Source organism: Vigna umbellata, chromosome 8 (genome assembly GCF_029865625.1).
Source record: "Vigna umbellata cultivar VRB3 chromosome 8, Vumbellata_1.0, whole genome shotgun sequence".
NCBI lineage: Eukaryota > Viridiplantae > Streptophyta > Magnoliopsida > Fabales > Fabaceae > Vigna > Vigna umbellata.
In genome coordinates, this window is record NC_142172.1 from 23,227,912 (window position 1) to 23,300,000 (window position 72,089).

At 35.1% G+C, this 72,089-nt stretch overlaps 2 protein-coding genes and 2 pseudogenes across 2 annotated transcripts; 2 read left to right on the forward strand and 2 right to left on the reverse strand.

The window, feature by feature from the left end:
* The first annotated feature begins 9,700 nt into the window (after nucleotides 1-9,700).
* LOC148194297 (uncharacterized) lies at nucleotides 9,701-20,333 on the forward strand. Its single transcript, XM_088097727.1, has 4 exons — nucleotides 9,701-10,112; nucleotides 10,519-10,623; nucleotides 12,311-14,014; nucleotides 19,970-20,333. Exons 3-4 carry the CDS (start codon nucleotides 12,850-12,852, stop codon nucleotides 20,041-20,043), a joined length of 1,239 nt encoding a protein of 412 aa, XP_087953853.1. The 5' UTR covers nucleotides 9,701-10,112; nucleotides 10,519-10,623; nucleotides 12,311-12,849; the 3' UTR covers nucleotides 20,044-20,333.
* A 703-nt stretch (nucleotides 20,334-21,036) lies between these two features.
* On the reverse strand, nucleotides 21,037-21,746 carry LOC148194298 (blue-light photoreceptor PHR2 pseudogene; annotated as a pseudogene).
* Nucleotides 21,747-22,142: 396 nt separating this feature from the next.
* On the reverse strand, nucleotides 22,143-22,883 carry LOC148194299 (blue-light photoreceptor PHR2 pseudogene; annotated as a pseudogene).
* Nucleotides 22,884-24,544: 1,661 nt separating this feature from the next.
* LOC124822464 (uncharacterized) lies at nucleotides 24,545-25,460 on the forward strand. The gene has a single exon (XM_047294469.2). It carries the CDS (start codon nucleotides 24,815-24,817, stop codon nucleotides 25,277-25,279), a length of 465 nt encoding a protein of 154 aa, XP_047150425.1. The 5' UTR covers nucleotides 24,545-24,814; the 3' UTR covers nucleotides 25,280-25,460.
* Nucleotides 25,461-72,089: the final 46,629 nt, after the last annotated feature.

Genomic DNA, 72,089 nt, shown 5'->3' on the forward strand with positions numbered 1-72,089 from the left:
AACTAAATACAATTTTAGTTAACAATTAAAGACCAAAACATATTTAACTTTAGATTATTTATATTAAGTTTATATCATATTTCTAAATTACATTAATTTTCATATTTTAAATATCTCAGCTTCTCCTAAACACTCACATGTATCTCACTTTCGTGGGCACATATGAAGAAGCTTGCTCTCCATGTTTGTGTCAAATTAACACTAGTAAAAAAATGGGATATTACCGCGCACGTTATGCATCAGTTCACCAGAAACCGAAGCATAAAATGGCGTGGTGGAATTTTTGAAATTTTCTCGATAGTATAGGCCTCGGTTGCAACTGAACCAATGCCAAAGAGGGTAAATGGCCGCGGTTCTGTAGACAACTGCGGCAAAAAACCCTACAAGAATCTGACAATCCAGTCTTCTGGTTATTAAAAATCCCTGTGCAGGAGATATGGCTACGGTTGTCTGCAGAACCGCGACCATAAACCCCTGCAAGAATCTGACTGTCCAGCCTGCTGGTTATTGAAAATCCCTGTGCAGGAGATACGACCGCAGTTCCCCTCAAAACCGCGGCCATAGACCCCTGCCAAAATTCTGACATTCGACATTTGCAGTCATACATTAATTAATAGTAGTTAGAATGTCAGGGATATGGCCTCGGTTCCCTCTAAACCGAGACCATAGACCTTGATCTGAACAAAATCTAAATATTTAAGTAAAATTTAATTTTTAAATGAGGATTTGGCCTCGATTTGGCGAGGAACCGCAACAAAAAGGTTTTAAAAATTTTCAAAATTGTCATTTCAGATTGATTTTGAATTTTTTTTAAGAGAATAGGCCTCGGTTGTGTGGGTAACCGAGGCCATATCCCTGATATTACCGAGGTTTTACTGAGAACCGAGGTAATATCCTTTCATAGGTTAAAAAAAAGAAAACAGGAGACAAACAGTGTCATCTTCCTCGCGAGAAATAGTTTCTGTGCGTTCCCTCTTGAGACCACTGAGCTTCGGGCCTTCTTTGCTATTTTCTTGCGTTATTCACCGTTTAATCTTGATTTTGGTTGTTTCCGTGGCTATCATCAACGTTTAGGAAGCTTTTTAACCGATCATAATTGTTCTAAACGTTGTTTTGATTTGGTTTTTTCGATTCCCACCCATAGAGGTAAATTTTCGATTTGTTTTTTTGCGTTTTAATGTTTGGTTTTGTTTCTAAAACTAATATTTTTTTGTATATTGTTGTATGTTTGAATTTTGCAGAGTTTAATTTTCTACCTTTTTGATCGCGGGTTGTTCTTTGCTATTGGCTTTTCACACTATCGAGTTCTTATATTAATTTTTAAAGTTTACTATTTAATAAGATTATATAATTTTGTATGATTTTGTGATTGACTATGTGATTGGATGATCATATAATATGTGTATAATATTTAGGATTGAAATTTTTTTTATGATCATATAATTTTATATGATGGTATGATTTTAAAATTTATTTTTTTAATTTTACAATGCTATTTTAAAATTTGTTATGTTGAATATGTGATTATTTCAATGCTTATTAATTGTATGATTATATGATTGAATTGAATTAACCTTAATTTGTCATTAAATGTTCACTACAAAATTAATTTTTGTATTGTAATGTTGTATTATAATCAGTAACAACTTGGGGTACAATGATGTCTATGGGTTCATTGATCCCCAAGTCATTCACGAAGTAAATGATTTTAATGAGATCACAACATATCTCACAAGCAGATTTGCAAGCGGGAAGGACATACATTTTATTCCTTATATATCTGGGTAAGTGAAGTTTGTTAACTTAATAAAGTTCCATATGTGATTTTAATATATAACAATTAAGTTATTATCAATTTCAGGCACCATTGGCAACTACTTGTTATTTCCGTACCGGAGAGCTATGCTTTGTGGTTATGCTCATTGCACAAGTCTCCTCCCAAACATCTCAAACAAGCAGTTGATTAGTAAGAATCTCAATGTTTGGACTTTCTTTGTTATATAAATGAATGCTAAAACCTTTTTTTTATATATATAGTTCTATTTCAGCAAGTATGATGTTGGTTGGGAGCTCAACTGCTAACAGTAGAAAGCTTGCATGGATTGCTCTCAAGGTTTGACATATGTTAAAGCCATACTTTCTTATAGTTGTTTTGTTATAATGATTTTCACTAACTATTTACAACTGTGATGATATATTGTAGTGTAACAGACAGAGCAGGTCATATGAGTGTGGATACTATGTAATGTATTGGATGACCTACATTATTTGTGCCGATATCATAAGAGGCTAGGTAACGACAATATTTAAATTTAATGAATCTTGATTTTCTCCAACATTTGGAATTCATATACATTAATTAATATCAATCACTAGTGCAGTTAAGGGAAATGACACCGGTTATTTTCGGTTATAGGCACCGGTTCTGTAACCGGGGCATATACAGGCGAGGTAAAAAGGGATAAGCTTTTTGCCTCGGTTCACCGGTAACCAAAGCAGTACAATTTCTTTTTATATTTTTTTCGAAGATCGTTTCGCTTCGATTCCTATTGAACCGAGGCAGTTTCTCCCAATACACAATAAGGACAATTTCTGCTTGTAGATCTTCCAACAATCAAGCAGAAATTCCAACAATCAAGAATTAAGCTACTCAAAGCCTAATATCAAGACTTTTTAACCACAACTCTCCTTCTTTGTTAGGGGCAAAGGGTTCCCTGTTTCAATGACTATAACTTTAGCGCAAGGATCATTGGTGGCACTGTTGGCACATTGTTAACCTTATGCTTCTGGATTGCATCAAGCATATCTTGGAAGTCAAACTTCTGCATCAAAACTGTTGTTATACCAGCACACAACAATCCTAATCCAAAGAATGCAAATCAATAGATGTGAAACATTAGAATGAAGGCCAAGAAAATATCATCTTGGATCCACTAACTTCAGCACACCAGAAAATCAATCTCATTATGGAAAGGAGATTTGCATGAGTTAAAACCACACCTTTGCTTATTCTCGTGGTCCCTAAAGAGTAAAATATAGCAGCAGTGTCTGATTGTGCCACAAGAACTTGCGGCAACTCGGTTGAATCATAACAACCTTCTATTAACTCTCCAACTCGGTACCGGAGGCGTGGGTGGAGGCGACCTATTCGCCATTGGGGGAGAAACGCACGATGGTGGCCGGATCTGGCGTGTTCCCCGTAGACAGAGACGTGAAGGGGATTCTCGACGCTCACGATGACCAGTGATCTGGCGTTGGTGTAGACGATGGAGTTGGACTTGGCGTCGCCGGAGATCAGAATCCCGCGGCCACACTCCAAAGATCAGAATCTCACGAGATTGAACAACGGCTCAATTTAGGGTTCATGGAATTTGGGATTTTTTGATTTCTGGGTTTGTTGGTGATGAAGATGAATGGTGGCGCGTTTGGCTTGCGTCGCTGTGCAGATTTCTTTGATCGAGTTGCGATGTAGATGGAGGTTGCAAGGCTAATGCCGAAGCTTCGTGAAGATGGCCATGGAAGATAGCGCCGACGCGATTCTGGTGAGGACGCGATTCTGGTGGCGCGATTCTAGTGAGGACACGATTCTAGGTGGTTGACGACAAGGTGGCTAGGGTTTCTCCCAGTGGTGGAGGAGGTCGCAGGGGAAGAAGAAGATCGCTCTTGGGGAAGAAGAAAAATGTGTAAAGTTTTTCTCAGGTGTGAGTAATTTGAAAGAGTTACTAACTCGATTCATCTACTAACCGGTGCCTAAAGAGCTAAAAAAAATTCCAAACTAACCTATATGCCTCGGTTAGAAGGCAGACCGAAAACATAAATGCCCAATGACATCGGTTCGTAAAATAACCGAGGCAGTAGAGTGTATAGACTTCGGTTCCTACTGAACCGAGGCGTATAAGTTCGCCTTAATTACAAAATTGTCATCGCGTTTCAATATGCTTCGGTTTTGTGAAAACCGAAGCGTAGTAGGCGCGTTAAAAGACTGTTATTTTACTAGTGAATTGTCTTGTGCAGAGATTCAAGACTCCTACTCCAATTTCTGAGAAGCCACTTACATTCTTGACGAAGGCAATTGCAAAACATTTAGTTAGATTATATAATAGTTCATAGTTATTAGATTTAAAATACATTAGAACATGTTGATTTATAGTTATTAGACTTTGTACATTATGTGATGTAAATATTGACTATTGTGGGTTTGTACATTATGTGATGTAAATATTAACTATTATGTTGAATATGTGTTGTTATGATATTGTTTGATATACAGGTCTATTTTTGTGATAGTGGATATCACAAAAACAAACATGCTATTAAAAAAAATTGTAGGAGAATAGGCTGCAGTTTTGGCCAAAACCGAGGTAGAAATCCTTCCTATGACCTCGGTTCAGCCACAACCGAAGTCATAGGGTGCACGTGATTTTAGAAAAAAAAATAGGGCTTTGGTCGCAGTTCAAGCTAGAACCGTTGTTATATCCCCACATTATTACCTCGGTTGAACTGAGGTAATAACCCCCCCCCCCCTCCCTTTTTCTCTTCTTTACTACTTCGGTTGTTGAAGAATCGAAGCAGTATCCTTCAGGATATTACCTCAGTTGGAACCGCGGCCAAAAGTCTTAGACCTTTTTACCTCACCCATATATGTCGTGGTTCTAAAACCGAAGCGTATATTCAAAAACAACCACAGTCGTTTCCCTTTGTTGCATTAGTGTAAGATTTAAGAAATCCCAATCCATATGCCACACTCATTGGTCCAAAATTATGTTCATCTCCTTTTTAGGTCCAAACTATACTACTAAATTCAAGCCCAAATTATGATCTAATAAAACCTTATATTAATAGGGCTACAAAAATATTACTGCCCTAATATTTTTAGAAAAAATAATTGACTTGGGTTTTATATTTTCCTCCAATCCACACGAATATCAACTTGGGCTTGCTTAGTTCATGTCCCTTGAATTTTTAGTCATGAATGAAGCGTTTGCCATCAAACGGTGACTACTTTTATCTTTTGCGCAAGAGTTGTCGTGATTCTTTACTTACTTGAGCTGCACTCCAACGTCACAAAATTCTTGCCTTTAGCTATCACTTAGACTGCACTTAGTGGTTGACGTTAAACTATTGACGTACCAATATAATTTAAGTTATACCTAACGTGGTGACACAATTCACATTATTAATCGAATTGATGTTAAGCTACCTGAAAATAACCAATCTCTGTGCTTCAATACAATCAATGACAAATAATGTCACCAACAGAATTGTCGTCCCATAATAAAATAACATCAAAATCAAAATCCTTTCGGTGTGTGTCGTTTCCATTATCCCATTCCTTCCTGCTACCAACTGCTACGTCTTACATCATATTCTTATATGTGATTATACGGTTTAGAGTTTAATTCGTGTTCCATCGCTTTTTGTGGACCTAATGTTTTCAAATTCATTTCATTATTTTAAGTTAAAAAGATGGAAATCGCACTATTAGAGTGACATGCAGTGTGTCCATAGTAACTTTAAATAGTTATATATACTTATTTCGTTATTTACTGTACGTGTTAACGTCATAATGTTCTTATCATTAACGTAGTGTATCCATAATAACTTTAAAGTTAATTTTATATTGTTATCCTTAAATTAAATAGCTAATCACAAAATAAATAAATTCATGTTATTACCATTTTATACTTCAAATATAAATATTTTCATATGGAAATATGTTAATAATAATTAAAAAAAAACATTCATAGATATTTTCTTGATAATTTAAACTTTTAAATTGTATTAGAATATATGACATTATTATACCTCGTTAAATTTTTCAAATACTATATTTATAACTCTATTTGTAAAAAAAAATGCAAAATGTAAGTTTAAGCTTACGTAGTATTATTAAATTTTAATCTTTAAAATAATTAGTTTGTACTCACCAATATTGCAGGCGACAATTATCCCTTAAGTATTACTTTTTTATGTTAGAAAGTCAAATTCAACTTTCATGCTACCCCACCTATTCCTGAGTATAACCACGCACAGCCAGGAACCAAACAAAAACAAAATTTATTTTTCTTATAGGACACGTTTTTTCTCTTCCAGTAATTTTTTGACAAGTTTATTAATATACGCCCCTAAATCTTATTTAAGTAATTAAAATAATTTTTTGACAAAATTTTATATATTAAGTATTAAAGGATTTCTTGATATGTAATTAAATATTAATAAATTTATAACTAATAATTAATAATAAAGAATGATTTTCAATAAAATTTATTATCTAAACCTAATTAAAAAGATTCGTATATATAGTTATATATATCACATATCTATAAATACGTTTCTCTTCCTCTCCCTTTTCATTCTTTTTTTTTATTTTTTAAAATCAATCTCAATTGCGTGTCTCTTTTGTTTTTCTCTTAAACAATACTTTCTCAGTTTTCTCTCTTAAATCTTAAAATTAATTTTTATATTTTTAAAAATTGTACCAGATGAAACATAATATAAAATACTTTTTTTATCTAATTATAATATATTTTAGAGTTTCTTTTTATTTTATAATCTTTTAACTTTAACATTTTCATTTCATATGTGAATAACTCACATTTTATATTGGTCCTATTAATTAATTCTTTTAATTTTTTCATTTCAGGTCTTCCATCTTTAATTTTTTATTTTGATTGATTTAGTGATAAATGTAACATCTTAAATTCTCCCACTTGAAAATTTCTAATTTATGTATTGTAGCATTACATTTACGGTAACATCCCGTAATCTCACACTTAAAAGATTCCTAGTTGATATATGTCTATACATGTTTTAGGCTCAGATTTCAACTATAAAACTATAACTTGAGTTCTTCTATTCCTCTCTTCCTTGGCACTGAGTCAAACGACATTCCTTCATCTGCTCCCGTATAACGAATTATACGATCATCGCACATACCCAAACACAAAACACAAACAAGTAGGGTGAACTAACATGCAAGCAATCATTTATGAAACATGCATATTTACTTTGATGCACTCAACAAACCTCATATAATAATTATGTCAGACATACTCATACCATCATACAATAATCACATCATAAATACTCATTCATTACTTTGATACACATGGTAAAATGACATCACAAGACTTGTTACTTTATAAACCGACTCGTCCGGACTAGAATGATTACCGAGCTATGGCGGGTCTTGCACTCGTGGTGGCTTATGAAACTTGGGCTCCCCCACCCTACCACACTCACGAGGTTAGTCCGTTATCACTCACCTTGGATCATACTAGAAGCACCCAAGACTAGGACCTCCTGCTACTCCTCACCACATGGTTCAATCCTCTCTACATGAGTAGAAAGACCATTGGAGTTTCAGGATGACCCCCAAAACTGAGCTACCATGCAATCATTCTACACACCCCCATATCACCACCATGTATCCTCTCCTTGAGGATCATGGAATTACGTCTATGAACCATACTGTCACTTTGAAACTTAACCCAAGACATGAATAACCAGATACCATCATATTAGAATCCAACATATCTCATACATTCACATACTTCCCACATAAATCACATCATGTTCAGACACATAAATTTAAATCCCATATAATAAAATACAATCATCATAGAAATCGTACAAAATGAATATATCACAAAATAAATTAACAATACTAAAATATCACCATAAATGGTCACCGGAGAAGAATCAAATATTTGACGAATCAAACTCACCATAAACGTCAGTACATATGACTAGTCACAACTTACTGGATTGGACCAGGGCTGCTCTATGATCAGGGATGTACCAACTCCGGTTTTTAAGATTCCTCTATCCTACCATCACAATTATAATTCATAATTTTTGTATAAATGGTCCAAAAACAGAAATTAAGCAATATTGAGATTCCTGAGAAGATACGAAATTAATATCTCTAAATCTGTAACTCCTATTTCAAATCTGAACGATCAACATAATTCACTATGTGTTATAAACTACATATTAAAATTTCCGGTTGATCCAACGGTTAACTAGATAGATATTGAGGTTTTACCGAGGTAACTCAGGGACAGAAATTTAAATGGTTTTCAGTTATACTCAAAATGCAGAACGAATTCCTCTAAGCACACACATCTAATTACAAATCGGAACGGTCAAGAGGACTTAATATGTCTTATGAATTACATAGGAATGTTTGGGCTCAATCTAACGGTAAATGAAATATATATGAACTTTTTACCATGATAACTTAAGAACAGAAATATAGTGTTCATCAGATTTTTCAAAACTTCAAAATTACTTTATCAAAACATAGACTTCCAATTACAAATCCGATCGGTCAAAGTGTAGTAATATATCTTAGGAATCATATATCAAATTTTATGTTGATCTAACGGTCAAATAAGTCAGAATCTATATTTTACCAAGAGAACTCATTAACAGAACTATAGGGGTAATTAATTTACTCAAACATGCAGGATTTATTTCTCCAAGTACAAAATTTTAATTACAAATCTGAACGGTCAAAGTGTATAAATATATCTTAGGAATCATATATAAAATTTTCAGGTTGACCTAACGGTTAAATAGGTCAAAATCTATATTTTACCGAGAGGACTCAGTAACCAAATTATAGCGGTAATTAATTTACTCAAACATGCATAATTTATTTCTCCAAGTAGAGACTCTAATTGATGATCCGAATGGTCAAAGTGAAGAAATAGTTCTTAGGATTCATATATTAAACTTTTAGCTAAATCAATGGTAAAAACAGTTAAAAGGAAGGTTTTACCATAGTAATTCGAGAATAAGAAAATTATAATCATGAAAACTAAATTTATACAAGTGAATAAATAACTACCATTACCAAAATTTTAACATGTTCGTAACTCATATTCATGATCATAACATGTATAAAAATCATATATAAGAAGGATTAGCTCCCCTACCTCTATTCCAGACTTCTCTTGCTCCGAATTTGTTTTCCCCGAAAACCCTTCAGAGATTCTACTCTTCTTGCAACTAAAATTTCTTCCTAACTCTTTCTTCTCTATTTCTCAAGGTTTCTCACTTGATTCTTCCTCTATTTGTGCAAAATAGCCTCCCCTTCATGGCTATTTATAATCCAAAAATTTTACTATTCATCAATTTTTTTAATATATATATATTTTTATTAATTTCTTAATTACCACTTACATAATGGATTCCTAATGGATTCATAATGGATTCCTCAATTATGCCTTCAAATATGAATGCTTTCTCCATTATCAATATTTTAAATTTAATTTTTACCTTTTCTTTTTTTTTTTACAAAAAGGTCACCAAAATTTTCTACCAATTAAGCTACCAAAATTTCTTATTAATCTTTCCACATTTTATAAACTTATTGTATTTTCCATTCACAAAGAAATTTATTACTACTAATAATAAAATTATTACTATTAAGGTAAATATTTTTCATGGGTCTTACGTGTAGACGGCTAGATTACTGGGAATACTTTATTTTGGTTATTGTTTCAACTTTAAGAAATCCACAAGGAAAACTATTTAAAATTTTATTCTAAATAACTATTATTTTCTTAAGGATGATGACTTGTATTTGTACTTGAAATTTGATTTGATGTGTTCAAATTGATAATATTTGTCATGACATCTATATTTTACAAAGTGATATTTAGTATATTTTAAATTCGTTGAAATCAATAATTTGGTTATTTAGAATTAAATTTGATTTTGGTAAAATTTTGTAGAATTATTGATTTTGCATCGTAACTGAAAACTGTCAGGCCTCAAAAAAAAAAAAAAAAAAAAAAAAACAAAAGATAACGGGGAGGAAGGAACGTGCGCTGCCACAAAGGGACAGCGAACGTTGCTTCCCCCTTTGAAAACAAAACCAAAAGCAAACAAGAAAAGGAAAGAGAAGAAGAGGGGAAGAGGGAAGAGTTTGGGAAGTTAAAAAGGGAAGCTATGGGTCTGCTGGGAGGGGAAAGGATTGCTGCCAAATTTTTGTGAGAGAGGAGAAGTTCTTGCTGAAAGTTCTGGGAAAGAGGAGAAGTGGAGAACTTTTGAAGTTTTGAAGGAGATAGACTCAAAGAATTCACAAAGGAAGTCTTCAAGAGGTAAGGAGTGCTAGAATTTTCGTTTTGATTAGTTAATCTCACTGTTTTTGTAGAAATCCAAAAGCTTTAAAGTTAAAAATGGAGGTTTTTCTGGTTTTCTGGAAAACCTATGATTCTGCAGAATCTGCAGAATCGCGTTCGTCCAATTTGGTTTCAAATTGGACGTTCGTCCAAATTGAGACGAATTGAACGTTCGTCCACTTTGTTTTGAACGTTCGTTTTTCTTTAGCTGACGAGCGTTCGCTCATGCGTTGCTCATGCATTCGTCCCGTAGCGTTCGTTCTCTTTTATGCGCTCGTCCAAACGAGTGTTGTTTTCGATTCTCAGCGTTTGACCTTTTTGTAAAAATGACGTTCGTTCTTAAATATTCTGAACGTTCGTCCTAACAGTATATGACCAAATATAGGTGGGTTTCTGCGCGTTCGTTCAGATAGTGGAATAACGAGCGTTGGTGATAAGGATTTGAGTAGAGAGCGTCTGTGTGCGCCTGTGAACGTTCGTTCATTTCCGGGTAAGGGAAGCTTATTTGATTTAATTCATGTTGTGTGCTTCGTTTGAACGTTCGTTAATTACTGTATGAATATATTGCATGATGTGCTGTGATTTGAGTTGCATGAACGTTCGTTATTTACTGAGTGAAAAATGATATATGACTAAGTTTACGTATGTTGTATGAAATATATGAGATTTGGATGATATGGATTATATGAAGATTGTAAATTGTACCATGACATGAACGAATGGAATTTATGAACTTGTATAATGAGAAACGAACTGAAAAATGGATTTTTGTAAGAATTTTCCCTATGAAAATGCACATCTGTACTGAACAGTCATTGACCGTTCGGTTTTTATCTTGTTTTGGAGGAGCGTCCTCTTATCTAAAACCTATGCTTGAGCGTTCGTCCATATATTAAATTGAACGTTCGTCCTAATCTTCTATTGAACGTTCGTCCTAATCTTCTATTGAACGTTCGTCCTAATCTTATATTGAACGTGCGTCCTAGTCTTATACTGAACGTTTGTCCAAGTTGGTGTTCAGTCTTATATTGAACGCTCCCTCTAATAGGCGCTCGGTCTCACACTGAGCGTTCGTCCAAATTGGCGCTCGGTTTTGAACTGAGTGTTCGTCCAAATAGTGCTTGGTTCTGAACTTAGCGTTCGTCCTAAAGGGTGTTCGGTTTATACTGAACGCTCGTCCTAATGGTGCTCGGTTTTGAGAGGAGCGTTCGTCCTAAAAATGAGGCTCAGTCTTATACTGAGCGCTCGCTCTAAATGGTGTTCGGTTTTATTGAAATAGCGTACGTCCAACTTCAGATTTGCCACGTTCGGTCATTTATTTAAAATTCACGAGCGTCAGTTCATTTAACTGATTCTCAAGGTAATAACGTTCGTCCCAATGAACTCGGTTTCTAAGATTAGCGTTCGTCCTTTAGGGTGTTCTGTTTTAGACTGAACGCTCGTTCTAAATCAGGGGCTCGGTCTTAGATTGAGCGCCCACTCAAAATGGTGCTCGACATATACTGAGCGTTCGTTCTCTGATTCGAACGAGCGTCCTTTGGTCCCGTTTCCAGCGTTCGTCCTCGGCCTTATTGGGGACAGAACGTTCGTTTTTTTTTAGTCCACAAAGAAATGATGAAAATAAATATGAAATTATAAAGGTTGAGAATATATGATATGAAATGAAAATATGATTATTGAACGAGCGTTCCAGGTAGGAATGACTCAGATAAATGTTGAAATTCGTAAAGTATGACTGTGGGAAGTTAATGCTGGCTGTTCAATCCTGATATTCCGTGAGTGATCGTCCTCAAGTAGAGGCGCACGTCATGCGTGGGAATGGCAGGAGGTCGTCGTCCTTAGAGGTACTTTGGACGGACGTACTAACCTCGGGTGGCAGCTGATGAAAATGCCAGTTACCACACCACCCGGGTGCACGAACGCCTGTAACTACGCAGAATTCATACAGTCCGGATAGTCAGTCGTGTTGAGTTTTATTGAGTAAGTACGTTGAAGTGTATTGTTATGTAATGAATGTGTATGTTGAAATATGCATGTGTGATGAATGGTTTATTTGAAATTGTATGTTGATGCATGAGTTAAATTAAGTAAGCTTACCCTTTCGTTTCCTTGTGTTGTCTATTGTCCTTGTACGTCCGTCTTGTCAATGCAATGATCATCCGTGTGGATGTGAGCAGAGGGAGACGAGCGTTTGGAAGAGGCGCTGAATGAAGAGAACCTGGTTGATGTCGAAGTGAAGACCGAGCAGTGAGGCGCTCGGCCAGTTATGTAGCCTGTATTAGAATGGTCGTTCGACCATCTTGCCTTGTTATTTTATTCTGATAGACCGTTCAGTATTTGTGCAGTGTAAACCGTTCGGTCAAGTTTCGCGTACGTTCGGCTTTTTCATTTGTAACTCTGAAGACGTGCGGCTTTGCGCGTCTGTTTTGTTATTATTGTAAGACTGTACTCAAGGACATTCGTCCTTGAGCGTTGTTTTGTTTTTAGTTGGAAAACTGTATCGAAATATTATTAAATGTGATATTCTGATTTTATGGTTTATGCTGTATTTTTGGGATGTCACATTAGTGGTATCAGAGCAGTTTTGTTCTTTTAAGGACACTGTAGGTTATGAGTACACTGTGTTTTTGCTGTGTGCTTGAATTGCGTTTAATGAGTTATTTTCGACTCTTTGAACAGGACTAACGTTCGTTCTTTTCTCCGTTCCAAAGAGTCAATGGCACCTAGACTTCCTCCTCCTCCACCACAGACCAATGAACATGATGTGCCCAACAACACCAGATTGTTGGAATCGGTGATCGAAAGGCTACAAGAGCAGAATGCTGTTCTGATGCAGCAAAACGCGACTAATTCACAAAATCTCGAAGCTGCTCGCGCTAATTCTGAAGCGACCCAGAGGCAACTGATGGAGATTCTTGCAGCTACTAGGGATACACCGGGAGCATCTGCTTCAAACACTACTCATCAGGCTGAGTGGAGTTTGGAGAACTTTTTGCAGCATCGTCCTGCAAAGTTTGATGGGAAATGCCTTCCTGACGGAGCTGATCAGTGGATAAGGGACATGGAGCAGATCTACAATGCCAAGCGATGCCCAGAAGACAACAGGTTGGCGTATACTGAGTATCTGCTGACTGGGGAGGCCAGTCACTGGTGGACCAGTGTTAAGATGATACTAACAGAAGCTGAAAGCCCTATTTCCTGGGAAGTGTTCAAGGAAAAATTTTATGAGGAGTATTTTCCGGACAGTGTCCGTTTCGGCAAAGAAGTGGAGTTTCTCCAGTTGGTGCAGGGCAATATGTCTGTTTCTGAGTACATTAACAGGTTCAAGCACTTGGTCCGTTTCAATACCATGGCTACCAGTGAAGTGTGGCAGTGCCGGAAGTTCGAAAATGGGCTGAGAAGTGATCTAAAGGTACTAATCTCCAGCCTTTGCATTAAGTCTTTTCCTGCCATGGTTGAGAGAGCAAAAGTGTTAGAAAAAAATGTGGCTGAAGCAGAACGACTGAAGAAACAGCAACAACCAACTAGAGGACCGATCATGTCCAGGCCGAATCTGAATCGGAACAGGTTGCCATATGCTCGCCCAGCACAACCATCTAATTCTCAGGCTATGGTTGTTGGCGGACAGTCTGGACAGCACGGATCAGTCAAGTGTTTCCAATGCGGAGGACCACACTACCGGTCGTCTTGCCCTCAGTTATTGGGAGTGAAGTCCTGCACTCGTTGTGGAAGAAATGGTCATATAGAACGTGAGTGTAGAATGGGCGGACGAGCGGCAATGAGGCCGCCAAATGCCGGGAGGATGCAACAGGATCGGGGTGGACGAGCACAAGCCGTTGGTCGAGTGTATGCGATCACGGGCGCCGAAGCTGCCAGCTCAGGTACGCTCATCACCAGTACTTGTTTGCTGTTTGGAATGCCTGTTTGTGTATTGTATGATTCGGGGGCAACGCACTCCTTCATTTCGAAGACGTGTGTTGAGAAATTGGGATTAGCCGAACGCGAGATGCAGTTCGACTTGGTAGTATCAACCCCAGCGGCTGGTGAGGTTAGGACGTCTACTGTATGTGTTAAGTGTCCTATAGAGGTTGAGGGGCGAAATTACAAAGTGAATCTTATCTGTCTACCCTTGAAAGATTTAGAAGTAATCTTAGGAATGGATTGGCTGGCTGCCAATCGCATTCTCATAAATTGCGGTGCAAAGGAATTGGTGTTTCCAGACGAGTATGAAGTGGATCTATCTGTGACGCTCGGTCAATTGAAAGAAGACATCGGGGATGGTGCCAGTTGTTTCCTGATCATGACGCATTCAGACGAACGAATTGAAGATTTGAATCATGAGCGACCGTCTAGTAAATCGAATGGAGGACGATCAGTCGTGGATGAATTCCCTGATGTATTTCCTGACGAAGTGCCTGGATTACCTCCTCCACGCGAGGTGGAATTTACTATCGACTTAGTGTCGAATGCTGGACCTATCTCTATTGCACCCTATCGGATGTCGCCAGCAGAGTTAGCTGAACTCAAGGAACAGATTGAAGAGTTAATGGATAAGCAGTTTATCAGACCAAGCGCATCACCTTGGGGAGCACCAGTACTCTTAGTGAAGAAGAAGGATGGCAGTTCTCGTCTCTGCATAGATTACAGGCAATTAAACAAGCTGACTATTAAGAACAAGTATCCGTTGCCTCGGATAGACGACCTACTGGATCAACTACATGGCGCGACCATATTCTCAAAGATTGATTTACGGTCGGGATACCATCAGATTCGGGTAAAGGAAGAAGACATCCAGAAGACGGCCTTCCGATCTCGTTATGGACACTACGAGTATGTAGTGATGCCATTCGGTGTGACAAACGCCCCAGCAATATTTATGGACTACATGAATCGTATCTTCAGACCGTATCTAGAAAAGTTCGTGGTCGTCTTCATTGATGACATTCTTGTCTACTCCAAAAGCTATGAAGAGCATGAGGATCACTTGAGGATCGTTCTAGGCGTGCTAAGAGAAAAGGAGTTATATGCCAAATTCTCTAAATGTGAATTCTGGATGAAGAAAGTGCCATTCTTGGGACATGTGGTTTCAGCTGAAGGAATCTCAGTAGATCCGGCTAAAGTAAGAGCAGTACTGGAATGGGAGAGTCCACGCTCAGTTACCGAGGTTCGTAGTTTTGTGGGACTCGCGGGATACTATAGACGGTTCATTGAAGGATTTTCCAAAATAGTAGCTCCGCTTACTCAGCTGACCAGAAAGGATCAACCGTTCGCTTGGACCGATCGGTGTGAAGGAAGTTTCCAGGAATTGAAGAATAAGTTAACAAGCGCCCCGGTACTGGTCATACCTAACACGGCTAAACCCTTTGTGGTATATTGTGACGCGTCTCATCAGGGTTTGGGTTGTGTACTCATGCAAGAAAAGAGGGTGGTTGCGTATGCTTCTCGACAACTGAAGGTTCACGAGAAGAACTACCCAACTCACGACCTGGAATTAGCAGCGGTCGTCTTTGCTTTGAAGATTTGGAGGCACTACTTGTATGGATCAACTTTCCAAGTGTTCAGTGATCATAAGAGTCTCAAGTACCTTTTTGATCAAAAGGAGTTGAATATGAGACAGAGACGTTGGCTGGAGTTCTTGAAGGACTATGACTTTGAACTACTTTACCATCCGGGAAAAGCAAATGTTGTAGCAGACGCTTTAAGCAGAAAGGTAGTTCACGTCTCCTCCATGATGGTCCGAGAGTTAAGTTTGGTAGAGAGCTTTAGAGATCTAAGGTTACAGTTCGACTTGGAACCGAATGTTATTAAATGCTGTACTCTTAGAATCTCCAGTGACGTATTTGACCGGATCAGAATGAAGCAGCGAGAAGACGAAGAGTTGGTGAAGATCTTGAACGCACTCGGTACAGATCAGGCCAAGGAGTTCAACACGGGAACAGACGATTGTCTACGATACATGGGTAGGACGTGCATTCCGAATGATGGTGAGTTGAAAAGGATGATTCTTGAGGAAGGACACCACAGTCGTCTTAGCATACACCCTGGTATGACTAAGATGTATCAGGACCTCAGGAAGTCGTTCTGGTGGCCGGGAATGAAGAGTGATGTCGCACGTTTTGTGGCATCATGCTTAACGTGTCAACGAGCCAAGGCTGAACATCAAAGGCCAGGCGGTCTACTTCAGCAGTTAGAGATTCCGGAATGGAAGTGGGACGGCATTGCGATGGACTTCGTGACCCACTTACCTCGAACTGTCAGGAATCATGATTCCGTGTGGGTAATTGTGGATCGACTAACGAAGAGTGCTCATTTCCTAGCAGTCAATCTGAAGATGTCCATGACGAACCTGGCTAAGCTTTACATCAAGGAAATTGTTCGTCTACATGGAGTTCCGTCTAGCATTGTTTCAGACCGAGACACGAGATTTACTTCTCGGTTCTGGCGATCATTACAAAGTGAGCTCGGTAGTAAACTCCATATGAGTTCGGCTTATCATCCTCAGACGGACGGTCAGTCCGAGAGGACCATCCAGACGCTTGAAGACTTATTGAGGACGTGTGTTCTAGATCACATGGGCGTTTGGGATGAAGTCTTACCTTTGGTAGAGTTCACCTACAACAATAGTTTCCAAGCCAGCATAGGAATGGCTCCCTTTGAAGCTCTGTACGGTAGGAAATGCCAAACGCCATTGTGTTGGTTTCAGGAAGGGGAAAAAGTGTTAACAGGACCAGAGCTCATTCAGCAGACGACTGAGAAGGTGAAGTTGATTCAAGAAAGGCTGAAGACGTCCAGGAGTCGACAGAAATCCTACGCTGACAAGAGGAGAAGACCCTTGGAGTTCGATGCAGGAGATCATGTTTTCCTTAGACTGCATCCGACCACGGGAGTTGGGAGAGCCATTCGACCCAAGAAGTTGTCTCCCAAATTCATTGGACCTTATCAGATCTTGAGGAAGATCGGGCCAGTTGCGTACGAGTTATCTTTGCCGCCTCAGTTATCAAACTTGCATCCAGTCTTCCACGTTTCTCAACTTCGGAAGTACGTATCCGACCCTTCTCACATATTAGAGTTAGAAGATATTCGTCTTCGTCAAGATCGTACATTGGAGATGCAGCCGGTACGCATTGAAGATAGCAACACCAAGTACTACAAGAGGAAAGCTGTCAGATTGGTGAAAGTTGTCTGGGATGAAAAGACGGGCGACTCTACATGGGAAGTGGAAGATGCCATGAAGGATTTGTATCCCCATCTGTTTGAGAGTACGTCTTAATTTTCGAGGACGAAAATTTTTGTAGTTGGGGGGAATGTCAGGCCTCAAAAAAAAAAAAAAAAAAACAAAAGATAACGGGGAGGAAGGAACGTGCGCTGCCACAAAGGGACAGCGAACGTTGCTTCCCCCTTTGAAAACAAAACCAAAAGCAAACAAGAAAAGGAAAGAGAAGAAGAGGGGAAGAGGGAAGAGTTTGGGAAGTTAAAAAGGGAAGCTATGGGTCTGCTGGGAGGGGAAAGGATTGCTGCCAAATTTTTGTGAGAGAGGAGAAGTTCTTGCTGAAAGTTCTGGGAAAGAGGAGAAGTGGAGAACTTTTGAAGTTTTGAAGGAGATAGACTCAAAGAATTCACAAAGGAAGTCTTCAAGAGGTAAGGAGTGCTAGAATTTTCGTTTTGATTAGTTAATCTCACTGTTTTTGTAGAAATCCAAAAGCTTTAAAGTTAAAAATGGAGGTTTTTCTGGTTTTCTGGAAAACCTATGATTTTGCAGAATCTGCAGAATCGCGTTCGTCCAATTTGGTTTCAAATTGGACGTTCGTCCAAATTGAGACGAATTGAACGTTCGTCCACTTTGTTTTGAACGTTCGTTTTTCTTTAGCTGACGAGCGTTCGCTCATGCGTTGCTCATGCATTCGTCCCGTAGCGTTCGTTCTCTTTTATGCGCTCGTCCAAACGAGTGTTGTTTTCGATTCTCAGCGTTTGACCTTTTTGTAAAAATGACGTTCGTTCTTAAATATTCTGAACGTTCGTCCTAACAGTATATGACCAAATATAGGTGGGTTTCTGCGCGTTCGTTCAGATAGTGGAATAACGAGCGTTGGTGATAAGGATTTGAGTAGAGAGCGTCTGTGTGCGCCTGTGAACGTTCGTTCATTTCCGGGTAAGGGAAGCTTATTTGATTTAATTCATGTTGTGTGCTTCGTTTGAACGTTCGTTAATTACTGTATGAATATATTGCATGATGTGCTGTGATTTGAGTTGCATGAACGTTCGTTATTTACTGAGTGAAAAATGATATATGACTAAGTTTACGTATGTTGTATGAAATATATGAGATTTGGATGATATGGATTATATGAAGATTGTAAATTGTACCATGACATGAACGAATGGAATTTATGAACTTGTATAATGAGAAACGAACTGAAAAATGGATTTTTGTAAGAATTTTCCCTATGAAAATGCACATCTGTACTGAACAGTCATTGACCGTTCGGTTTTTATCTTGTTTTGGAGGAGCGTCCTCTTATCTAAAACCTATGCTTGAGCGTTCGTCCATATATTAAATTGAACGTTCGTCCTAATCTTCTATTGAACGTTCGTCCTAATCTTCTATTGAACGTTCGTCCTAATCTTATATTGAACGTGCGTCCTAGTCTTATACTGAACGTTTGTCCAAGTTGGTGTTCAGTCTTATATTGAACGCTCCCTCTAATAGGCGCTCGGTCTCACACTAAGCGTTCGTCCAAATTGGCGCTCGGTTTTGAACTGAGTGTTCGTCCAAATAGTGCTTGGTTCTGAACTTAGCGTTCGTCCTAAAGGGTGTTCGGTTTATACTGAACGCTCGTCCTAATGGTGCTCGGTTTTGAGAGGAGCGTTCGTCCTAAAAATGAGGCTCAGTCTTATACTGAGCGCTCGCTCTAAATGGTGTTCGGTTTTATTGAAATAGCGTACGTCCAACTTCAGATTTGCCACGTTCGGTCATTTATTTAAAATTCACGAGCGTCAGTTCATTTAACTGATTCTCAAGGTAATAACGTTCGTCCCAATGAACTCGGTTTCTAAGATTAGCGTTCGTCCTTTAGGGTGTTCTGTTTTAGACTGAACGCTCGTTCTAAATCAGGGGCTCGGTCTTAGATTGAGCGCCCACTCAAAATGGTGCTCGACATATACTGAGCGTTCGTTCTCTGATTCGAACGAGCGTCCTTTGGTCCCGTTTCCAGCGTTCGTCCTCGGCCTTATTGGGGACAGAACGTTCGTTTTTTTTTAGTCCACAAAGAAATGATGAAAATAAATATGAAATTATAAAGGTTGAGAATATATGATATGAAATGAAAATATGATTATTGAACGAGCGTTCCAGGTAGGAATGACTCAGATAAATGTTGAAATTCGTAAAGTATGACTGTGGGAAGTTAATGCTGGCTGTTCAATCCTGATATTCCGTGAGTGATCGTCCTCAAGTAGAGGCGCACGTCATGCGTGGGAATGGCAGGAGGTCGTCGTCCTTAGAGGTACTTTGGACGGACGTACTAACCTCGGGTGGCAGCTGATGAAAATGCCAGTTACCACACCACCCGGGTGCACGAACGCCTGTAACTACGCAGAATTCATACAGTCCGGACAGTCAGTCGTGTTGAGTTTTATTGAGTAAGTACGTTGAAGTGTATTGTTATGTAATGAATGTGTATGTTGAAATATGCATGTGTGATGAATGGTTTATTTGAAATTGTATGTTGATGCATGAGTTAAATTAAGTAAGCTTACCCTTTCGTTTCCTTGTGTTGTCTATTGTCCTTGTACGTCCGTCTTGTCAATGCAATGATCATCCGTGTGGATGTGAGCAGAGGGAGACGAGCGTTTGGAAGAGGCGCTGAATGAAGAGAACCTGGTTGATGTCGAAGTGAAGACCGAGCAGTGAGGCGCTCGGCCAGTTATGTAGCCTGTATTAGAATGGTCGTTCGACCATCTTGCCTTGTTATTTTATTCTGATAGACCGTTCAGTATTTGTGCAGTGTAAACCGTTCGGTCAAGTTTCGCGTACGTTCGGCTTTTTCATTTGTAACTCTGAAGACGTGCGGCTTTGCGCGTCTGTTTTGTTATTATTGTAAGACTGTACTCAAGGACATTCGTCCTTGAGCGTTGTTTTGTTTTTAGTTGGAAAACTGTATCGAAATATTATTAAATGTGATATTCTGATTTTATGGTTTATGCTGTATTTTTGGGATGTCACAAAAACTCACTCATCAAATTTTATACAAAGATTTAGGCTTAATTTCAAACTTGATTTGTTAAGTGGTTCTTATTCATTTAGTAGATTTTGATTCGCTCAATAGATTTAATAAATTCATGAAACGAATTCAAACCCAAAATAATAATGATAATTCCCTAATTAAATTTACTTAACGAATTTATTTCATTTTACGAATGAGCTTTATTCTAATTAACATGCTTAACGTTAGTTATATGAGTTGAAATTGTTATAATGTTTATATCAAACTTTTATAAATGTTTAACGGATGACGTGTTTACCAAACTTTTTTTTTCGAGATATATATGTACTTTATTAACAGTTAAATAATGTAGATTAAACTATTTGATGATAAAAGTTGAGGTAGGATTTGACACTAATCCAACACTACTATATAGTTATTTGTGTAATGTCTTCATTTTGATATTTAGAGCTAAAGTTTGTAGATTGGATGTACTTGAAATGTGTTAGATATTATTTTTTAGTAGAACATGTTTAAAATAATCCTTAAGTCATTTATTTTATCTTTGTTATCTTGTATCTTTTTTCAGGTTAAGGTGTATCTTTAAATTTCAAATGTTTTGAAATGAATTAGATAGATTATATTAAACCAGTGATGAATTTTAATATGATAAATGGTGGTTATGTGGAGAGTGGTGTACTTTACTTCCTTAGATGATACAATGTGTTTCGCCAAAAGTATTTTATTTTCACATTCTCCTCTTTTAGTGTTGTCTCCACCTTCTTCTCAATCTTCGCTTTGTCATGAGAAACCTCCTAGTGTGTGTAGTTTGTGTCGTCTCTGACGACCTTTGCCAATTGTACCAGCATTGGCTCAGGCTTGTTGACGCCCACCACCATATCAGAGCCGCGAGCTTGGAGATTTCATCGCAGCTTGATGATGGACTCGATAAGGAAGGTGGTGTAGTAAGGGTTGGTCTTGTCGAAGTTGAAGACGAACTTTTCGTATTGATGGGGTTAACGCAGTAGACAAGGAGGAAAAATAGGGATTCATTGTTGGCAGACACAAGACACTCGTTATTGAAGACATTATTGCGAAACTATACTACAATGACACAGCGAAGCGTGACAGAGTTGGAGCGATCATAGAGGGGTGTGGACAGGGGTGGCAGGGAGGATATTAAGGAGGCCTTGGAAGGATTCAGGGAAGCAATTGAGAGAAAAGTATGGGATGTTGATGAAGCTTGGGTTGTAACTTTAACCTTGTAAGGTTGGGGGGATGTGGAATCTTGGATTCCCGAAAGGAGAAAACAGTTTAGAGAGAGAGATAGTAATGCCACTGCAAATGGTGGTTATGTGGAGACTAGTGTCTTTTTTCTCTGTTCTTCTTTCTTTGTTTCCATTTGATGAGTTGAATTATTTTGGAAGAATGACCATAACCTAAAGATATTTGGTTGAATGTGTGATAGAGTAGAAGTTATGTTATGCTATGTTGTATTATGATGGCCTATTTGTATGAGTGTAGTGCGAGAATATTGGGGAAGAAAGAAATTAAACATATTATGCTGGCTAGATATATGTAGATTGGATGCACTTGAAATGTGTTAGATATTAGTTTTTAGTAGAACATGTTTAAAACAACCCTTAAGTCATTTATTTTATCTTGTATCTTTTTCAAGTTAAGGTTCATCTTTAGATTCAAAATGTTTTGAAGTGAATTAGATAGATTACATTGCACGTGTGATGAACTTTAATATGTTTTCATTTGATGTCACGGTAAATAGTGGTTATGTGGAGAGTTGTGTAGTTTACTTCCTCAGATGATATAATGTGCTTAGCCAAAAGTATTTTACTTTCACGTTTTCCTCTTTCACCATTATTTCCACCTTCTTCTCCATCTTCGCTTCGTCATGAGAAACCTCTTGGTGTTCGTAGTTCGTGTCATCTCTAACAACCTTTGCGAACTTTAGCATCATTATCTTAGGCTTGTTGACGCCCACCACTACATAGGATTCATGAGCTTGGAGATTGCGCCTTAGTTCAATGATGGACTCGCTAAGGAAGAAGGTGTAGTAAGGGTTGGTCTTGTTGTAGTTAGAGACAAACTTTTCGTAGTTGGCAGGGTCGAAGTAGTAGACAAGGAGGATAAAGAGGGATTCACTATTGGCGGGTGCGATACACTGGTTATTGAATATGTTGTTGCGAAACTAGACTACAACGACGCAACGGAGCGTGATAGAGTTAGAGGAATCATAGGGCGGTGGGGCTTAAGGGATAGACGGGTGTGGATTGGGTGACAGGGAGGATTTGAAGGAGACCTTGGAAGGATTCAGGAAAGCGATTGAGAGAGAAATATGGATTATGGATGAAGCTTGGGTTGGAACTTTGACCTTGTTAGGTTGAGGGGTTAAATGGTTGGGTTGCCGAAAGGAGAAAACATTTTGGAGAGAGAGGAATAATAACGTTAGTGTAAATGGTGGTTATGTGGAGAGTAGTGTCATATATATGTGTTCTTCTTTCTTTGTTTCCATTTGATGAGTTGAATCCATTTTGGAAAAATGATCCTAACCTAAAAATATTTGGTTGAATGTGTGATAGAATAAAAGTTATGTTATGTTGTATTGTGGTTACCTATCATATTTATTACAAAATTATCATTGATCACATTCTCAATGTCGATTCTAGGTATAACTGATATAAAAAAATCTCATCATATTTATAATTTTGTTACATCTTCTTATAATAAGTGATTTATTCATAAAAACATTTAACTTTTGCTTTAATAATTACTTTTGTAATAAATCAAATTCGACACTTAATTTCTAAAAATCTATAATTTGAATATAAAAGTTTTAAATTTATTTCTCATTTTTTTTATGTGCTGGTTCACAAAAGTCCTCGAGTTTAATATGTAAAATATAAAGTAAATTTATATCATAAATTATCATTATTTATACAATGTCATATTTATTTTATTTACTACTTAATAACCTATTTGGTCTGACTAATTTATTCATACTCCACCTTTTATTTTATTTCATCAATAGGTTACAATACAGTTTCATTATTTTTAAAATTTTCAGTAAAGTTTTTTTTTTCTAAAAAATATATTAATTTATTTATTTTATTAAATTAATGAAAATGTAGTTAAGGAAGTAATAGCGTAACAAATATATTATTAATATCTAATTGAAATAATGGAACCGATGTATTCTTTTACAAAATTAAACTGAATTGAAAACTTCGAAAATGATAAAATGACGTGGAAATTAACTTTAAAATAATGACATGAACTAGTTGACCTTCATTTATTTATCCACCCCGTTTCTTTCATTTTTATTATTTTGAAGTGCGAAGCCAGTCTTCGTAGACATACATTATTTTTTTCCCTTATCTAATTGATTGGTTATGTCGCCAAGAATCAATGTAATAATAAGTGAGTCGGTATCAATTTCTTAATGTATATTTAATACACCAATTGTATATGAACTAACTTTTCATAAAATGAAGAATGATTTTAAGTATTGCAAAACTAATTAAAAAACAAGCACGACGAATAACGAGTTATAATCTTGAATTAAGATCAATTTAAACAAAATCAATGGCACACGTTTTTTATTTCATATCAATGAAAACAATTAAACTATTAGTAATAAAGATTAATTTAATATATTAGGGTAACATTTAAAATAAAAAACTAAATTAATTATTTTTGTTATGTTATATAATGTTAGAAGTTACAAGATTCGCCATACATCTTTCCAACGAAGTAATTCCTTATTAATGCAGATGTCGCAATAAATCTTCATAACACGCTGATTTACCATAGTGGAAGAAGATATTGTTTTGGGAAAGTTAAGTTTTTTGCACCTGCTGATCGAAATAACTTATTAGAGGAGGAATCTGATTAATATGTTATTGAATTCTGAAATTGGGTTTCATTTTTGTTATGTTTTTTATGCGTTATATTTAACTTTTAATCAATAAATCTTCTGTAATACTAAAAATAATGCGTAACATGAAACATTATATAATTTAACTGGAGTGAAAAGTGAATCTGAAAATAGAAAGAGGAAAGCAGAAACAGTAGCATGAGATAGTAGGAAACCTCGGCACGTGCGAGGTGAAGTACATTAACTAGGGAAAACGACGTTGTTGATAAACTCAGCTACCAGAGTGGCTGTGGCATTTAATGTACCTCTCTCCTCACACCTCACACCTCACCTTCTTCTTCTTCTTCTTCTATGAATATAATATGAATATATTTATTTATATATTAATGTGAGAAATTGTTTATTTATTAAATTAAGGAAGCCTAAGATCAGTACTGCACACACAGAGGGTGTCATCCATGCCAATGCCATGTGTTATTTCGTCTGCATGCACCTAATTTAATTATTTCCTTTCTTCACTCTTCCATTTCTCACCCACCCCAACCCCGCTTTATTTGCATTCCGTGAGAGAGAGAAAAACAAGGAAGATGGAGGGTATCACGGCCACCGTGTGCAAGGGCGTCAAAGAGTATTGGAGGAGGAAAGGCTACCGGAGACTAAACGGGTCGGGTAGGAGAAGGAGGAACCGGGTTGAGCTGGGAAGCACCCGAACCGGGAAGGGTCGGTTCTGGCGGTGGAGGATCAGACTCGCACCCAAGATCCGAATCAAAAAAATCCCCTCTCCCAAGAAGGTTGTCCTTTGGGTGAGGGACGCGTACGTGCGAATGATGCTGGGCTTGGCCAACTCACGCGTCATGACAGCCGGGGCCTCAGCTTCGGGCTTCGGTGGGCCCCTGTCAGCCGTCGACACGTCCTTCTCGGGCTTCGGTCGGGCCCAACCCAAAGAGTACGACGACAAAGCCATCATCCAGATCTACAAGTCCATCCTCATGGCGCATGGAGCGTTGGTACCTCGTGACGCTGCCGCCGCAGAAATCGCTTGCCCACGCTGACCGTAACGCTGACGGTAAACGGTGGAAGCGCTTTTCTCGTAAACTGTTTTATACTACTCAGGCACAAGCCAGTATCACTCGTGTTAATTAACATCTTTTCTGTCATTCTATCAAATTTTAGATACTCTAGTGTTTAGGTTTTCTTTTATCGTGATTCTATCGATTAGATAGATTCATTCTTCTTCTTCTTCTCATTGTCCCAGATCTCAAATTGCATGTCAATTTCTCAAAATCACTGAAATATAGACAAATACAAATTTGTATTCTGAATAGAAAAGGGGCACTATCATTTCGAAGATAATTTACCTTGTTATGACTTCTTTTTTCTTAAAAAACGTTATTTTTAAATTATATGCATTTGATAATTAACGGTATTTTAATTATTAAAATAAATAAACTCTTAACTTTTATATAAAGTGTTTATGATAATTCATTTTTTGGAATATTTTAATCATAAAAAAATAATATAAAGTGTATATAAAAATTCTTTGAATGTCATTATAATATTGTAAAAGATAAAACGGACAAGTCCACCTAAAATCGGGAATCAAAATGCAACAACTTTATATGATCTTTTTTTTTCAAAAGAATTTTGTTGGTTAAAATCATCTGTCACGAGCATGCCTACTTGAAATATAATTAATTTTCGCTAAAAAAGTGGTAATGATAGACGTTATATAAGAGTTATAAATAATTATATATCATTATTTAATTATACAAAAGTATAAAATATAACCTACCTTCTTTCACTGATCATATATACTCAACATAAAACAAAGCTAACTTATTCGTTATATTACTCGTTATATAGTTTTAAAAAAAGGCAGAGTGTGTTTATCTTAATTTTAGAGAAATGATATAGTTTAATATCTGAAAATGTTATTAGAGTATAGGGGTAGTTGAGAAGATACAAGTTTTATATTTTTTAATTCATTGTTTACACTGTTTATGTATCAAAATTTGTTTCTAAATGAAAGACATGATGAATTTTTTAATTTATTTTTTTTTGCATGGTGTGTATATCAAATTGTTTCTAAAGTAAATGATGGAAGGCATGATGTGTATAAAATTTGGATTTATCTGAATATCATGCTTTCCATTATTCAGTTTGAAAATAATTTTTAATTATTCAGTTTAAAAATAATTTGAAATAAAGATAAATTAAAATATGTAGAACTTGTACCTTTTAATTACTCTCCACATTATAATGGCATTTTCATATATTAAACTATGATAAACAGTGTCATTTTTCTAAACTAAGGTATACATGCTCTGATTTTTCTTTTCTCAAAGCATATAACAAATAATTTAACTTTGTTTTAACTTGAGTATGAATGTGGTCAATGAAAGAAGCAAAAAAAACGACTCACATTTATGCAAAACAGTTCATATTTAATATAATTATTTGATTGGCATTAAGAAAAATTCTTAAATAACAATTGATTTAGAGACAAAAAATAATTAATTATTATAGTAACTGTCAGAACCAGAAAAATCAAAAGTCAGGAACCAGTAAAATCCAAGCACGTGTCGTTAGTGGAATTCACGTGTTAAGAGGGGACCTTGACATTCAGATGACGAACGCCAGGTGTCAAGCAAAGGAGAACCGGAAATCAGTTAGTGGAAAACAGGTGTCGACTGAAGAGGGGACGTTCGTTCTCGACTGTGGAGCAAAACTTTGATTTTCAGAAAAACACTCCACTCTCCTCTACATGCACTCTCTTTCCAAAATCTGATCTTCCATCTTCCTCCTTCTTCTCTCTAGAAACCCTATCTTCTCTCTAAGAAAACTCACCCTTCCTCTTCTCCGATCATCATTCAGGCACCGTAGGAGCATTTCCGGCGTCCCAAGCTTCTACTTAAACCGAACAGTTCTGGATTCTGAAACTGGTAAGTTCTCGTCTTTAGCTGTTCGTCCGTATGAACATGCAAGCCTAGCTCTGATTGCATGAAGTCACCTTATCTGAACCAATCTTGGTTTTCTGTAAATTGTTTTAGTTTGAAGAGTTTGGTTGAGCGTTGAGGGTAGAAGAAATCTTATTTCTGCAAACTGAGTTTTAGTCGGAAGGACGTACGTTCACACTAGAGGTAAGGGAAGCTTATTCAATTTAATTCTTATGTTTTTGACTATCCTGCATGAACGTTCGTGAGTTGTATGAAGCATGACTATGTGATGATTGATTATTTGATATGTGAAAATATCTGAGTTGATGTATGAGTATGTGAAATGGACTATAGTAGTAAGTATGAAATTATGAAGTATTATGCTGAGGAATGAATTTGAATATATGTGAATACTGAATAATAAAATCCCTATGATATTGAACGTTCGTCATTGAACGGTCTTTGACCGTTCGGTGTTTCTTATGAACTTTTTTGAGAGCGAATTCTTTCATTTGGAAAGAGTTCTAGTTGAGGATGAACGTTCTCTTGTAATATGGTTACGTTTGAGCGTTCGGCCAAAGCGTAGATGTCCTGAGTGTTATGTGAGTAATTGAGAATCTTGTAAACATATATCTGGATACTTAGTCATTCTTAAATCATATCTTCACCATCTTGTATTATATTTATTTCTATCACGAGTTTAAATCAGTAATAGGTCTCGACCCAAAGCGTTAGTGATGAGTGGCGCTCGGTCTTATACCGAACGCTCTTACTCGTCTTTAATTATCAAACTTGTTGAGATAGCGTTCGTCCAAATTTAGCAAAAATTCATTTTACCGTGTTCGGTCATTGACTGGCATTCGGTTTCTGTAATTGAGTTATTCTAAGTATGGTTCTTTAATCGTCTTGAGGTGTCTATATCCATTGGATCCGGCCTAGAACCTCTGTACTTAAATTATTCTTTGAATATTGATTTGAATTCACGAGAGTCAGTACATTCAACTGATTCAAGTGGTAAATAACGTTCGTCATTTGTGGTGTGTCATTGTAGTCAACTTTATTCTATTCTGGAACGGGAGAATTCTCGAACTCGTTCCTTACGTTCGTCCTCGTTATGAAGAGGGCTGAACGTTCGGTATTTTATGTCCTTGGAACTGAAGACGAAAATGATATTAAAGTGAAAGGTTATAAAGGATGAACAGTATAAGAGATGAAGGAAACGTTGTGACTTTTGAACGAGCGTTCCGGGGAGGAACGACTCTTGGATGAATATTGATATCATAAAGTATGAATGTGGACAAGGCTTCATCGACAGTTCATCCTGATGTTTCGTGAGTACTCGTCCTCATGTAGAGGAGGGTAGGTCATGTGTGGGAACGGCAGGAGGTCCTAGTCCTTAGGGGTACTTTGGACTGATAGGGCTAACCTCGGGTGGCAGCTGTTGAGGGTATCCCAGTTACTACATCACCCGGGTGCACGAACGTCGTAACTACGCAGATTCATATAGTCCGGACGGTCAGTATAGTGATAGGCTTCGTATTGGTGTAATTGTGGAATTACTTTTGTGTGTTGAAATGTTTATTTTATATGATGATGTAGGAACTAAATTACATAAGCTTACCCTGTGTTTTCATTGTGTTGTCCTGTATCTGTACGTCCGTCTTGTCAATTGCAATGATCATCCGTGTGGATGTGAGCAGAAGGAGACTCATTGTTGGAAGATGTAATTGAAGAGGAGAATCTGGTGGACGTTGAAGTTAAGGCCGAGCCTTAGGTCGTTCGGTTAATTTTAGAAGTTAGTTGTTTTGTTTTGATCGTTCGGTAATTGGTTTTGTAAAACCGTTCGATCCTGACTCTTCTTATTTATGTTAAATTGTAATTAACTCTGTACTCAATGTCGTTCGGCTTTTGAACGTTGTTATTAGTGTAAGACTGTACTGTTCACTGTGAAATGTAATTAATTCTATTATATGGTTATTACTGTATTTTTGGGATGTTACGTTTGTGGTATCAGAGCAGTTTTGTTCTTTTAAGGACACTGTAGGTTATGAGTGCACTATGTTTTTGCTGTGTGCTTAACGTTCGTATGATGAGTTATTTTAAACTCGTTGAACTTAACTAATGATTGTTTTCTCTACTTCTCAAAGAGAACTAATGGCACCAAGACCTCCTCCTCAACCTCAACCCACCGAACGTGACGCATCCGACAACACCAGATTGTTGGAATCAGTAATAGAAGCCCTACAGCAGCAGAACGCTGCCCTGGTACAGCAGATTGCGATCGCTTTACAAAGTTTGGAAGCCGCACGTGCCAATTCTGAAGCGACCAAAAGACAGCTGATGGAGATCATAGAAATCACTAGGAATATTACCGGAGCGTCCACTTCCTCTGGGAATAATCGGACTGAGTGGAGTTTGGAGAGTTTCCTCCAACATCATCCAGCTAAGTTCAATGAGAAGTGTCTCCCTGATGAGGTGGAGAAGGCTAATGTATTAGAGAAGAACGTGACAGAAGTGGAGCAGCACAAGAAGCAACAACAGCAGGTAATAAGAGGACCCATATCTTCAAGGAACAATACTAATCTAAGGAGGACGCCTTACGCTCATCCATTGTTATCATCTACTTCCAGTGGGTCTCAGTCACAATCTTTGATGACTGCTGGTCGATCTGGGCAGCAAGGGACCGTAAAATGTTTTAAGTGTGGAGGACCACACTACCGATCGTTGTGTCCTCAGTTGTTGGGAGTAAAGTTATGCACTCGTTGTAGGAGGAACGGACATCTAGAGCGCGAGTGTAATATGGGAGGTCGAGCAGTGATGAGCCCTCCAAATGCTGGAAGAAATCAACCAAGGGGTGGTGGCCGAGCATAGGCAATCGGTCGGGTTTAGTCCATGACGGGTGCTGGAACAGCAAGCTTAGGTACACTCATCAACCGCACTTGCTTATTGTATGAACTGCCTTGCCGTGCGTCGTTTTAATTGTTGTGATAAGGGAGCCGTTTGATCTGGTGGTGTATACATCAACAATTGAGTTAGTTTTGATATCTAACTTGTGAGATAGATGTTAATTATTATTTTAGTGAGTGTTGTTTTCTAGAATTGACTAACCTAGGAGATACTCCATAAAAATGGAGTGTCGACGTTCGGTATCTATTAAGTTAGACCGTTCGGTAGTAAGGGGGTAACCGAACGGTAATAGTAAACATTCGAATGGTAGAGTTCTCCGGAAGAGGCGCCAAGGCTATCTAAAGTTGAGTCTCTTTCTGCGCTAATGCCAGGTGTTAGATTAACATCAGTAACTTCTTACCAAGTAGCTCTTGCAGAGTGGATGGAACTCAAGAATCAGTTTAAGGGAGTTGAATGTTTCGTTATGTAGTACGCTCGTTTTGCTGGCATACAAGAAGGATGAATCAGAGGGAACCTTTGAGAGCATTTTTAGGAGTGTTAAAGATAATGAGAGTTGTGTGAAGAATTGTTCGATGTGTGAAATATTGGATGAGAAAAGTGTAAGTCCTAGGGCGTGTGTAAGCCGTGATAAACTGAGAGTTGGGTTTAGTTGAGAGTTTCAGGAACTTAGTATTATAAGTAAGGATACGAACGTTATTAAGGGTCTCAGTTGGATGTAGAAAGTGAACCGTTCGGTAGAACCGATCGGAAGTGAGCAAGGAGAAGATTTTGAGTTAGGAATGGACGGTATCTTGAAGATTCAGCTAAAAGATTGTGTCCTTTGTAGTAAGTTGAGAGATTGATATTTTTAGAAAGGTCATCACAATCAATTTAGTAGTTGAGTTTATATACCGAAGTAGCTCGGTTTATGTGTTATAGTGTAACACTTCAAAATGTGAAGGAAGAGCCTCAGGCATCGAACAAAAATACTATAGCATTACTATAAAATTCATCACTAACTTTCACGATCGGTCATAAGGCTAATATACTATTAGAGTTACTGATAGTAGATTAACCAAGAATTTTCACTTTATAGTCATTGATTTGATAAGTTAGTGTTAAGGAATCGTTCCACTTACTACTCCAGAACGAACGGCCAGACTTATAGGACAATCCAAAAAACATGAAGACCTGGACATACGAGCGCTAAGAATCGATTTGGGGTTAGAGGTGAAGTGTTGTTTTCTCCAATGACCAAGAAAATCCAGTCTCTGCCTAAACCTAAGACATTTGATACTCTCTTTCAATCCCTCGAGAATTACCTATACTCTCTTCTTCAAACAGTAACTGTCAGTTAGACTCAGCTTTTAATTTTATTCATTTGGTTTCTTGTGATTAATAGTTCGGTTTTCGTCTGATCAATTGTGGCCAAACATTCTCTTTCTTCTAAGCGTTCGGTTATGAACGAACGTTTGGATCTTTTGGTTGCTAGGTTTCGTTCGTTCCTTAGCGTTCGTCACTTATGTTCTTAATTTCGATTAGCTATATATAGGTACATATTGTAACTTGTCTTGGTTTTCAATAATAATTCTATGATATTCAGATTATTCTTTCTGTGTTTTCTCTCCACTGTTTCTCTGGTCTCTTCTGTTTCTCTGGTCTCTTCTGTTTCTCTGGTCTCTTCTGTTTCTCTGCTTCACCCTCGAATCCAATAGTAACAAACTCCCATATTAATTCTTTTCCTCTTGGAAGACTTGTTACTCTTCCTAATAGTAATTTTCTCGTTCGGTATTTATGTTACCGATCGGTTAACCCTTCAAAGCCATTATCTCTTTATTTAAATGTTATCAATTGTTTCCTTACTTCAGAGTTCTCCTGTAACTTACTCTCTTCCCATGAACATTTAGTCCTTACCCAAACATAACCGTTCGTTATAGTTGAAACCGGTCAACATTGAAGATTTGCTAAGGACGTGCATGAGGGCAAAGTCGTTCGTCCTAGGAAGCTGTCACCTAAATTCATTGGACTGTACCAGATTCTGAGATGCATTGGACCGGTAGCGTACGAGATATCATTGCTTCCTCAATTACCTAATCTTCATCTAGTTTTCACGCATCACCACTCTGGAAGTATATTGGAGACTCGTCTAATGTGCTAGAGCTAGAAGACGTTCGTATTTAAGGATACCGATTTGTATAGATCCAACCAGTACGTATTGGAGATACCCCAACCAAGTGTTTCAAGAGAAAATCCATCAGATGGGTGAGAGTGGTCTGGAACGAGAAGAATGACGACATTACGAGGGAAGTTGAAGATTTGCAAGCAGGGACAAAGTGCCCCCGTCTATCCTTTAGTATGCCTTGATTTTCGAGGACGAAAATTTTTGTAGTTAGGGGGAATGTCAGAACCAGAAAAATCAAAAGTCAGGAACCAGTAAAATCCAAGCACGTGTCCTTAGTGGAATTCACGTGTCAAGAGGGGAGTTTGACATTCAGATGACGAACGCCAGGTGTCAAGCAAAGGAGAACCGGAAATCAATTAGTGGAAAACAGGTGTCGACTGAAGAGGGGACGTTCGTTCTCGACTGTGGAGCAAAACTTTGATTTTCAGAAAAACACTCCACTCTCCTCTGCATGCACTCTCTTTCCAAAATCTGATCTTACATCTTCCTCCTTCTTCTCTCTAGAAACCCTATCTTCTCTCTAGAAACCCTATCTTCTCTCTAAGAAAACTCACCCTTCCTCTTCTCCGATCATCATTCAGGCACCGTAGGAGCATTTCCGGCGTCCCAAGCTTCTACTTAAACCGAACAGTTCTGGATTCTGAAACTAGTAAGTTCTCGTCTTTAGCTGTTCGTCCGTATGAACATGCAAGCCTAGCTCTGGTTGCATGAAGTCACCTTATCTGAACCAATCTTGGTTTTCTGTAAATTGTTTTAGTTTGAAGAGTTTGGTTGAGCGTTGAGGGTAGAAGAAATCTTATTTCTGCAAACTGAGTTTTAGTCGGAAGGACGTACGTTCACATTAGAGGTAAGGGAAGCTTATTCAATTTAATTCTTATGTTTTTCACTATCCTGCATGAACGTTCGTGAGTTGTATGAAGCATGACTATGTGATGATTGATTATTTGATATGTGAAAATATCTGAGTTGATGTATGAGTATGTGAAATGGACTATAGTAGTAAGTATGAAATTATGAGGTATTATGCTGCGGAATGAATTTGAATATATGTGAATACTGAATAATAAAATCCCTATGATATTGAATTTGATCAGAAATTCTTATTTTAATTAATTTGAATGATTTGAGCTAATTATTTGCATTATTAATTGTAGGGAAAATTGTTGGATAATATTTGGGACATTTTGGAGGTCAAAAGAAAATACCACATCAAATATATTTTAAACTAAAATGAGTGAGGAGGTGTGGATTTAAATTATGGGAGTGCACATGGAGATGGGCTTGATTGGAGAAGCTAAGAAGTGGTGCTGGAAGAAAAAGAAGTATCACGGCCAACACAATTTTCGGTCCAGCGTTCCAGCAGCTTGGGAGTCAGCACGTTGGGCTTCATTTTCCAGCAGCCTCCTTGGCTTTTGGTCCAGCAGCATGGATTTGAGCAGGTGTGTTTGGAGAGAATGGGAGGTGCAGCAAAAGGAGACAGCAGGCCTTCCAGTGGAGTCCAGCAAAGCAGCAGCAGGCTTGGAAGCTCTCGGTTTTTCCAGCTTGAGCAAGGGACTTCACGTGGCATCCAGCACGGGCTACGAACGTTGGGGTGACGTCTAGCAAGCAGCAGGCCCAACTATCTTCATTCTGGAAACAACAGCCACGTCCACAGAGCACATCCAGCGGGTGTGCATGAAGCAATCCACGCGTCCACTGCGTCTAGCAAATGAAGTGGTAACGTGAAGCAACACCACACGGCCTTCACGGGTCCAGCAAGCACACGGTCTGTAACCACACACATCCTTGGAGAACAGCTTCCACGTCCACACTTGAGACATCCAGCAATCAACACTTGGTCCACGTGAAGTCCAACAGCAAGCAGCTGTTACGGCTTGCACCTTCCTCCAGTCTCCCCAACACGTCACGGCTATGACAGCAGTTGGGCCCAGCAGACTGTTTGCACACGGAGGGAGGCTTTCAGCCCACACTTGGCAGCGTCCAGAGGCAGCCACGTTGAGGAGATAATTCCATGCTCCAGCTTCAACAATGGTCCAGCAGGGGTGTGTCCAGTAAGAATTTAATCTACGTCCAGCCTTCACACAGAGGGGATCCAGCAACGTGAGCGTCCAAGAAAGCTAGGGCAGCCAGCGACAATAGAAAAGGGGGTTGACCTAACGGGGGACAACCACCAGCTTTATGAGAGTTTTCCCTTGAGCATTTTCTTTTCAGATGGTAGAGATGGAAGGTTACGGGTGAGAGCTGGGACATACTCCAGCCGCCACTCACTTTTGACTTTTCTCGGTCTAGGTTTTTTTGGTTTTCGAGGCTCTTAGTTTTGAGAGGTCTTTGGGTTTTTGAGAACGCGGTTTTTGATAATTTTGATAATGAATGAAGAACAAATATTCTCTTTTTCTTGGAGGATGAAACAGTGATTCATTGTGCCCTTGTTTTATTTCTGCTACTCTATGCACGTTAGTAATTTTTTTGGCTTGGAGAAATGGTGATTTAATTAGAGAGGAGCCACCACCCTCACGGTTCTTTGGTACCACGTCCAGGAGCAGTTGAAGCAGCTCACGGTCACGAGCACAACATTCACGTAGTTGGTGTACGTTGAAGGAACTGGAAGCAAGGTGCTGCACGTAGATTTTGGAGCTGGAGGTGCCACGCTGGCTGGAAGAAAAACGGTGCTGGAATGTGCTGTTACGCTGGAAGAGAATGCAACGGTGATGGAATGGGAGGCTGCACTGGAACGTGGAGCTAAAAGAAAATGAAATGGTGTGTGTGGAATGAGTAGAAGCACATGGAGCGCAGGAGCAAGCTGATTGGCAGGGAGAATTGACAGGAGCTCTCGGTTCTAATTTTTTTTTCTTATGATGTTAAATTGATTGTGGGAAGCGGTGCTGATTTGAAGGAAGAAAAATGGTGTGAACGGTGCTGGAATGAAATATGCAAGTTACGTGTTGGAGTGCACGGGCAGTGGAGCAGAGAGCACAATGTTGGAATGAAGAGATGATGGGACGTTTGGCAGCTGAATAAATGCAAGTGTTTTATTTAATTGAGAGGAATATTAAGTGAAGAAGTGATGTCTTTGTACTGGGCAAAAGAGAACCGTGAATGGAGAAGTGGCCCACGGCCTATTAATGCATTTCTTTGTCTCTTATGGAATGGAGAATAAGTCACGTAAGCCTTCTTATGTGATTGGATTTGCTTTCATTTCCTTTTGCAAAGTGAATGGACCATGGTAGAAGTTGGAAATTACGTGAAGAAGGAAGAAGCATCAAGGTGGTTTTAATAATTTTTCTTTCCTTGCTAAAAGAGTGCCACGGCCTTGGATGGAAAAACGGTGCAACATAAATTTTATTTTACAGCAGCTCATTAAATTATTTAAATTAACTCTGCAAGCGTTTTCTTCTTTTTGGTGGTGAATGTGTAGGTTAGATGACAATATTGTGCATTTAATGTTTTAGTCTAACCGTTGCATTTTTACAGCTTGAATTGTGTTTGGGAATTTATCTGTTGTGGTTTCATTTTAATGCTTTTGTTTATATTCGGTTGTGTTTAATTCTCATTTTTGATTTAGTTCATTTTTGAATCACAAAAATCACAAACCCCCCCACTACGTGTTGATCTAAGACTGAACCCAAATTGGTCCTTGAGAGACGACCTAGGAGTCACTTCCTAGCACTGTACTGCATTAATATCTGCAATCAACTTTTGTTGGGAGGTGCGACCCTCTCATCATAGGTCATGTGTGGGAACGGCAGGAGGTCCTAGTCCTTAGGGGTACTTTGGACTGATAGGGCTAACCTCGGGTGGCAGCTGTTGAGGGTATCCCAGTTACTACATCACCCGGGTGCACGAACGTCGTAGCTACGCAGATTCATACAGTCCGGACGGTCAGTCTAGTGATAGGCTTCGTATTGGTGTAATTGTGGAATTACTTTTGTGTGTTGAAATGTTTATTTTATATGATGATGTAGGAATTAAATTACATAAGCTTACCCTGTGTTTTCATTGTGTTGTCCTGTATCTGTACGTCCGTCTTGTCAATTGCAATGATCATCCGTGTGGATGTGAGCAGAAGGAGACTCATTGTTGGAAGATGTAATTGAAGAGGAGAATCTGGTGGACGTTGAAGTTAAGGTCGAGCCTTAGGTCGTTCGGTTAATTTTAGAAGTTAGTTGTTTTGTTTTGATCGTTCGGTAATTGGTTTTGTAAAATCGTTCGATCCTGACTCTTCTTATTTATGTTAAATTGTAATTAACTCTGTACTCAACGCCGTTCGGCTTTTGAACGTTGTTATTAGTGTAAGACTGTACTGTTCACTGTGAAATGTAATTAAATCTATTATATGGTTATTACTGTATTTTTGGGATGTTACAGTAACTAATTTAAATATTAATTTATAAATATTTATAACTTATTGATACTAAACAAATCGATAAAATTAATTTTAATTCAAAAGTCTAGAGTGTAATATATAAATGAATCATATTCATATAATTCTAACATAAAGCACGTGGTAAATTCTATGCAAATTCTATTAAAACAAATCTTTCAAATAGAAGAATTGATATTATGATTGCTTTAATTTAAGCTTCGAATTTGCTATTCTAAACTTGTAGAGGTTACCTAAAATTACATTATTACAATATATTAGCTCATCACATTAAATCTTTTAAAGACAATTTGATAATAAATCTTTTAATTTATTATCATTATAACCATATAAACTAGTTTACTACTTTATAATTAATTATTTGTATAAAATTATAAACTTCATCTATGAAATAATCGAAGTCTATTGGTATATATAACAATTATTTAAATAATTGAAAGATATATCAAACTTTTGATTATTTAAAGAAGCAAAGTTTATAGTTTTACAAAAAAATTTCAAAAATGTGACTTTGGTTTTAAATAATTAAAGTATATGTCTATATATTTTGGTTTTTTAAATAACCAAGGCATATTCAGTTGCTAGGATTAGAATTTCATAAATTTTACATTTACACCAAAACTTTTTCATATGCGTCGCTATATCACTTCTCCACTACAAGAGTTAACCTTCCTCCCTTATCGCCAATCGCGTATCATACCATCGCTTTCGCTGTCACTCCTATACTCTCTTTCCTTCCCTTCCCTTCCTCATCGCCAACACAAATTGTGTCATCGCATCACCATTGCGAGCTTCCCTTTTCTTCCTATTTCAAAAGTAGTGAGAGGTTTGTTATCTCGTTTTGTATTTTTTTTTCATAATCTTTTCTTTCTAATACAAATATTTTTTAATGCATTTTGTTCAATGTTGGGGAAGAAGGGGGTGATGGCTCTGTTTTTTTGGTGGGGAGCATAGTGGTTCTAAAGTTGTTCTAGGATGGAAAACAAAAAATGTTGGGAAGGTGAGGATGAGAAAAAATTGAAACAATTTAAAAAAAAATAATAGGTTTTGGTTTAAAAAAGAACCGGAGTATAAAGTAAATAATAAACTTTGGTTATGAACAAAAGTAGGCTTTCCAAAATAATCAATACAAAAGCCTACATTGTACTAATGTTGTGATATTTATTGTTAGATATATTATCTTTATTTTATATTTATCTTTTATTTTTAGTTAGTTTCTTATTATTTCTTATTTCTATTTTGGGCTTAGCACATATTTCTTATATTATTAATAAAGGACCCTATGTGTATATTTAACACAAGGAGAGATTAATCATATACATAGTTTTCACTATATTTAACATGATATCTAGAATCGAAGGTTATTTTGAGGAAAAAAAATTGTTGCCTCTGACACTACAGTCATCGCTAATAGCGGTGGCGCCTCCTACCGCTATTAGCGGCCTCATCGTCTACTATTGTTGTCTTTCGCTGTCGTATATTGCTGCTACTACTAGATTTTCAGTTTTGACCGATAACCACATAGTTATAATAATCTCGGCCAAGCGACCACCATGTTGTCAATAACGTCTTCATCAGAGTTTCTACACGTACGGTTTCAACACCTTTTGAAGTTATGGATATGCTCCCTTTTCTGCCGTGCTTGGTGGCACGTCTCATCTCCTCTCAATTAGCGATTTAAAGCATTAAGGTCACTCTTTTTCCAATTTCAGGTTTATCGTGCATGATCGCACATCCCGTTTCCTATCAGACAATTATTCAGAGCATCGACAATGCTCTTTTTCCTATTTTAGGTGTCTTATTAGTCAATGACTTCTTCTATTGCGGTCTCTTCTGACCTCCATTTTATCACCATTGTGTTTGACCCCATATATGTTTTTTCTCCTGTGACAAAGATGATTTGTATTAGTTTATTTATCGCCGTGGTGGCTCTTCAACAATGATCTCTTTATCCACTAGATGTACACAATGCATTCCTCCATGACGATTTGAAATATCAGATTTACATGAAGAAACATCCCATATTTGTTGCTTAAGGGGAGTCTTTTAGGTTGGTATTTCGTCTTCTATGTCGTCTTGACAAATCAGTAACAATTTGATGTCACTCGAGTGCAGAAGCAAATATTTTCGGTATGTCTTTGATTATATTAGTAACAAGGTACATATGATTTGTATGCACCAGCTTGAGCGGGCACTAGTCCAAAATTAGTATAATGTCATGCGTTTAACGTCCAATCATTGAATAACCAAAATAAAAACTGATCGGTGGCAGTTTTGTAAATAAAATGTCATTATAGACGTCAACTACAGGGGCTCCCGATGTCAAATATGTATTAGACGTTGGCCTGCCTCAGATCAGACGTCAAATGCTCTGCTAGGAGAACTGAAAAGTCACTATTTTATTAACTTTAGACATCGCCTAGAGGGTCCCTGATGTCTAATGCATATTTAACGTCAAATCTCATTCCACAAACGTCAATAAGTTGCGAAAATACCTCAAAAGTGGCGCTAATATTTATTTTTTTGATGAATTAGTCGTCGGCTAGGGAGGGGGTTGTTAAACTGGATTTTGGTCGTACAAAATTAGAACAAACTAAGTTTCTCCACTAATGAAGTATAGGGACAATCTAAGTATCAATCCTTGGACTCGGTACAATTAAATTTTAGGAATGTTTAGTTGAAATCTTGTGTTATTTATTTACTAATCATTTATTACCTAATTACTAATGCAAGGTGGGGGAAAAAATTAAACAAAGAAATTAAAAAGAAAAGAGTAAAGAAAAGGAATATGTTTAAAAGGAAAATAAAGAAATAAATTGTAAAGAAATAAAACCTAAACTAAAGTAATGGAAAGATTACACCAAACTAAGCATACAAGTCAAAACAGTAGCTACTCTAACATATAAATGCTAAAAATTAGCAATGCAAGAGAACCAAAATCAACTGGATATGGAAACTAATGTAAACCATGAAGAGTGAATGAAAAGAAATTATTTATGCACATATGGAAACTAATGTAAACCATGAAGAGTGAATGAAAAGAAATTATTTATGCACATATCAGAACTAAAACTAAAGAATCAGAAGAAGGAAAACTGGTTAGAACAAAAACTAGAGTTAAATTCATATAGATTCAATGCACAAAGTGATTCATCACTTTTCAGGAAGACATCCTATTAAAATAAGCCCATCACAGAGTCTTAAAGTTCATTTTCAAAACTTGAAACACAATGCTCATCACTCAGTTCATCCAAACCACAAATAATCCAAAGCTAATTAATGTTTCTAATCAATATCAGATATGGAACCTAATCTGAACGCAATTAAAAGATACAATCTAATCTAAGACATTTTAATTCCTTATTAAAGCAACTGACAGAAACTAAAACAACATGATTCAAAAAACTTCTTTATTTATTGAACTCCTATCCAACTCCAGAAGACATCTCGATAATGCACACTAATAACGGTTAAAAAAATGTTATTTTTATACTTAATTTTGACCTTAAAAACAACCTTTATGACTTAGAAACTAGCTTGAAATCATGTTTTTTTTTTAAGTTTTGGAAATAAGAGAGTTGGATGAGTTTTATGCTTGATTTCCCTTGTTTTGATAGGAATTAAGATGATTTGGATGAAAGAAGTTGAAGTAGCAAGGAGTTAGACTCAGGAAAGGATGGAAAACTGCACAAAAGAAGAACCGTTGCCACCGCTCAGCGTCATTTGCACCGCTGAGCGCCAATCTGGCTGATGAGTACACTGTCTCACGCTTAAGCGCTACCGCTAAGGGCTAATTCAAGTAACTCACCTACCGCGGTATTTTTATTGCTGAGTGGTATTTTTACCGCTGAGCGCCAAACTGTGTTGTTGAATACACTGTTCTGCGCCTTAGCGTCAACGCTGAGGGTCATTCTGAGTGCCGCACTTATCGCTGAGTGCCAAAACTGACGCTGAGTGTTGTTTAATTGGGCTTGGGCCAATTTTCTGTATTTTTTAATAAACTATATAAGGGTTTATTTGACCTAGGGTTGATATCTTTGGACAGAAAGAAGCAAAATCACACTCCTTTCACCCGTTGGAGGCGGATTTTGGATGCGGAAGCTCCGATCTTCAACTTTTAGGGTTTTATCTTTCATTCTTTTCATTATTTTCATCTAGTTTCACCATGTCTATGGTGAACTAAACCTCCATTGTTGTTGGGGAAACGATGTAATCTTTTGAAACTCTCATGTATTGAATTGATTCTTGATTATATATGCTTTACTTCATTAATTGTTATAGGGTTTTTCTTCTACACTCTATGCATGCTTTGTTTAACTCATTCAATTGCATGATCATTGATTTTATCGATATGGACACATACGGGGAAATCTAAAACTGGAGAAATTCTCTCGGAAGCAATATTACCTAGACATAGGAATATGAGGATCGATTGCCTTTAAGCTTCTGTACGAATGTAATGCATGAATAATTGCTAGGGAGACAAGAAATTGTAAACTAGTGATTAGGAGTAGGCTTTCTTCACCGAGATATCGGGTTTAAGGTAAATTAGAAAGTGGCATTAACATTAATGAAGAAAGATGAATTCATGAATACATGAGAGTGGATAGGATAAGTCGGAAACCCCAACAACATCATCATTCCGTATTTTACATCAATCACTTTTGCATCTTTCAATCCAATTGATCAAAACTTGCATTCATGTTTATTTTTCGTAATTCAACCACAATGATTTTGTTTACAAGTCTAATTTAATCAAGAAATCACATAAATGTCTAGGTCGTGAGTCCTTTGGGAAATGGTACTTGGTCTTACCATTTATTATTACTTGATACGATTCGGTACACTTGCCGAAGTGTTAACAAGTTTTTGGTGTCGTTGTCGGGGACTCGAGGTTTAACTATTTTATTTGTGTGATTATTGATTAGCTTTGACTTGATTTTTATTTCTTTTGTTATCTTTTTATTTTTATCTTTTTATCTTTTTATCTTTTCTATCTTTTTTTTCTTTTTGTGCTAACAATTATTTCTAGGGTTTTGTTTTCTTGTGGATGCAAGATACAATTCAGACTAGGAGCAAGAAAACAACGGAACCTCTTCTTGAAGGATTGGACAAAAGTAGAAGGAGAAGGAGAATCCGAACATCTAGAGAATTATTTCCTTCTTCGGAGACACTCCTACAATCCTCACCACAAAGATCTAACCAGAGTATTGAAGAGATGACCGGAGAGAATAATGGTAGACGTACTCTGGCGGATTACACCACTATTGTTGGCCCTCATCACTTTAATAGCATTGCTAGGCCGAGGGTCAATGCTGCAAACATGGAGGTGAAACCGGCGTTGATACAATTGAGGAAGAGCAACCAATTTAATGGACTGTCACATGAAAGTCCATATGAGCATCTAACCATATTCAACGAGATTTGCAACACTGTAAAGATCAATGGTGTGTCGGATGACGCTATAAAGCTTATTTTGTTTCCTTTCTCATTGGGAAGCAATGCTAAGCTATGGTTGAATTCTTTCCCAGAGGATAGCTTTACTGAAAGGGAAGCAGTGGTTTCAAAGTTTCTAAACAAGTACTTCCCACAATCCAAAATCAACAAAGGGAAGCAAGAAATTTCTTCTTTTAGACAAGGCATGGAGGAGACGCTAGGTCAAGCATGGGATAGGTACAAGAGCTTGTTGAGAAAGACGCCTACTCATGGCTTTGATGAAACAACAATAGTCATTATTTTCCTTGGAGGTCTTGGTTCACAAACCAAATTGATGCTAGATGCCTCAGTTGGAGGTAATATCAAATGCAAGACTCTAGAGGAAGCTTATGAATTGATAGACAATATGGCTACTAATGACAACCAGATACATAGTGAAAGAGGAGCTCCAACTCAACAGAAGAGAGTCCTACAATTGCAATCTCAATATGCCTTGCTTGCACAAAATAAAATCATAACTCAACAGTTGGAGAATTTGACAAAGACACTCGCTCAGTTGCCAAAGGAGCTAAAAAATGTTTCACATGTTCATCAACAACTTTGTGAATTATGTGGTGGTGACCTTATCAATGGTCAATGTGCTTTTCCAGTAGAGGCCCTAGAAGATGTCAATTTTATGGGCAATCAATTTCAATACCACCAAGGGAACTTCAACCAAGGGTGGAAACCTCACCCAAGCATGGGTCAAGGTAAAAATTGACAAGTAGGACAAGTTAATAAACCACAACTGCAACCATCACTATGGCAACAAGTATCTGCGCTAAATGAGAGATCAACAAAGCTTGAAGAAACTCTTCAACAATTTATTCAAGTGATTATCTCCAACCACAAAAGCACTAATGCTGCATTTAGAAATCTAGAGATACAGGTTGGCCAAATGGCTAAGAAGTTGGAGGATATGCCTGACAGGAGTTTTTGGGCTAATACTGTGGTTAACCCTAAGGAAGAGTGTAAAGCTATTATAAGTACATGTGATGAGAGGGTGGACGAAAAGGAAGAGAGAGTTGAGTTAGAAAAGAGAGACGAAAAAGAAGAGAAAAAAGGTGAGGATGAGAGAAAAGAGAAAGAAAAGTAGAGGGGAGAGAAAAATTGTGAGAAAAGTGAAAGAGTTCTTCCTTATCCTAAGGGGAGTGAAAAATTTGATTAAGAGAGACAACATAAGCGTTTTAAAGAGATCTTCAAGCAATTGGAGATTAAAATACCTTTGACCAAGGAGTTGCAACAAATTCCTGCTTATGCAAAGCACATGAAAAAAATCCTCGCAAAGAAGAGATATCTAGAGGAGGAAACTAGTGATGAATAGGGAGATTGCAGAGCTATTTTGGAGAAACCACTTCCTCCAAAACTGAAAGATCCAGGAAGTTTTACTATTCCTTGTGTCATTGGGAAGGAGAATATAAGGAAGCCCTTAATTGATTTAGGGTCAAGCATTAATTTGATGCCTTATCTATGATCGAAAGGATTGGTGATCTTGAAGTCAAGCCAACAAACCCTATGGTGTAGTGGAAGATGTTGTGGTTTGTATAGAGACACTTAAATTCCAGGTGGACTTTGTGGTGATAGAGATGGAGGAAGATGAGAAGATCCCAATTATTCTTGGAAGCAACAGTGACTAGCTCTAAAGCTGCAGCCGGTCACCAAAGGTAAAAATTATTTCTTGTCACAAATTAGGGAAAAAGAAAAAGATGGAAAAAGAAGGATGTTTCATGATGACTTGATGGATGCACAATTCAAACTTGGCACACCGGTAAGATTCAAGAACAAGTTATGGGTTGTGACAGATTTCAAAGAGAATGGAGTGATAGAGATTGAAGCTCCATATTCAAGGAGAGTCAAGAAGGTGGACCAAAAGCAATTGATGAGTTGGTGTGATGAAAGCAAGAAGAACACCAACACGAAAGATGGAACTTGAGCTTTATTGGGTCAAGCTAATGACGTTAAAAGGGCGCTTGTTGGGAGGCACCCAGTGATTTGAGAACATTAATTTTTTTTTATTTATTATTTATTTATTTTGGTGATGTAATTTGAAACTTTGGAACATTGTTATATTTGGATTTAGCATCTACTGATGGATGCTAGGTTGGTGAGTATTTACTGAAGGATACTTAGAACGTACACCTACTAAAGGGTGATGGTAAGATTTGCACCTACTGATCGGTGTTGGAAGATTTTGGGTCAGGCTCGTGACGTTAAACAAGCGCTACCTAGGAGGCAACCCAGTTGATTTAATTTATCGTTGTTTGTTTGCTTTGGTTTTGTTCTAGTTGCATTATAGGGTTTGATTGTTCAAGGTTTGAGTGGTGTGAGAGACTAAGTGCATTGATTAGGTGAGAGCTTATGGAGTGAGTGGAAAATATATGAGAGTTGAAAAATTGAGAGGCATTAGTGAAGGACGCTTAGGGCAAGCTAGGAAGAAGGAGAATGAGTATCGCACATACCGCTCAATGGTACCTACCGTTGAGCGCGAACGCTGTAGATTTGTTTTTTTGGGTTTTAAAAATTTGGGCTCAACGGGGTTTGGACCATTAGGTCTTTTTCTAACCCTAGGTCGCGTCTTGGCCGCCACTTTCAGATTATATTCTTCCCAAGCACTCTCAAACACTCTCTAAAGAGTTCTCTCCACTTTTCCCTTCATCCCCCTTCAGAAAACCTCTCTTTCAACCATTTTTTCATCAAGTTTCCATCCAAGTTTGGGGTTTTGTGAGAGCATTGCTGTTAGGGGCTAATTTCTTCACATTCATAGAGCATTCTTCACACATTTAGCATCTTCACCCAAGTAAGTACATGCATTTTACATTCTAGGGTTTTTGAAAGCATGAATTGGTATGAATACGGTTGTTTAAGCATGATTCTTGAAGGATTTTGATGTTTATGCGTGATTGGATTAATTAACCACTGTTTGGACCGATTAAATTGTTTGATTTGGAATTGGAACTAAGAAGAATGCACGTGGTTGGAGATTAAAAGCAATTTTGGGCAAATCTGCAGAATTGCCGCTCAGCGGAAATTAGCCCTGAGCGCGATTTCAGCAGAATTTTGATTCTTGTTTTTTGCTTGTTATTCTATGCATAGGTTGCGCTGAGGGGTTCTGTTTTTCCCTCAACGGTGATAAAGAAAGTTTTAGGGAGTTGTTTGTGGTTTACTAATGCTTAACAATATTTCTTGTGGTTTTGTGAATTGTGTTTGATGCAGGGATGACCTCCTTATCGGGCAAAATAATCAAGACTTTGGGAAATAAGAGGAAGGAACCAGAGCCCCTTATTCCAAAAAGTTCCTCTCCCATAGACATGAGCAACATTTCATCAGTGTCCAAGATAGAAGGCTTTGGTGGATACCAGACTTGGCTCCATAGTTTGGAGAGGAACTTGAGAACATAAATTGGGAGAAAATAGCTACTTATCCTGCACCAGCCAACATAACAGTGGTAAAAGAATTCTATACCAATGCAAGGCGATTGGGTGACTCTCACACTGAGGATTATATGAGTTATGTTAGAGGAAAGAGCATTCGGTATGATATTGATTCCATTAACTGATTTCTACATGTTGAGTGGACTGGTGAGTAGTGTCAGTTTGTTTTGAACATGATAGAGGAAGCAAATTATGATGATATGGAGCATGTGTTGTGTGTGCTTGGAGGGCATTTTCAGAGGAATAGGATTGGTGCAGTTGTGCATTTTAGGAGAGCTGATCTGACTCTCATGGCAAAATACTGGATGACGTTTTCTCATGCCAACATCCAGCCTTTTTCTCATGTCTCTGATATCATTGTCAGCAGAGCCCTTTTCCTTTATTGTGTGCTTAGAGGGATGACTATTAACATTGGACAGGTCATAGCAGATGAAATTCAGACTTGTGCCAGTACTATGAACAACAAGGAACCCTTGTGGCATCCTTCTCTGATCACACACCTCTGTGAGTTAGCTGGGGTTAACACTTCTTCACCGCCTTTATTGTGGGGGAGGTGTGGCAGCTCAGCCAATACCACCACGTCATCCTTTTAAAAGGAGAGGACCATCACAAGAACATGCACCGCCTCATGATGCAGAGCCTTTTCAGATGAGGGACATGTATATGTCTCTGATGGAGGACAGGTTACAGTCTATTCACAGAAGGCAAGTAGCCACTACGGAGATGATCATAGGGATGTATGATACACCCCCAGGATAACGGTGGACTATGGATGAATTCAACAATGTGGTGGCATGGCCAGAAGAGCATGCACAAGGCAGTGGAGTTGGAGCAGCTGAAGCTCCAACTATGGAGGAAGATGATGAGGATGATGATGATTTTGAACACGCTGAAGAAGAAGGAGAGGAGAAAGATTCTGACTGATAACATGGGTTGATGATGAGCTGAGATAGCATTTACTGATGAATGCTATCAAGACTAGAGCAGGACTTGTTTTATCTTTTGTTTTGTATTATTGAACTATATTTGTTTTTGTTTTATGATGTACTCGGTCTGAAACTTTATCTGATGTGATGGTTTGACTTATGCATGATGAGTATTTCTTAATGATGCTTTGATATTGATTACTGTTGAGATGTTGTACATGATGCTTGATACAGGTGATTGTTCACAAATTTGTGAACAGATGCATGATGTTATGATTGTGATTATGATGCTAAGCAAGATGTGTATGTGGTGTATGTGGAATATGAGCCTATATGTGAGGTTTTGAACTCCAGAGTTTTTGTGAATGATTGCTATTACTTTGGAAGCATGAATGACTTTGCCCAGGTTTCTGTGATTGAATCAATTGCTTGCATGTGTCATATGATCAAGGCCATTTATTGTTATCCCTTTTTAGCCAATGCATGATTTTAACCCAGTAAATGAGAGCACAATGTGTTCTATCCTTTGAACCTCTAGCCTTGGACATTATATGAAAACCCTTTTGAAAATCTTTACCTTGAGTTAAGTTGAGAATATTTGTGGTATTGACAAAGGTTCAAGTTTGGGGTTGTTGGGAAATTTGAAAAGGGAAAATAAACAAGCATTGAGCTAAGTGTTGAGCAAATGAAAAGCAAAAGAAAAAAGAAAAAAAGCTCAATGCAAGGGAAAGTTGGAAAGAAGTGAGAATGGTTGTGAATGAATCTCTTAACTCAAGGATTTTGTGATCTAGAAAAACCAATTTTCTTCTTAAGCCAGCCACGTTATAAGCCATAGAAAAGTCCTTGTGATGATGCTTGCTTATGAATGTGTTTGATTGTGGTTAAATGAAAGGCAAAATTGATCCATGGGACATTGTGATAGTAGAGTGAATGAGTGACCTTTATATACACTTGTGTGATTGAGTGAAACACTTTATCTAGTGAGGAATGATTCCATGAGCACTTGATTACATCTATGCTTAGTTAATTGATCATTCATGAAAATAACATCTGTTGGAGAGTATGTGATTATGTGAACACCCTGATGAGTAGTTTGAATCAAGCCATGTGTGCTTCTTTACTGAATTCTATTTGATGAGCTGATTTGAGTAATTACTTGTCTTGAAAGAAAGAGTTTTTGAATATGTTAAACCATTATATTGATTGGTGGAAGATTGAGTTACATCTTGTTTGCTTGAGGACAAGACAAGTTATAAGTTTGGGGTTGTGATAACGGTTGAAAAATCGTTATTTTTATACTTAATTTTGACCTTAAAAGCAACCTTTATTACTTAGAAACTAACTTGAAATCATGTTTTTGCTTAAGTTTTGGAAATAAGAGAGTTGGATGGGTTTTATGCTTGATTTCCTTGTTTTGACAGGAATTAAGATGAATTGGATGAAAGAAGTTGAAGTAGCAAGGAGTTGGACTCAAGAAAGGAAGGAAAAGTGCACAAAAGAAGAACCGTTGCCACCGCTCAGCGTCATTTGCACCGCTGAGCTCCAATCTGGCTGATGAGTACACTGTCTCACGCTTAAGTGCTACCGCTAAGGGCCAATGCAAGTATCGCACCTACCGCTGAGCGCCAGACTGTGCTGTTGAATACACTGTTTCGCGCCTGAGCGTCAACGCTGAAGGTCATTCTGAGTGCCGCACTTACCGCTAAGCGCCAAAACTGCCGCTGAGCGCTGTTTAATTGGGTTTGGGCCAATTTTCTATATTTTTAATAAACTATATAAGGGTTTAGTCGACCTAGGGTTGATATCTTTGGACAGAAAGAGGTAAAATCACACTCCTTTCACCCGTTGGAGGCGGATTTTGGATGCGGAAGCTCCGATCTTCAACTTTTAGGGTTATATCTTTCATTCTTTTCATTATTTTCATTTAGTTTCACCATGTCTATGGTGAACTAAACCTCCATTGCTGTTGGGAAATGATGTAATCCTTCGAAACTCTCATGTATTGAATTGATTATTGATTATATATGCTTTACTTCATTAATTGTTAGGGTTTTTCTTCTACACTCTATGCATGCTTTGTTTAACTCATTCAATTGCATGATCATTGATTTTATCGATATGGACACATATGGGGAAATCTAAAACTGGAGAAATTCTCTCGGAAGCAATATTACCTAGACATAGGAATAGGAGGGTCGGTTGCCTTTAAGCTTCTGTACGAATGTAATGCATGAATAATTGCTAGGGAGACAAGACATTGTAAACTAGTGATTAGGAGTAGGCTTTCTTCACCGAGACATCGGGTTTAAGGTAAATTAGAAAGTGGCATTAACATTAATGAAGAAAGATGAATTCATGAATACATGAGAGTGGATAGGATAAGTCGGAAACCCCAACAACATCATCATTCCGTATTTTACATCAATCACTTTTGCATCTTTCAATCCAATTGATCAAAACTTGCATTCATGTTTATTTTTCGTAATTCAACCACAATGATTTTGTTTACAAGTCTAATTTAAGAAATTACATAACTGTCTAGGTCGTGAGTCCTTTGGCAAACGATACTTGGTCTTACCATTTATTATTACTTGATATGATTCGGTACACTTTCGAAGTGTTAACACACACCCACCTCAGGATCGTTTAATTCCCAAAAGGAATCAAAGATGTGCAGATTTACGAGTTCAATTCAATTTCAACGAAAAACAAGAAATACAATCATAAAATCACACAAGAATACAGAAATATTTAAAAAAATCAAAATTCTAGAATCATAAAGCACACAAAACAAAAAGACATTAAAGAAAAAAGAAATTTTATTAACAAGAAACAAGAATTACAATAGAGAGTACCGAACGAAATGCCCAATCGAAGCCACCACGGCTGTGACTACCGTGATTACTCGATCAAAAATTCAAGAACACCAGAATCAACTCTACTGAGAGTGTAAACGTAAACCATAAAACTCGCGTTTTCTCTATCTACTCTAAAACTAAAAGTGTAAACTGTAAAAATGTCAAAGTTGTATTATAAAGTGTTTATAGGGTCTAACAGAAAGTCAGAGGGGAAAAAGGGAAAGGGGAGAAACCTGACCTTGACGCTTCGCGCTTTTCCAATTGGACGGTCTTTGTTTGCGTTGATCACTAGCCCTCCAATTATCTTAAACCTCTCCACCAATTCTGCCGATTGAGCCTCCCACACGTGCACCGGCTTCATCTTGATCTTCTTTTGGGCAACAACACACGAGCACGAGGCAATCTTTCTCTTCAGCTCACTTGAAACCTAGCACGTGGGTTTTCTCTCCAAATCTTATGCTCTCCCTCTTTCTCGCACAATGTTAACTTTTTGGCAAGTATACCAAATCGTTCCAAGTAATACAGTGAATAAGTAAAAGTATCGTCTCCCAAGGGACTTGTGCAACACATGACAATTCTTCCTTTTATAACTCAATTAGATGTCAAAATGCACAAAACAACACAAGAAACTATTTTTGGTATTTTATCAAACAATTGGTGTGCAAGGAATTTATATTTAAAAGAAACTTCGTTGGAATTGGGTTTCATGAATCATATGAATATAAAACTCTGTTCAATATTTCATTACTTCATTCAAACATTCACATCAAGGCATACTAGTCCTAATCCTTTAGCAACTAGTTCTAAATTAATATATTAAAATGATAATCCCTTAGTCAATTTAACATACAATTTGCATTAAGTCCGATCTTAAGAATGATCAAGTTATTGAGTCTATCCCTAGATCCCAATCTATCTACATTCATGTTCAAAGTTACTTTCCAGTAATCAAAGACATTCAAATAACATTATATTTTCATACAATGATAATAAATTCAAGAAAGAGCATATGAACGAACAACGATATATTGAACAGGAAAATTAAATCACAGTGAGTTCATTACATCCAATCCCAACGAAAGAGAAATTTAACTACTCCTAGTCATCTAAAACGTACACATTTGAAGCAATCCCTTGCAACAATGGTGTCTTGATGCCTTGGAGTAGTCTCCGGAAGGTCCTGAGATGTTTTTGTTACTTTCTTTTGTCCGGAACTTCTGTCAGCAGGATGTTTTTGTCTTTCTGTCACGTCTTTTAAAGCCACTTAATTTCATTAATTCGCTCAACGCACAGGTACTGGTGCGCTATGCGAATTTTCTTAACTGTTGTACTTTAACTGATGTTATTCACTCAGCGCACAGGTACTGGTGCGCTATGCGAATTTTCTTCTTCTAATAGTGCGAATTTTGGCTTTCGCTTTGCGAAAATTGGCTGACAGAGTATAAATAATACACCATTTCCTGTACAATATTTTACATAACAATCTACTACCTATTACAACTTTTCAATGAGGAACAACATGAATAATTACAAGATTGAGCTCATTTATAAGTATAAAAACAACTCTTTTTCACACTTATCACACAAGCCCTAGCTCTAGGGAGTTTCTGCCTAAATGAAACTCTCAAACAGGACCCCTCAAGGCAGTAGTCTTTGCCTCACTGAAATTGTGTCGTTCTACTAAATGGAGCCCAAAGTCTAGCCAGCCCAATCCACATCTTCAGCACCAACACCAATGTAGCATGCTAGTGCAATTCAAAAGAACAAGCGGCCCAATTTGTTACCAATCAGCAACACCCCATTTATTAAGCAACTTTCAAATTTCTCACAACCTACAGAGATTAAGGCCCACCCTTGAAATCAGCCCAATTATTAAGGGCCTTCCTACAACAAGGAAAAAAAATCAATCCAAAAATTAAAGAAAAGAAAAGGAAATTTAAGAAATATTTTTATCAAAGATTTTCTAACAAAAATAAATTTTCTAATTATTAACAAAAACTAAAAATTACACCTAAAAACCTATTTTTAACTAAAATTTCACAAAACCTAAGATTTAATACAAAAACCTAAAACTAATCTAATTCTATTCAATTAAGAACAAAGAGAAGCTAAGAAAGATTCCTAAACACAGAAAAATATGCAAAATTGAGAAGTTATCAGGGGTCGACATCAAATGCCCTATTTTACCCCAATTCCAAAACGTGAGCATCACTTACGTGTTTTCTCTCGCTGCTTCTTTTTCTTCCACTGCGTTCGCGTTCGCCATAACCATTGCTGCTACAGGTATTTATTTTCTTCCATTTTGCGCCGTTTAAAGTTATTTTGCACCAATTAAATATCGTTTGGACTTGTTATATTTCATTTGCATCAATTAATTTTTTTTTAATTGGCTTATGATGCAACTTTTTATGTGCAAGTTGATGGACCTCGACGGCGGAATTGAGTGGCCAATCTCCATTGCTTTGAAATGACTTCACTCCTCCACTCTTACGTTGATAAATATTTTCAGTGCCTTCAAGAAGGTTAGTTCTTTGGTTGTTGATTAATGGTTATTAGTTATTGAATATGTGATTTTTAGTTTTGAGATGTGATTGGTTATTGGTTATTTGAGATGTGATTTTTAGTTATTGGATATTGGTTATTGGTGATGTGCTTTTTAGTTTTTGTGTTGCACATTATCTCTTGATTAAACATGATTGATTAAGTTTGATGTGTTAATTATGATTTTGATGTGTTAAACTTTTTACATTGAATTTTCGCAATATATTGTCGGTTAAATTTTGAATATATTTGTAGTATGAAATCATTGAGTGAAACTTAGTTCCCGTTTGAGATTTAACAAAAACGATTATTTTCAGTTAAAGTAGATGCAAATAACCTTTAATGGCACGTTGAAAGAAGAAAGTGCGATAATCTTCTTCGACACCCAACAAATTCCTCACAATGGAAGAAGATTGATGAAACATTTCTAGAATTTGGTGCAGATCCAAGAAACTTAAGACTTGGACTTACAATTAATGGTATGAAACCTTATGGGAACTTAAGTAGAAAACATAGTTCATAGTTAGTTATGTTGATGATATACAATCTTTCTCCTTTGTTGTGCATGAAGAGAAAATATGTCATGTTGGCCATGATGATATCGGGTCCTAGACAACCTAAAAATTAAATTGATGTGTATTTGAAACCTTTAATTGTTGATTTGAAAATGTTGTGGGAAGAAGGTGTCGACGTCTTCGATTCAGATTATCAAGAAACTTTCTATTTGCGTGTAATGTTGTTTTACACTATAAATGATTTTTCAACATAAGGAAACTTGAGCGGTTACAGTTTTCAAGGTCATTTCACTTGTCACATTTGTGAAGAAAGCACTATTTACCTTCAATTGAAGCATGGTTAGAAAATTGTATATACAAGACACAAAAAATTTCTTCCTCGAAATCGCCCTTACCATAGATTGAAAAAAGCATTTAATGGAAGTGTTGAGGATGATATTTTGTCAAAACCCCACAATGGTGAAAGAGTCTACAAGGAAGTCAAAAACATTGACATTATCTTTGGAAAACATCAAAAGAAGACCATTGAGAAAAATATTTGGAAAAAATTATTAATATTTTTTAATCTGCCATATAGGTGTAAACTTGATGTAAAACATTGTATGGATGTGATGCACGTTAAAAAAAATGTTTGTGATAGTGTCATCGAAACTTTATTAAATGTAAAAGGGAAGACGAAAGATAGAATAAAAGCACGGCAAGATTTGACTTACATGGGAATTTGTTCTAAGTTATATCCACATTCTATTGGAAGACGCACCTATTTGCCCCCAGACTGTCACCCTCTTTCTAAAAAACACATTTTTTTGTAAGTCTTTAAGTAGTGTGAAAGCTCCAAAAGAATATTCTTTAAATATTAGTAACATTGTTTCTATACAAGAGTTAAAGTTAGTTGGTTTAAATTCTCACGATTGTAATGTCTTAATGCAAAAATTGTAACCAATAACTATTCAAGCCATATTACTTGCTTCTTTAGAGGTATTCTGACACGTTTGAGTTTGTTCTTTAATGTCATTTGCAACAAAGTTGTTGACCCTCGAGTTTTAGATGATTTAGAAAATGAAGGAATCAAACTATTGTGCTAATTGGAAATGTATTTTTCACCTTCATTTTTTTATATCATGGTTCATTTGATTGTTCATCTAGTCACAAATATTTGGATATATGGTCCAGTATTCTTGAGGTGGATGTATTCTGTTGAGAGATACATGAAAATCTTAAAGGGATATGTAAAGAATCAATGTCGACCAAAAGCCTCAATCATAGAGTGGTACATTGCAGAAGAAGTCATTGAATATGTTCAAGTTATATGCCAAGTTATGAACCAGTAGGACTTCCTAAGAGCAGACATTAAGGAAAATGTGAATGTAAGGTTGTTCAAGGAGTGAAAACTAAAAGTGTCAGTAGAAAAGAAGTTGATCAAACTCATATGTGCATCTTAAACAACATTATTGATGTGATTTCTTACATTTCTCAACACGTTGATGAAATAAAGTTTGCACACCCAAGAATGAGTGAAAAATGGACACTTAATGAACATATCAAAACTTTCTTATCATGGTTTAAGAAAAAGATTTATGCGACTCCAAATGTTTTTAAAAGTCTATTGAGGCTAACTCGAGGGCCGAATACATATAAGATCACATATGGAGGCTAATACATAAACAATACTTCTTTTCAGTCAAAGCTAGAAGATGACAAAGTAGAGTCCAAAATAGTGGGGTTACACTACAAGCTGAGGTTGTACACTTCGCCAGTTCTAAAGACAAAAATCCAATACAACATCCGTGAGTTATTTTGGAATAATACAATAAATATGGGAAGTTGATTATGTTAGTTTTAGAGTTCTAATTTTCAAGTGTAAATGGGTTGATATAAATTTTGGTGTGATGACAAATGACTTCAGGTTCAATTTGGTGGACCTTAGGAAGATGAGTTACACTGATGAACCATTTATTATGGCTAGTCAAGCAAGACAAATATTCTACGTAAGTGATCCAGTAAATGAAAAATGGTCAGAGGTATTGGAAGGTAAAAACATGCACAGATATGATGATGAACATTCCCTGAGTATACTTGAGACAACATCTTTTTCATCAAAACCCATTGAAGACAAGGTAAATGACGTAGCCGATGATATGCACACAATTCGGAGTGATCACAATGAAGGGATCTGGGAGAAAACAATACCTTAATATGTTTCTTTTTATTTTTTTATTATGTTCACAATTTCTTCTATTTATCATATTTGATGTAGTCTAACATTGTGTTTTTAGGTATGACGAGCTCCAGATCAGAAAAGAGTACACATGCTCAATCTGTGACTCGATTGCCCGATGTGAATTCTTGACGCGTTGCCATAAAGAAGATATTGGTCAAGATTGATTCGAGATCGATAAATTTGATAATGTTGTCATTGATGCGATCAAATTAATACTACTAAACTATAACAACTTCAGTATTGCTTAGATAATAGCCAACAAAATAGAAATGGTAAATTCAACCCCAAGTCGACTCCCGACGAACACAGAATTGATTATTAACAAATTAGTTCTTATAAAAACTATACAAAAATTTTAGTAAAATAATAAAGAAGATAAAGATAAAGAAAATATTAAAAAATGAAGTAACAAAAGATATAAAGAAAGATATTTATAAAGAGGTTTAAATAGATAAAAAAACAATGATAAAGAAAATAGGTTGATTTCATTGCTTTTTTAAAGTAGGATTAATCATTGGTGATCTAAATATTACTGTTCAATTAAAAGCGATTACTTTGTAGATTAATAAATTTAACCAAATTACATTTTCAATTAAATATTATTATGCATAATCATGTTTATTCTTTTACCTCTTATATCAAGTAAAAATCTAATTAAAAAAAGTACATTCTTGATTAATTCTTGATAAAAAATTTACTACTAATCAAAATACATTCTCAATTATTGGCAAAAACTCATTCAATCATATGAAAGTTTCTAACTTTAATCAAAGTAAATTCTCAATTAAAATTAAAAACCCTTGGACTCATGATTTATATGTTATGTAGATTTGACACCATGCTAAATTACTATAATGTAAAAATCATTACTTTTACTTAATTAAGAAACAAAAGACATAAATAAAAATAAATCACAACAAGGATGAAAAAGAACAAACAAATTTATTCATCTAACCTCAGAATCCAATTAAGAAATTACAGCAGAATCAACCCTAGAGGCTTAACACTCCATGGAATTTTCTAATAACATGAAAATATAAGAAGAGAAGGTGGAGAACATGAGAGAAGAGAGGGTGGAGAAAATTTGAACTCCAAGGGTAACTAAGCTCCCCTAATGTGTTTCTCTAAATCCCTTTATATAGAAATTGGATTGGGTTTTGTTTCAATTTTTCTATTGTTGTAATTTTATTTATTATAATGTAATCTCCTCCAACTATCTTCTAAATAATCTGATATCTTCAAAATATATTTCATAAACATTATCTAATATCTTCAAAATATATTTCAAAAAGATTTAATAAATATTATCTTTTGATATTTATTGATATAGTTAAATAAGGTAATTATTTAACAATATCAAATAAAATATCTTAAGACTTATTTTCCTAATATATCTTTAATCATAAACATTTAAGATTGCCAAAGCCCTTTTAGTAGAAAAAATAGGGAAAACTGCAAGATTCAATTTTTTTTGCCTCTTCCCTCTTCTTGGCTTAGCCAAATTTCCTCACTTTTTTATGCTATGTTTCGATTGACTTCTTATGGTCTTGATTATTTTCCATTCTTGGATTTATCTTTAATGTGTGATGAAACTTTAATCAATTTATTTTCACACCTCAATGAGTTCAACTTAGCTGCAACTGTACTAGCACACATCAAAATATCCAAAGATCATTTATGCAACTAGAAAGCTATTTTTAACATGTGTTTGTATCTCATTCTAAATAAACTCAATTATAACAAATCTTAATTAAAATATTTTATTAGGAGTTATTTGGAGATGTTGGAAAAATGCATGTCCCTATCGTCATTGCATCTTAGGATGACGTCCCAAAGATGGACAAAAACCTACTATGGCGGGACATTCAAGTATGTTTACTTAAAAAGAAATTTGATATACTGTTTAATATGAATTTATTATCTCATTAATATGCTTTTTGTTTTGAACAGAAAAATCTTGATATTCCAAATACTAGGCAAATTAGAAAGAAAGTGTTATCCCACATAACGATTAGATTAAGGGACTTCAAGACAAGAATGACACATCTATATGTGTTTGAAGACAGAAAACTTGAATCTCCTTACACAAAGTACAAAATAATTGAGGAGGAGTGGATGCAATTTTTTGCATCTATAGAGTTTGAGGAGTGGTGGGTTTATTTCTTAAAATTTTGCTATAGTCAGATAAGGCATTCAATTGTGATTTACACTTATGAAGGTACATGGTTTGACAGGACAACATGTTAGCACCCCAAGAAAGACAAAGGCTTAATGATGCAACACATGTATTGTCATAAGGTGGTTATGCATTACTCAAGAGAAAGATGAGAAAGAGTATAGCAGAGGCTTTCGGCCTTGAGTCCCTTGACTTATCACCTACACCTGCTAAGTACGAGATGTGCAAAACTACTCAAACTAAGTCTGATGGGAACATAACATCACAATCAACTATTTTAATATCACAAAGAATTGTAACTACAAATTCTAAACAGATAAACAGTTTATTGAATATTATGTGTTGTTAAAAAAGAAGTGCTTCGTTTCTTACACCAATAGGGGGTGAATTGGTGATGTGTAAAAATGATTGCTTTTAAAAACTTTTTCGCAAAGTAGGAAGTCTTTAAACTTTTCTTGAATCGCAAGTAAATTTTTATGAAATGAAACAATAAGCGTATTTGAATGCAATGACAGTATAATCGACTTAATGCAGAGAGAAGGGATAAGAAAATTCAAACACTGCAGTTTATACTAGTTCGGCCAAGCCTACATCCAGTGTCCTTCCACTCAACCCGAGATAGAAGCCAATGCACTATAAAGATTTGAGTTTTTACACCAAGGGATTTACAGCGACCTCAAATCAAAATGAAAATCACCTCTCTAACTCACAAAATGAAAATCACCTCTCTAACTCACTAATCTAAGTATAGGCAGAAAACAAAACAAACAAGCAGCAAGAACAATCCTTTTCTGCTGTCAACCCCTTTGAGATACCCCTGAAAGTCAAGAACCACGTTCTTCTTCCAGTATACACCACAGGGAACACCAGCAACACTCAGCGTTTGCCAAAGCTTTTCCTGATCACGTAGAAAGCACCTTCTTGTGCAGAACGATTAGTCTTTTCTTATCAGTCACTTGCTTCAAAAGAAATCCTCAAGACTTTATCACCATGGTAATTCTTGATTCTTGGAGCTTTTTTCTCTTCTATAAGATCTCAAAGTACACACTAAAAAAGATATGAAAGTGTCAAAATCAATTCTTCTTACAGAAATCAAATCATGCGTCTATATATAGTATAAGACAAATCAGACGTGTTTTAATCGATTACGCTATTAATCTAGTCGAATACAATTCACAATTATAACAAATTAACAGCAGTCAAATGCATTAATTGAAAGCACAATTAATGTAATCGATTTGTAATAAATGCTTGATTAGCATATTTTAAAATATGATCGTTGTGACAATTATGTCAAGCATTTAAACAGTTTTAAAAACTTTAACAGACTTAGTCGAATACAAGACGCATGCAATCGATTAAGTTGAAACACTTGGCATATATTTGAAAACTTTTCTTCTTAACATTCATCACAGCACACTTGAAAAATATTTGTGCAAACATACGAGTTTTAATTCATTTAACCAATAATGTAATCGACTTAAAACTTATTGTTTTGCCACACTGTAAAGTTTAAATAGCTGAAGCTAGGTGCTTGTGATTTTTCATTTCCGAAAACTCATATTATGCATAATAGATAAAATGACATTTCTAACACAGTAAGCATGTAACATGTAACATCGTACATACACATGTGTTTTCATTAACTATGTGTTGTCATCATCAAAAACACAGATATCACTGAGATTGTGGGTTTAGCTAATTTTGTGCTTCCCTTGTCAACAATCTCAACATGTGTTTTATGTAACAAACTTCATTATCATATGCAGGATGAGTTGGTTGAACAACAAACTCAGGGTTCCTTTGTTGGGCAAGGTAGGGACGACATGAAGAAAAGGTACACTCCATGACCCTAGCGACCATGGGGTTGCCCACAGGACGTTGTGTGGTTCTTTCTCTGTTGCAAATCCTACTTACTACAATGGTTAATGTGAGTTGTTGATTGATGGGGATCCCCCACGCGTAGTGGCTGTTGGACGAGTACTTGTGAGAGGGAATACAATTCATGGTGCTCCCTTACTACCCTACCATGTGCGTGTGACGATTGATGAATTTCGTGAAATTCAATTTGTGGGGGAGGCCATAGGCACATTTATATCATGGCCTAGAATTGATCATGCCACACATTACCAGATCACATGTATTATATTTCTATTATTAGTATTTTTATGTTAAATTTATAAATATTAATTAAATACTTTTAAAATATTCATTTCAGTCCTTACGTCTTGAGAAGTAGTCCATGTGTCAGCCTATGTCCATGAAGATGATGACATGGCAGAATTAGAGGATGATCCTCGAACAAAGCTTATAAAAAAATTACCCAAGTTGTCAAAAGGACCAATAAAATTATACTGGGATTTAAGAGTATTTGGTCTCAAATGTCATGTGCCAGTATATATCAATCTAAATTATGCACCAGAGGTCATTAAGGGAGACAAGATGTTGAATATTTCAATCCTTCAACTATGGTGCATTTAAGATATTTCATTGTCTTCCATACTAGTTATATTATAGGATGTTGAATATATCAATCATTCAACTATTGTGCATTTAAGATATTTCATTGTCTTCCATACTAATTATATTTATATTGTAAGTTTTTAACAACTTAACTTTCTTATTATAGGTACATGGACACAGTCATTTTGGACCAAGGTTGGTTTTCCATGTATGGATTTATTGAACCTCAGACTAGGGATGACAACGGATCGGGTCAGGTACAGATGGTGTCTACCCGCAACTTGACCCACAAAATGAAACATATATCCGCAACCCGCCTGTTATCCGCGCGAGTATCTGTTTTAAAAAAATTCGCAGATATTTCAAAATGTGTAGATACCCAAAAATATTAAAAAAATATTTTATATATTTTTAAAATAAAAATAGAAAAAAAATATAAAATTTAATATAAATAAAATAAAATATAAACTAAAATTTAATAATATATAGACTTAATACTTATTTTGGTCCCTCGAATGAGAACTTTTACTCAAAGTGGTCGTACGATTTAAAAAAGGTTTACTAATGTCCCAATTTTTATAAAAAACGATTCAAGTTAGTCCTTTTTACTTACAGCGTTAAAAATCTAACGGTGCAAGTGCCCCCTGGCCAAAACTTAATGAGTTGTCCACTTCTTCTCATTGTGTGGCACTCTGAGGTAAAATGTCTGTCACTTTGAATTTTTTTAAGAATGACTTGTGCAACTTCTTTTGTGAGGTGAGGAAAGTGGTTGTGGTGAGATAAAAATGGCTTCTTCCCAAAGGTGAGATAGCATGAACCAAATTTGGGGTAACGAATTGTATATTTATAATCAATTTCTATGGATTGATTATAGTTTAATTAAAAAAAGGAAATTAAAACCCAATAAAGTATTTTCGTTTGTAATATTTGAAAATCCTGATTACATTTGTTAAAAACCCTAATTTGGGAAAAGCCCTAATTTTGGAAGCCTAAGGAAAATCCCCAACTGTCTAGTGTCCTTCTTCTTTTCTAGTGCCGCCGTAGAGGAACCTCAATCAAAAATCCTTATTCTAAATTGGAAAAACACTAAATTGGGAAATTCTCAATTTTTTTTCGCATTCCGTTTTTATTGGTTCTTCTCTCCCATGGGTCTCGAAACCCCTAGCCATGGCCGTTTGCTTTGTGCGCCACCATTGAGGTGAGAAAAGTGGTTGTGCGCGAGATAGGAATCACAAAATTATACCAAGAAAAACATTGATCTCAGATACGCTCTTGAAATTTCACCTTCAACAAACCACCATGACCCCAATTTCAACCGTGGCACCGTTAGATTTTTAACACCGTAAGCAAAAAGGACTAACTTAAAATGTTTTTACAAAAATTGGGACATTAGTAAACTTTGTTTAAAACGTAAGACCACTTTGAACAAACCTCCTCATTCGAGGGACCAAAATAAATATTAAGCCTAAAATATAAATTAATTTTATTTTAAATTTAGTTTCATTAAATAAAATATAAATTAAATTATTTTTTTTTTTTGCGAGTAACGAATATCCGTGGATCGGGTAATATGATACCCGCACCCGACCCGTTTATAAGCGGGTATTAAAATACCAGCTACCCGCAATCCGCGGGTAGTAAATACTCGCGAATACTAACTACCCGTCATGAATTTTATCCTCAGGTATCTATGGGCACAAATTTTTTTGTCATCCGTACCTTAGACCATTCAACCTTCTGGTAACACACTTGATAGAAAACAAAAATATTTACAAACATGGATGACTAAGTCAAAAAGAGACATATATCTTGTGCCATACATTGATGGTATGTGTTACAATATGTAAAATTTTATTAAAGTTTACTTAACTAGTCCACTAACTATTTATGATTCATGATATCTTGTTCCCTACATATGAGGATGAAAAATGACTTGAGATCATGCTACAAGCGTAAGCGTTTCCTTTTTTATGTTTCAAATGTTACAAATTCATGTTGTAATGGTTTTTTATGATGAATATGATTATATTAATAATACCATATGTTTTCAATGTAAATAGAGTTATGGGTAAACCTAGAGGTCAACTATGTCAAATCCTATATCCAAAGATTGTAACTCATTTACAGTTCTTATTCATTTTCTATGTTATTGTATGATTTATATATGTGACTATTTACTTTGTCATTTTAGTGTAACAAGCAGCTAGATTCATGGAAATGTGGCTACTTTGTCATTTCTTATATTAAAACCATCCTTCGAGCCTAAATTATAGATGACTAGATTGAGGTAATAATACTTACCTTCCATACATTACAAACCATATTCAGATTTGAACATTTATATGCAAACATAATGAATTTGAATTAATTTTGTTGTGTTCCAAAAATACATCACCTATATCAGAGCACAAAATTAAGAAGATACGACAAGAGTAGGCAACATATCTTCTGTAGAGATGGACTTACGACTTATGGTCATCCCTTTAGGAACAATATTATTTTTGTTGAATACATTAATTAGTTTATTTTTGATAGTTTAAGTTTTGGAATTCATTTTCCATTGCTTTAGTATTATAATGACTTGAAACACATAATATATATAATTTTGTGATGTATTGGGATGATTTTTTGTATTTCAGGTTTGGTAATGTTGTAAAAACAAATTAATTTATAAAAACTACTACATGGATGTTAGTTAATGTCAAACCCGGTGTCAATTGTCATATGGTGATACGTTGTCTGATGTCTTATTGGTTCTAGTGGCTCACCCAGGATTTTCTCGCTTAACGAGGAAGAGGCGCACTTAGCGCAAGTCAACGTTAGTCTTGTGGCAGCCGACATCAATATTGATGTTTGTTTACGTGGTAACCGACGTTAATTTAAGTCCTATATGGAATCTGACGTCAAATTAACGTCTTCCAATTGAAAGTCGGAGCTGGGTTGGACATTAAATGTCCAAAATAACAAACATCAAAAACCATTTTTTGCAACCATTTTTTGCAATGGTAGAGAGTGTTAGACATATTATATCTTTATTTTATATTTATATTTTATCTTTAGTTAGTTTATTATTTTTTCTTATTTGTATTTTTTACTTAGTCCATTTATTATAAATAGAGATCTACAAGTATATTCAACATAAAAAGAAATTAATCATACTTTTCAACACATTCAACATTTATCAATAAAATAAATATGTTAATAATTGTTAAAGAATATTTATTGACAAATATTTATAATAATTTTTTTCCATTGGTAATCGAAAAATGAACAATAGACTTTTGACTTAGATTCTTGGTATTTTTATTTAGGTTTAATAGCCAATTTAGTTCCCACTTTGGTTGAAAAATCTCAATTTAATCCCTCGTTATAAAAGTGTTTTACATTAGTCCTAACTTTTAAAATAGTGGGTCAGATTGGTCCCTTTCGTTAAATATAAGTTAACGAAATTAATGGATGATGATGTGACACAGCTTAAAGCTGATGTGTTAGATTGGTCCCTCGTTAGCTTTAAGTTGTGTCACATCATCATCCATTAATTTTGTTAACTTATATTTAACAGAAAGGACCAATCTGACCCACTATTTTAAAAGTTAGGACTAATTCAAAACACTTTTATAACGAGGGACTAAATTGAGATTTTTCAACCAAAGTGAGGATTAAATTGGCTATTAAACCTTTTATTTATTTACAATTTTTAAACATTACCTATAGATTTTGATTTCCAGTAATATTAGCTTTTCTTTGCAGTGGATGTACTTATCCTGCAAAACAATTATTTTTTATAATTAAATAAATTTCCTTTAAATAATATTACTACCGTTTAAATTTAAATATTTATGACTACGATTGAAAAGTAAGAAAGAAACTAGGTTAACCGAATAAATTTGTCATCTTCCGATCAGTTATAGACATTTGTTTAGGTATAACCTAAATATTTGAAATTTTTGATTTGACTGTTGAACTCATTTAAATATTTTTATTACCTATTGAAGCATTTTAAATAGACTTTATCTATCTCTCATTAACTTCATTGACAAGTTGGAATTTTTTTTTATAAAAATAAAAAATTAAATCATTGCTATTCAAAACTGGAAACAGGAGTGAAAATAAAGGATAAGTTTTATAAAAACTGAGAGATCAACTTATTTACAAGATATAAGTTTATTTTCAACATCCACTATAACATTCATTATAACTCATTTAAAATAGTAGTTTATATATATATATATATATATATAATCAGTTTCTAAATCATAATTTACAATAACATATTTTAACAATATATACATTTATACTTCAATAAATTTACAAACTTGATTTTGTATATAATGATTACATGTTTAATATTCAATAAAATATCTAAATCTTACAATATTATGAAATATTAATATGTCAAAATACTATTGTTTTGGTATGATTGAGATCTCTCATCCCACCCAAAATATTCTAAGTTGTTTGCTTCATCATTTAGGTTGTGTTATTTTATCTAAGTGACCTATTAATCACCATTAAGTCTGACCAATTATAAATTATTATAATGAGATTACCATTAAGTCTGACGTATTAATCACCAATAAATAACATTATTTCTATTAATTGTCAATAAATGATTATTATTCTTGTTAACTGTTTATTAATGACTATTATTGCTTAAAATAATTTTAGGACCAATCAATCATTTTTTTGCTGAGCGATAATCGTCCGGTCCTTTGACTAACTGGGTGGTCCTACAATACACTATTAATATTTACAACAAATGATGAGATTGTTAAGTAAAAAGCTTTTTAAGTAACTTTAACTTAGCTTTTTAATCAAGTTAATCTTTTTATAAAAGTCTTAACCTAATTCACATCATACAAAAAAATGTCCGTCTTACTTAACCAGAACAGGCTTGATTGGAAGTCCTATCCGACCTGACCAATTAATTAGAGTTTCTAATAAGTGTCAGTAAAAACCAACTTTTATTTTAAAAGCTTTGTATTTTAATTTATTTCAAGAATTACATAGTCTTTATACCTTAAGGACCTGACCAATTATATATTTAGGTAGCTTTGGATGAAGTTAATTTATAATTTGTTCACAAAAAATAACTTTAAATCATAAAAAAAAAGAATTTCATTTAAAAATTCTTATATAATAAACAGATATAGTTAATGTCACACCTACCAGTACCTTTTACTTAATTAGTGCTTTTCTTCCACAACAATGTAATTTTGGTTTTTAGTGTCATAACAAAATTACTCACAAACTAAGGAAGACAACCTAAATTTCTTAACTTTCACGAGTTCACTAGCTGCATTCTATTTTTATGTAATAATTCTGCGTTTTTTTTTCAAACCAACAAACTGCATCTTGTGGATTTCTTATTGTAATTTTTATTTTGAACACTATAATATTCATTTATTTAACAAAAGATATGATCTGTTTAGCGTATAAATTGCATGTTCTTGGATGAAAAAACTAATTTATGTGTAGCATAACAAATTATTAGTTTATTAAAGTTGATCACGATTTTCTTATGTAAGCAACAAATGATGATAACTTTCAGACAATATGGATCGGATTCGTGGAATAAATTAAGTCATTTGATTATTGCAATTATTCAGTGGCAGATATGATGTGATTTTGTGATATTAAAGAATGTAATTAACTTCACTAATGAATAATCATGTTACTTTTAATAGTATTTTTGGTACATAGTAAGTAGTCTTATTATTCATGGTTAATATGTCCAATAATTTTATATTGTTTAAGAGTTTGAGATTTAAAATAATTTAATTTTTTATCTATTTTTTAATAAGTTTGTTAATGATAAAATATGTTTCAAAACAGATAATATTAATAAATCAGGATATCACTTAATAAACTTGAGATATATGAATAATAATGAAATTATCAGTTTCTTAATTTCTCTTAAGCCTCGACTGAAAATTTATATTATTACCATACTTAATAGTACTATATCACAAACATAATTTTTATATTTTATCACAATTTTGTCTTTAAAAAGTATTTAAAAAAATATCCCAAATGATTTTAGTTGAAAAAGATTTTCAGTCATTTAAGCTTATAATATTCGATTCAATATTTTTTTATATGTACAGGATAAAACTGTTTAGATGATTTTACTTGGTTTATCAAATATTATTTTATCTTATAAATTCCACAACAGCTAAAAATAAAATATATTTAAAATATATAAATAGATGGAAATTTTACTTTTTAAATTAATTTTGTAACCAATAGTAAAAAATAGGAAATTAACTAAATGAAAAACGTGAGCATTTTAAAATTTAACATATTTAGAAATAGGAAGTAATGAAAGGGAATTCCAAGGCCCAAAGCCCATATTCAATGTAGTCACGTGGATTGTGGAGTATCAACTTTTAGGAATTATAATTTTTCGTATTGTCTCTTTCTTACTTATAATGGCAAGGAAACATGTGATTTTCTTCTTACATTTCATGTGTTGAATAAACCATAATTCCAATCACATGAAGACACATATACAGCAAGAACTGTGGCTGTCGAAGACTCCACTCATTCCATCATATACTTCAATATACTTACTTTAATATATTGGGTTGTGGTGTTTCTTAATTTCGTTAGCTTTGTTCAATGTGTAATATGAATGTTTAATGTAGTTTTTTATATGGTAATATATGTTTAATTTAGTCTTTTTGACTGATTAGGTTTAAATTGTTAACGATATAGTGTCAAAATCATCAATCACTAAATGATGTAATCTATTTTATTTGACGTGGCTGCATCTCGTCATCTTCATCCTGATCATTTCATCCTCTTCCATCTTCAACCTCAAGTATAATAGTTCATTACCGTAAAAACAAATTCATGCTTAGACTATCTTCGTCGCGTCTTCATCTTCCTCGAAACCCCTAAATCGTAGTCGTGAATCGCAAAACCACCATCCCGAAATCTTCCATCACTACCAATAGACTACCATAAAACCTCTGCCATTATTCGAAGCCTAAAATCCCAATACAAATAAAACAACAAATACACATGTAATCTGTCTATTACCACTGAAGCTGCAAGGGTTCATCCATTACTCTTACAATACACAAAGAAAAGAATCAAAAGAGGCTTTACCCCACTATCATTCTCCTGTGCTTTATTGACGAATTTGTAATGTGGCTCAAATGCCAAAAGTTCAGTGAAAAGGAACAAAAACTCATGAACAATACCACTTACTCTGTCACATTAGCAACTGTAACACCCTCCAAAACGTCCCTCACATCAAACTACTCAGAATCAGAAATGCCCTTTATTACACCAAACTGCTTAGAATCAGAAGCAGATTCTGAAACAACAGAATCAGCCACAACACTCTCTGCCTCTGTTTTAGGGTCAGCATCGGCATCTTGCCCTTTTCCACATCCTCAACCTCCTTACCCATCTTCTCCAATTTTCCTAATTTATGACAATCCAACAACGATCCAAAAACTATAGAAAGAAGAGACAAACAACAAACAAACCACCACGAACCGCAAAGTGATTAATTAGGGTTTATATTTGGGTCCTTCGAAATCTCTTGAGATTTAGGACACACGAAAGGAGGAGAGTCGCGAAGGGCAGCGACACTTCCAGCGTCGGCAATGTCTCCAGCATCAGCAATATCTCCGGTGACACTCTTAGCGTGCCAGGGAAAGTTGCAATGATGTTGTTCGGGCCCGAGGCAGGGGTTGTCGTCAATTTGATAAAAATCCTAATATTAGAAAATTAGTTTCAAATGTAAAAAATTCACATCATTGTGTTTAAGTGGTCACCTAGCCGATAATTGTTATGTCATTCACTAATTGGTCATCTAGACATTTAGTCGTTAACGATTTAAATGTCGTCAATCAAAAAAACCAAATTGAATCTAAATTATGATATAAAAAACTACATTAAACATTAAAAAAAATAATCTCATCTCAAATGACGAAAATAAAAACAAAAATGATATTAAGACTAAAACTTAAAATGTCATCAAACACCAAAAATAATTGCTAACATTACTTAACCTAACTACCCAACATCCACAAACCTGCATCCATTTATTTATATATATTTCAAACTCCAAATCATAATTGCAAAAATTGTATACTGTGGGGAAAGAATAATGACATAAGAGTAATATCCGTCTGCAAAATAAATAAGTACGATAATGAAATAATAATCAAGCAATTTACACAGCAAAAGCATTATTACTTATGCATTAAAGAATTGAAGAAAAAAAAAATGAGATTATACTTCATATTTCCTACATTATGATTTGATATTTGTGTTTAATAGTCATTTGCCATTATTTATCGTATTTCAAAATATAAAACAGAAACCGTTTTAATAGTCCTTCTTTTTCTTCACTTCCCTTTACTTCTCTTTCTTCTTTTTCTCCATTCTGTGTAACTTTTCTCTTCGTTCATTTTCGTTTAAAGATTTATGGCTAAATTGTTATTGTTTTTTTCGTTTATTCTGATATTTGTAATGAAGATGAAAATCGTGACAGAGAAGAAGCTCTGAAAATACAAAATAACAACTCTTGCATCAATTTTAATTTCAAGTCCATTAGGGTGTGTATTCCTCTTTTAGGCAAAGTTATATCTGCTTTAAGTCACGATAAAAATATTTTTTTTATAATAAAAACTTTTGTTGCGAGTGTGATTCTAATCACTGAGTTCATCCATGTGTTATCCGGTGCTTTTGAAAATTTGACCTCACCTTGCTTCAAGGAACCTCATTGGGAGATCTACGAGATAAATTAGCATTGACAGTAAAAAAAATATTTTTATTTTCCGATAATTTTTTTAAAATTTTATTTAAATAAGAGTCATCTTTTATTTAAATTTTGTATAAGTTCTAGGTTCAAAGAAACCAAGAAAAGTGTCAACAAGAAAACTAACTAGTAAATTTAACATTGTTGAACAGTAAAAAGAAAGTTATAGATTGTGAGATCTTATAACATCTATTTTTTTTTTTTACTTTGGGAGTATACGATATTTTTAATTATTCCATCTAAAGTCTTCATGACCAATTGTATGAAATAATATTTTTACATACGGAAAGTTACTCCCTCCACCACCACATGTTGCTTCATGTATTTCTTTAACTTTTCTTATTTTCAAAACTGACTTTATTTAAATATTTATTTTTTACTTTTACCTATTTTAATCTAAAACCCTAATCTAATCTCTCTCCCTTTCACTTTTAACTGTCGCTGAGTTGGCTTCATAGGTGGTTGGTTCGTGAAGAAGAGTGTTGTTCGTGGTTGGTATCATCCCTAGAAATGTTGGTATCTACGCGTTGTTGTTTGAAAAATGTAAAAGAAGTCAAACACGAAGGTCTGAACGAATATGGGAGATCTGTTGGGCCTTCAACGGATCTTGATTTTCGGGCAGTTGCTCCCTCCACCACCACCGAATACTCCCTGCACCACCCCATACCAATTTTGCCCTTCTCTAAAACGGATGTCAACATCCGTTTCACCTTCAACGAATGTTGACATCCGTCCGTTTATATATTTTATATTTTAATTTATTTATTTTATTTAAAAAAAAAAATCTTCAACGGATGTGGCGACATCCGTTAACGGATTGCCACATACGTTTAAATAAAAATTTTAAAACTATTTTTATTATTATTTAAATAATAATATATAAAATAAATTAATAATAATTATTTTATTAAATAAAATAAAATTAATTCATAAATAATTAAGTAATAATTTTAAATTAATTAAATAATATTTATATATTAATTTAAAATATAATAAATTAAAAACTAAAAATTTAAAAAGAAAAAACTTCATTTACCACATCCTGTTTTAATAAATTTTTAAAAACTATTTTATTATTTAAATAATAATACATAAATTAAATTAATAATAATTATTTTATTAAATAAAATAAAATAAAATAAATTTATAATTAATTAAATAATAATTTAAAAAATTTAAATAATATTTATATATTAATTTAAAATATAATAAAATAAAAAACTAAAAACTTTGAAAAAAAAAACTCACGGATTACAACATCCGTATCCTTTTTTAATAAATTTTTCAAAAATATTTTAATTATTATTTAAAATAATAATACGTAAATTAAATTAATAATAATTATTTTATTAAATAAAATAAAATTAATTTATAAATAATTAAGTAATAATTTTAAAAAAAGTTAAATAATATTTATATATTAATTTAAAAACTTAAAAAAACTAAAACTTAAAAAAAAAATTAAACGGATGTGGGAATCCGTTAACGGATGTGGCACATCCGTTGAAGAATTTTTTCTTCAACGGATGTCGACATCCGTTCAAGAAAAAAGAGGAGGTGTAGGATATTTTAAAATATAAAGGATAGTTTTGGAATTTAAAAAAATTGTAGTGGTGCAGGAAGAAATGTGTGGTGGTGTAGGGAGTAACCTTCTGATTTTCGTTGATGTCAAGATCTGTTGAAGTCCCAACGAATCTCGCATATTCATTCAGGCCTTTGTGTTTGGCTTCTTTTATTTTTTTTTGTTTTAGTTTATTAATTTTATTTTTTTGTATAAATTTTTATTTGTAATATATAATTTTATATTTTGGGTTATTTATTAATTTAATTATAATTATTTAATTTGTTCTGTATAAAAGAAAATTATTGAAAGACCAAACAAATATGAGAAATGCGTTAAGCCTTCAACGAATCTTGACTTTCGTCGACAGATGTCAAGATTCGTTGAAGGCCAAACAAATCCCCATATCCATTGATCTGCAGGGCAAAATGGGAATAGAAAGGTGAATGGAACATGTGGTGGTGGTGGATGCGGAAGTAACACTCAATCCATGGAAGTGTATAAAGCCTGACATGGACTACATATCATAATCAAATTCTAATAACTTCGTTAGAAACTATTAAAAATGTATAACCTAAAAATAAATAAACTTGATGATGAATGTATACGTATAACCAAAAACAAATAAATATGTTAATGAATATACTGATGAAATTATTAAACTTAAATAAATTCATGCGTCATCTAATTTCTTAGTCTCTTATTATTCTTGGATGAATAAAAGATTGAAATTTAAAAATTCAATATTTTAAAACCAAGAAAAAATGGTTTGGACTTATTAATCATATTAAAATTTAATGACGTTTGATTTTCAAACATCAATTATTTACAACAGGTAAGAGTCACTAAAAACCTCCAAAATGAAAGCATATTCTAACAGATCAAGCATTCAAGTAGTTGAAGAAATGAGAATATCTGATTTTCTACACTTTGGCTTGGAAATATTCATACATAAACACAACCTAAAATCGTCATTCGCATCTTATAGGAATTTAGAAATTTTCATATTAATTTTCATAATCTTGAATTTCTTTTGGTATAAGAAATGAGAATTCAAAATTGAGAGCTTGCTTAGTATGACCAACAAGTTTATCAACAAACTCCTTAACCCAACAACCCAAATCTGTGTGGAGCCATATCCTTGGGCTAATTTCAACACCACTCCAATTTGTTGGGCAGTTATCTCTATAGCCTAATCAACTTTTGGACCTTTCTTTCTGCACCCTCAATTTTTCTTTCTGTATCCCAAAATTTTTCTATATCCCTCAACTTATCTAAACCTTCTGACTCATCCACTTTTTCTCACAATTCTCCTAACCCTAACACCGCACAAATAAGTCTTTTTCTCTCCCACTCAGTTACGTTTACTACATTTATAAATTTGTAAATGTTTATCGGAATCTCTATTAAAATGTTCACTAGATTTCAAAATTCTATTAAAAAGTTTATTAGATTTCGAAATTTTTTTAGAAACTTTACTAGATTTCAAAAAATCTAGTTAAAAAATTTACTTAATTTTGAAATTCGGTACACTTCTTAATCCAATTTTAAAATTTGATAAATTTTTTAACTAAAACATGATAAACTTCTTTACTAAATTTCAAAATCTTATATTATGTCTAAGTAGTATGTAATTTTTAAATCGAATTTCGAAATCTATCTTATTACATACCATATTTAGAAATTTGATATATATATATATATATATATATATATATATATATATATATATATATATATATATATATATATATATATATAATTATTATTTGAATTGTTATTTTAATTTTCTTTCAATTTATTGTTAATGGCTTTTATTTATTATGTTCTAGTTTAGGTTTTGTTTAATTCCTTTTTAGTAGTTATTTTAATTTATTTTTAATGGATTATGGTTTTGTTATTTTTTTTAAATTTATTTATTTTATATGGTTTTGGTTTGAATTTAGGATTCAGGGTTTATATATATAATTTTTATAATTGAGATAATAATTTCTATTACTACCATTATTTTGGTAAAATTAATTATATTTCAAGTAGGCGTGCTCGTAATTTTTATTACATTTTTGTAATATAATAAATAAAAAATTTATAACTTATTGGATACGAAAAAAATCGACAAAATTAATTTAGATTCAAAAATTAAGGGTGCGTAATTATATTGTAAATATAAATATGTAAATGAAAGATATCAGTATGATTCTCATCATCAATTTTATAATAAAGTTTGAGATTGACTTAATTAAATAATTAAATTTACTTTAAAAGTTAAATTTGTTTATTTAATTAAATAAGTGAGTTTGATTGAGTATTCAATAATTCATGTTCGAACGATTTGTTTATTTACACTTGTAATTAGAAATTGCTGATAGTTTCAACATTACTAACTGCAATAATAAGTATTGAACCATTGTGACAATTTTTTTTACAAATGCATGAACAACACCATTAAGTCAACTAAAAATCATATGCCTGATTAAAAAAATATAAAGCTTGTTGATTCTATTTTGATATCTAATTCTAGCAAGAAGCAT

What these genes read in the sequence shown, in the direction of transcription:
- LOC148194297 (XM_088097727.1), top strand. Translation starts at nt 12,850, where the DNA reads ATGGCACCTAGACTTCCTCCTCCTCCACCACAGACCAATGAACATGAT. An exon ending in CGCCGAAGCTGCCAGCTCAG is followed by an intron (nt 14,015 to 19,969) that starts GTACGCTCATCA and finishes GGATGTGAGCAG; the next exon opens with AGGGAGACGAGCGTTTGGAA.
- LOC124822464 (XM_047294469.2), top strand. Translation starts at nt 24,815, where the DNA reads ATGGAGGGTATCACGGCCACCGTGTGCAAGGGCGTCAAAGAGTATTGG.